The sequence below is a fragment of the Sinohyriopsis cumingii genome, chromosome 14 (genome assembly GCF_028554795.1).
Source record: "Sinohyriopsis cumingii isolate HCF-2022 chromosome 14, ASM2855479v2, whole genome shotgun sequence".
Lineage (NCBI taxonomy): Eukaryota > Metazoa > Mollusca > Bivalvia > Unionida > Unionidae > Sinohyriopsis > Sinohyriopsis cumingii.
Genome location: NC_142974.1, coordinates 125,042,109 through 125,108,366, shown reverse-complemented (window position 1 = coordinate 125,108,366; position 66,258 = coordinate 125,042,109). Strand labels below are relative to the sequence as shown.

Sequence of the window (66,258 nt, the reverse complement as noted above, 5' to 3'; positions counted from 1 at the left end):
GGGTATGACAATTATGCACATTTCCTAGTTTAATTAAGATAATGTAATAGATATCATGCCAAATCAAATTTTAGTTAATATTAACACAGCCACAATGCACAGAAAACTGTACTAATACTATTGTATGGTTTTTCATTTAGAAAAGGCAGTTCAATGCTTTTACTTTGTTCAAAGAAATCTGAACAAACTTGTGCATTTTGTTGATGAGGCCTTGTTGAGGTGAACATTTATCCTAATTTAAACATGAACAGTAATCCCCTGAGGTACAGACTATTAAATTCCAGATAACTGCCATTTCAATGTATAAAAAAGAAAGCAACAAAACAGATAACACTGAAATTACACTCAAATGTGAACCACATATTTATTCCTTTAACAGTAATGACCCAGTCATGAGGCTGAATATACATGTACAAAGCTATGAACAATTCATGGACTTGTCATGGTTCCAATGCTTTTTTCAAAAATAATTCCAGGTCTTTTCCATGTTTATTCCAGGAAAGAAATTCATTTTTCAAGGTTCATGTATGACCATTGATGGAATCAAAGAACCTTTTAGCTTAGATAATGTGCATTTTTCAAATAAAAAATTTCATGTCTCCCACAACATCTGATACAGACATATGAAATAAACCAACTGTTTTAATACAAAATTGTATTTCTATAAGCTGAAAATACCCGGTCACATTATCCATACACCAGGCCGACCAATGGATAAAAACGTACTGGCTTTTATTGTTCATTATTCAATAATAATAAGATTAACCGCTCCAGTGGCCTAGTGGTTAGAGCATCCACCTCAGATGCAGGAAGTCATGGATTCGATCCCTGGCAAAGACATACCAAACAAAACATAAAAATGGTACTAACAGCTGCCTCACTTGGCGCTCAGCATTAAGAGGGTAGTGTTAGGACTAGTCGGCCTGGTGTCAGGATAATGTGACTAAGTGGAACATCATGCTACATGTCTGCGACATGATGCCCCAGTGCTAGAAATCACTATAAACTGCTACACTGCAGACATCATAGCGATAAGACTGAAAAATTGTTAAAGCTACCTTAAAAATCCAAAACACACACACACAAACAAATCAGATTTTTAATGAGCTGACTGCATTCAAAACTAAGTTTAGATGAAAGGTCTGTGTTCAACTACTAACACATTTGAAATGAATATTTACAAAATGTACAAACTCTGAACATTTATTCATATCATGAAAGATGAAATCATAAGACAGTTTTTGTTGTCCAAGAATGCGTCACATCTTACAAAATTATTAAATAAAGCTCATGTTTATTTTGGCACAAAACTTGCTTCTTCAAGAAATTGCTTGATTGTTGAATCTCAAGAACCATGCTATGATCATGTTATATCTGATTTCAAACACTGTCTCTTCCAAAGATGATAATTCACTTTTACACATTGGTGTTCATACCTGGGAAAAAGAACATTTATTTTTTGATGAATGAACAAATATACAATTTTTGGCAGCCATGCCTCAATCATGTTATATCTGAATTTGTTCTATAGCAGATTATGCTAAATCGGGGTTACGTTATAAAACACAAAGGACTACACATCTTCCATTTCCCCAGTGACCTGTGTAGAAACTGACATTGGCATTTCAAGCTACATGTTACACAACATAATAATTTAGCACCAATGTTCTGCTCCAGGATTCGACATTTAACGTGCATACAATTTCACTTATTACTCTATCTGTAAGAAATGGCAACACTTGTCTAGTCATAGTTTACTCTGACCCGTCCCATCCCATTTTTAATATTTGGACATTAATGTTGTGGTGAGGGGTCCAATTCAAAGCCATCCCCGTGTTGTGGTGACCTAGGGTAGTGAGAATCATGTGACTAGCAATGGAAATGGTGAGTACATGGTTAATTCCTATCATTGCTGTAGTTTAGTCACATCTGACAGAAGTTATAATATTCACAATTTCTCATAAAACAGACCTTTTTCCTTTTGATTTCAAGCAGGTATGACTCAATGTGACATCATTTAAGTTTGCTAGGCCCACTGGTAAGCTGGTACCATATGCTGCCATGCATGGCGGCAGCAAATTCCAACTTTGCAATAGGCAATTGACAATGACTACACACCCCAACATAAATGTCCATATACCAAAAGTGGCTGGGAAGTGTCATAGGAAACTCAGATTTCCCATCTTCCAATCCTACTGCCAAAGGTTGCCATGATCAGACTACCGTAACATAAATCTGATCAACTGAGTGTTTTCAAAAATGACACCGCTGCTGGCAGGTGGAAATATCTGCACCTGCAGTTGCATTGCTTTTATTGTCAATATTACCTTTGTCACAGCACAAAAAAACTTTTTTAAATCATTTTTGGTAGAGTTAGATTATATTTATTGCCCAAATTTTAGTCACACCACACACAAAAATAATACTCACATGAGGGTAAAGCTTCATAAAATCATGGGATATAGCAGGCTTTAACCAAAATAAACAATTAAAATCTAAAACACTAAATGTCATACTACTGTTTGCAAACATATTTTACTGACAAGCTGTTTTTTGAACCAAGATTGATGGCTATATAGGAATGTTAGTTTTATCACATTTGATTCCACAATATTTGCATCTTTATTAAACTTGTTGTTGTTCTAGGGTTTAACGCCATTTTTCAGCACAAGATAGGCTATACATGGCGGCCAGTATAACTGGTGGAGGAAGAACCCTGGAAAACCCAGGGAAGAACCACCGCTTTATTAAACTAACATATGAAATATTTAATCACGCATGCCTTTCATGCCTCAAATGTAATTATTACACCACTTTATAAGGCTACTTTCCTGTTGTTGATGGGGTGACCTTACAAAAGGGGAACAACTGTACTTCTCTTGCAGATACATGGGGGTATATAGGGTGTTCAGGGAGGGGTAGCACCTCTGGTTGGGGGGAAGCAGTCATCTTTCTTCGGGGCCCTAATAGGAAAGGAACTCGCCAGACACAACGTGGACATTGCCGCCTTGAGCAAGACCCAGCTTGCAAGAGAAGGCTAACTCTGTAAAAGGGGCCCCTGATACACTTTCTTTTCGAGCAGCCGAGGAGTGTAAACAGCACCATAAGGCTGGTGTCTGCTTTGCAGAGAAGACAGCACTAATTGGCAAATTGGTGGACCTCCCAAAGGAGTAAACGACAGCCTCATGACCACGAAACTCCCCCTCTTGTCTGGAAGAAAACACCTTACCATCATCAGTTGCTACACTCCAACCATGACCAACCTGGATGGAGTGGAAGTCAAGTTCTATGAGGATCTTCACTCAATCATTGCTGACATTCCAATGGCATATAAGCTTGTAATTCTTGGCAACTTCAATGCAAAAGTAGGCTGTGATCACCTTGCCTGGGATGGAGTGCTAGGAAAGCATGGAGTGGGTCATTGTAACAGCAGTGGTCTCCTTTTGCTCCAGACTTGCACCGAGTATGAACTACTGATCACCAATACAGTCTTCCACCTCCCTACCTGTAACCGGACATCATGGTTGCACCCTCACTCTAAGCACTGGCATCTCACCAACTACATCACTGTCATCAAAAGGGACAGGCAGGATTGTGTGTGTCAAAGTCCTTGTGTGGTACCAACTGCTGGATATACCACCGCTACATCATCACCAAGCTCAACATCCGTATTCAGCCCAAAAGACACCCACAGGGAAAGAAGGCTCCTAAAAGACAAAACATCACGAAGCTGAAATGCATCAGTACCAAACTGTCTCTCGTGAATGCCCTGGGAAAAAAACAGAAAGACCAAGACTGGTTTGATGAGAACTGCGACGAGATCAAGCAGTTGCTGGATGAGAAATGTTGCCTCCATCAAACCTACCTCAAAAACCCAATGTACACCTCCAGGAGAGATGTGTACAACAATATACACAGAACTGTACAGCAGAAACTCCATAAGATGTGAGTCACATGGCTGAGAAACAATGCTGATGAGATCAAGTACTATGAAGACAAGCATGACATGAAGAACTTCTACAATGCCCTGAAAGAGGTGCATGGATCATCTGGATCATTCCCCCCTTCTCAGCGCAGACGGGAACACACTAGTTACTGACAAAGAGAAGATTCTTCAATGATGGGGTGAACACTTTGACAGCATCCTGAATCGCCTTTCATCCATCAATTGTCTCCCCCAATTACCCATTTTTGAAGACTGGATGACCCTGCAACCTTGCTCAAGACAGATAAAGTGATATGTCTGCTCTCAAGTGGCAAAGACCCTGGTTCAGGCTCCATCCCAGCTGAAGTCTACAAGGAAGGGGGGCACGGCTCTGATAGAAAGGCTCCACCAACTGTTTCTGCTGATGTGTCTATAAGAGACGATCCCCCCAGGAATTCAAAGATGCTTCCATAAACCAGCTGTATAAGAGGAAAGGGAACCGCCAGTGCTGCGACAACCACCGGGGTATATCCTTGCTCTCAACTGCAGGAAAGATACTCGCCAGAATCCTACTGAACTGCCTCACTATACACTTTGACCATGGACTCCTGTCAGAAAGCCAGTGTGGATTCCGGAAAGAACATGGGACCATCAGCATGGTGTTTGCTGCGAGGAAGACACAAGAAAAATGTCAAGAGCAAAATGCTGACCTTTTCTCCATCTATGTCATTTTGACAAAGGCCTTTGATGCTATCAGCAGAGAAGGCTTGTGGAAGGTAATGGCCAAGTATGGATGACCGAGAAAATTTATATCCATGGTGCAACATTTCCACGATGGCATGCAGGCATGAGTCCAGGACAATGGAGAGACATATGAGCCAGTCCCAGTAACCAATGGCATCAAGCAGGGTTGTGTTCTGGCACCGACACTGTTCAATCTATTGTTCTCCACCATGCTAATGCTTTCAGAGACGGAGATGTTGGAGTCGGCATCAGGTACTGTAAAGATGGAAAAGTGTTCAACCACAGGAGGCTTCAAGTGAAAACCAAGGTTATGACAGACACCATCAGGGAATTCTTATTTGCTGATGACTGCACCTTCAACGCTGGCTCAGAAGACGACCTGCAATGTAGCACTGACAAGTTTTCCAGCTCCTGCACAAGCTTCGGTCTCACCATCAGCACCAAGAACAATTAATCCCAGCATCAGCCAGCCCCTGGAAAGCCCTATGTTGAGCCCAACATAATCGTCAATGGCCAAAAACTCAATGTAGTGAACCACTTCACCTACCTTGGTAGCACACTGTCAAAGAGTGTGACTAATGACAATGAGGTGAACCTCCGCATTGCCAAAGCCAGTGCAACTTTTGGCAGACTCTATGCCAATGTCTGGAATAGAAGAGGCATCAGCATCCAGACCAAACTAAAGGTCTATAGGGCAGTTGTGCTCCCCATACTTCTTTACACATGCAAAACGTGGATGGTGTACCAATGCCAGGCCAGGAAACTGACCCACTTTCACACCACAAGTCTCAGGAAAATCCTCAACATTAAGTGGCAGGACAAGGTTCCCGACACTGAGGTACTCGCCCAAGCAGGTCTCCCCAGCATCCACTCCATCCTGATGCAGTCCCAGCTATGCTGGATGGGACATGCTGTATGCATGCCAGCAATCCCAAGGAGGTCAGAAGAAATGCTTCAAAGACAATCTGAAAGCTACATTGAAAACGTTCAATATAAACCCTGATTCTTGGTAGCAAACAGCAAGTGATCGAGTCACTTGGCATTCCTTCTTGCACAAAGGCTCCAAGTTGTGTGAATCTAGCAGGCCAGCAGCAGCAGAGCTGAATAGGCAAGCAAGAAAAGCATGTGCCATCAACCTTCCTGGAGAGGTCCCACTCATCCCTTGTTCCTTATGCAATCGAATATTCCATGCAAGGATTGAGACCTTCATATACCTCGGGTCCACCATCTCCAGCTCACTCTCCATTGATTCTGGGGTGAATGGCATGATTGCCAAGGCAGCTGCAGTGATGACCAGACTGAACAAGAGGGTCTGGAACAATCCCAACCTCACGGAGAAGACCAAACTGCATGTCTACCAGGCCTGCATGCTCAGCACACACCTCTAACGCAGCGAAACATGGTCCACTTATGCAAAACACAAGAGAAAACTCAACTGCTTCCACCTGAGATGCCTGCAGTGCATTCTGCACATCATGTGGCAGGACACCCAATAAAGAGGTTTTGGAATGCACCAACATGAACAGCATGTTCTCCATTCTCAGAGAGAGGTGCCTTCGCTGGCTCGGCCATGTTAAGGGAATGGACCCAGGCCACATTAAGAAGGACCTGTTATACAGGGAGTTAGCAGAAGGCGCATGACCGACTGGATGGCCATGTCTGCGCTACAAAGATGTTTGCAAGAAGGACATGAAGACAGCCAACATCAATGTCAATGACTGGAATAGCTGTGCTAATGACCGTTCCATCTGGCACCTAGCTGTCAGACAGGGCATTTAAAAAGCCAAGGAAGACAGAAACATAAAGCATGCTAAAAAGAGAGCCAGAAAGAAGGCGAAACATCGACTTACTCTGGAGCTACACCATCGTCTCCACAGATGGACACATGCCAAGAAGAATTTAGGATGAGATGGAGTTATAGCCAAATGGATAGCGAAAATATATTTCGCTGATTAGTCTATCCATGTTCACAATGTTATCACCAGTGTACCTGATGTAATATGCAAAGTAGTCTACCCATGGTGCAAGTTCACAATAATGATATCACCAGTATACCTGTCTAAATATGCAAACTAGTCTATCCATGGTGTATGCTCACAATGTTGTTACAACTGTACCTGTCCTACACTAATTAGTCGATTCATGACACATTCTGAAAAGCATATTATCACAAGTATACCAGTATTATGTCAAGTTGTCTACCCGTAACACATGTTCAAAATGATGTCAAAATCCTATGCCAGTTAGTCCAGTCATTGCACAAGTATGTTATCACCAGTGCATCCATCTTATTCTAAGTAATCTACCCACATATACCAATCTGTCCATTGACTATACATGACAATAATATTATCAGTAGTGTACTCACCTTATCCCAATTATAGTACCTATGGCACATACTGACAATGACGTTATCACCAGTGTACCTGTCTGATGATACATTTAAAACTATTATGCATACCTTTCTGAATGGAACTGGAGAAGACCTGGTCTGTTGCTCTTCTTTTTCTTTGTAACCTTTCAGTAGATGTTTGAAAAGACTCTTGGCTGATGGACAATGTTGGCTGTTGTCCAGAATGGGCAGGTTTTGATGCAGTGGTTGCAGTGACCATTCCTGCTTGCGTTATATGGGGGTGTTTATATTCCTCACTGCACCTAATGGCTGATAGTCTCTGATACAAAATATTACCATATTTAGTAACTGATATTCCATGACATGAAATTCAATAATCGTAATTTAGATAATTGCTGAATGAAACACAAACAATGGGATGGTCCAAATATCAATTGTCACATCTTTGTTAAATGATGATACAGACTAAACACTGCAAACTCTAATTCATCAACATCACATTGCATAGTTGCTTATCAAGCGAGTTAAAACACAGAAAGGCTCCTACAAGGCCTACAAAGGAATTAAGGCACAAAAAGAAATGTTGGCGGGACAATAAAAGCTATGCAATTTATTTGAAATTCATCATAATTAAGGGAATGTAAAGAAGCTGGTCTGTCACTCAAAGGCTGTAAGACTGCTGAAAACTGTGGAACATTGTTTTCATTTTCTGCCAAGGTCACAGAGAAGTCAAGCTGCATACCAGATTTTGTACTGTACAGAAAAGGGCCTAAAGAAAATTGAACAGTGACCTTAACTTTGATAACAAGAGTCCCTCAAATGGAATGACAATGTACTGGACAAAAAGAATGACTATGTACAAATTCAAGACAAGACTACTTCCTATATTTCACCACTTAGTGTTGAAATCATCTCTGAAAATCTTCATCGATGACAAGATTTTGTGTTAACTGATATGGTACACAAATTAGATGTCAGCTTGGCACCAATTTTATTTGCTACAAAGTAGTCTTTATTAACAATCTTTTGGTGCAAATGTCATGTCATAATAAACATCCATTAACTGGGAGCAGTGACATAATGATTTTTAAGGTAGTCATTGTGGAAGCCATATTCTATGTACAACAGTCACCTTTTCATGTAGGACCCTCAAGGAAACATAAAAAGTATATTGTTGAAAACCCTGTGTTGATATAGCAAACTATTTTGAAGGGAGTAGACACATAAAATGCTTGCCAGTAGCTTTCCATGATTTGGTGGTTCTTCCTCCACAAATTATACTGGCCACCATGTATATACCATTATACTAGCCACCATATATAACCAATCATGCACTAGAAAATGGCACTAAACCTTAAACAACAACAAGAACCACAATTAAAGCAGCACTAACAAGATTTACAAGAACACAGCTGTGGTAGCCATACTGGACATCAGATAAGCACCATTTTACTTTGAGACTAACTAGATCAACCAAGAAGTCTTGCAATGAACACCCCATGCTAGCATCAGTTTCTAGTCAAGCAGAGTTGTGATAACAAGATTTTTATGATGGCTACCATGGCAGCCATATTGGATATTAGATCAGCACTATTTGTTTAGGATCAGCTATCTATCATAAGAAGCCTTTTAATAAAACCATATGGTGATAGACCATCCATTCAGTATGAGCAGTGTATCCCCCAGGGGTGTAAAATTGAGGGTACAAAAAAACCCTTGGTGTCAAAACTGGGGGTCAAATAAAAAATGTGAGGGTCAAAAAAATACTAACAAATTTTCATACGATTCATACTTTTTCAGCTTGAAATAGGATATTGCAACTTGCACAACATACTCTCTCTCTCTCTCTCTAAACATACAAATATACCAACATGCACAATTAACAAACAAATGCATTGTCCATTTAACGAATAATTGCATTAGTTCATTTTTCTTTTAAAGTCGTACTTTTAACAGTCTCCTCAAGCAATATTATAGCCCAACACATTACATATAAGCCAATACAGAAAGCCAAATAAATCTTTTTAATGAAATGGGAGTTAATTTACTGCCTTTCATAAAATGTATACTATCATAGGTTTCATTGTACTTCGTCCTACAACACATTTATTCAAATATCCAGGAGGATAATGATTCATCTTCTTTCTAATAAGTTACACTTGAACTTTAAGATCTTTCTTTAATGGCAGCAAAAGTTAAAAACAAACAAAATCTGCAATGACCCACTGACTTTGTAATCCAAAAAACGCATTTGTCTCTGCAAGTTTACTGATTTCATTGTTGTGAAATAATGTCTTAGGTTATAATGTGTTCTCCAGATATCTTATGGCGAACGAGGGCAGATTTTTGAAAATTCTAAAATCCTGTCACTAAAAGATTATTCACTTTTGCAGTCTTTGCAATCATGCAATCAGAAGTCGCACTGGTAATCATAATGAATGTGCCGTATTCCAGTCAAGGGAATTATTTTCTCCATTTTTCATTAAAGTTAGTTCCACAGTTACTCTTTTGTGTTCTGCTTCTTTCACTTTCTTTCTTCGCTAATGCATTTTAGTGCATGACGTTTTAATCTGGTGATCACTTTCTAGTGCAACAAGCCTTGAGATTAAACATCTAGATGACAGCTTGCTCGATGGAAATCGCGAGAAGCTTGCGAGATTAGGGGAAGCTACTCCGTCATAACATTCCCTATGCTAGTCTGGTTCATTGTTTTATATGTTCCCTGCGTTGCACTTTGCTATACGAATAGAGGAGCGCAAGGCAGGGAGCAAACAAAGCGGGGAACAAGTCAATGCCTATACTCAAAGTATATAGGATGCCATACATCATCCAATGCATTGGGTATTAAATAAATCCTGATAATATTATGAAAATCCTTTGTGTCAAAAAAACGCATGGCAACAAAATGTTTGTGTCAATTTTCTCCAGCATGCGTCCCTGACGCACAACTGTGCGTAAAGGGAAACACTGCAGTATGAGTAACGATACTAAGATTTTCATAACAGCTGCTATTGAGGCCAAATTGGATATCAGACTAGCACCATTTTCATGTGGTGCCAACTAGACATCCTAAGAAATCTTCTAGCAAAACCCACATTGATTTTATCATCCCATTTAAAAATAGTGAAAAAAAGGCCTTAGGTTGGCATAGTTTCACCATGGACCAACCAGAAATCATAAAAAGTCTTTCAGTGAAAACCCAATGCTGACATGACCATCCCATCCATTACAAAGTAGCAATAACAACATATTTATGACAGGTGATGTCATGGCTGTATTGGAAACTGATTGGTGCCAATTTTATTCAGGGCCAACAAGACTTTATGTAATGTCCTTATGTAAACACCCCATGCTATGACCATCCACTCAGATATAATAGTAATAGCAACACTTTCTGGATGGTTATTATGGTAGCCATATTGGATATCTGAGTGGCGTCTTTTTCATCTAGCTCCATCTAGACCATAAGATGAGCATGTATGTGAAGTTTCAAGGCAATTCCCCCCAAGTAGTTCAGAGGGAAAATGTATGTGGGTTTGCATTGAGAAGCCAATGATATTACTCTAGTTACATATGAGCTCTGTCAAAGTGTGTGGTCATGGGTCTTATTAGTGTATGTGTACATATCCATATTTGTTCATCTACTATTTAACTTTGAAACCTTGCATGGATTTAGCCTATGGCTTTAATAAAGAAACATCAATATTTATTCTTCTGCTTGATTACTTCAAAAACTTGCATGGATTCATATTAAACAAACAGAACAATTTTGCAAGCTTCCTCTAATTATAGCTGCAGGTTTTAATGACTTGTGACAATCACTAGCCATGGGAATGAAATGACTGTCACATTCCTGACTCTCATAAAATTGCAGTCTGTAACATACAGTAGCTATGTGTTATTGACCAAATTAAATACCTGTAAAATTTTATCAACATGTGTCCCCACTAAAATCACTGGTGGTGGGATGACTGTATAAGATGTTGTAGGGGACTGTGCAGAATTCATGTTTTCTGTATCAGGTGGTGCACAGGAATGTACGGAATTCATCCAGATCTCAACTAGCTCTAAAAAAGTCAAGAAACAAAATATATCATAAACATTCTAAGCACTGACAGAATAATGTACATGTACTTGCTGACAAAATATTTACTAAAACAATACTTAGTTTTTGACAGATTTAATTGAATGTGTATCAGAAAGAAATGACTAAAAAACCAAAGAATCTGAAGTTTCTGCTTTTGCCGGACATTTCCAGTAGATCAAAGAATGTGATCTACAAACTCTGCTCAATCGGATATCAACCATGAGAGTTTTGAAATATCTCATATATCAATTAGTCTTTGATTTGTCCATTTAACTGCCAAATAAACATCTTAATGAAGTAAAATGAAAAAGTCACTAAGTCAAGTTTACAAATTATTTCTTTCGCAGGCGATCAATATAGGTGTTGCCAACTAAGCTTACCTAAGATTCAAATGTATGCATTGTTTTCTGTTTGTCAGGCAATCAATGGAGGTGTCACTGTCTAAGCTTGTCTGGTCATTATGTTTTCCCAGTTTATTTAAAGGCTCTATAGCCACAAAATGCAAGACAAATAGAGGTCTTACTGCTTATCTCCCGACCATATCAAAATCCATATAGTTCAGTGACTGCTCTAGGTCCTGTACTATAGACGTTATATCAGTCCCTCACACCATGCTGTTTGTGTTCCTGCATGTCAGCTCAGTTTAAAATAAATTATGAGAAGCCTAAACTCAGACTAAGGAAAGACAGGTACTTGCATGAATAACTGACTTTACAGAAAATGACTGTTAATTAGGTGTTACATATTTTTAAGTAGTAAGTCAGCTGATTGTTAGCAGTTACAACTGAAAAACAGTAGAGTGACATAAAAATACTATTGCTGGGAAAAATTTTGAAGTTTTTATTTCTGAATGAAAATAACATGAAGAAATAATTAATTCATGAGAAAATTGGTTAATCGTAATAGGATATTACTGTCATTAAAGCAGCATCAAATCTGGAACCAAAAAAGACACATTTTGTGGTGCAATTAATAATTAATTCTATCAATCATGTCTTTCTTGGCATGTCATGTTTTATCTCCTTTAAATGCTTTTATGCTGCAACTGACAAATATCTGGTTATTATATTAATTTTTCAAGACCAGCCGTATGGAATCAATCCTTTAGTCGTCTCAATATTCTCTTCTGAATACAACCGAGTTCTTACAATCTTAACCAAGAAATGTTTACAGTTGTACAAACAAATGTGATTATTTTTTGTATATTGAAAAATATCTTTTATCTGTGTCAAATACAAGATAAGTGAATTCACAGATGAGATGAAGCCCAGCACGTACCATGAACTTTGCATTTCACTTTCCCCTTAGTGTCAAAGTAACACTCATCTTCTACAAAATCAGTAATTTGTCCACTGACATCTGAAACTAACAGGTAAATGGCACGTCTTGTCAGGAACATCTGGTGTGTTGTGTAAAAGGCGTACTGCCCTGCAAAGTCCCACATTGTTAAACGTGCATACTTTCTTACATCCTGCTTTGTTTTGTCTGGATTTTCTTTCAATAATTTTAACATTTCCCTCAATGGATCTGTCTTATGACTTTCAGTGGCATTACTTTCTTGAGGCTCTCTTCTGGGCATCATGTTATTTTCAGACTGGGTGAGATTACTCTGACCTACAGTGGAAGGTGATTCTTCTTGAAGACTAGCCGTAGATGAAAGATTCTGACCAATATTCTGTTGAAGCGCCCGGTGATATATTACCTCTGTATCAGTGTCATCATCAGCAACAATGGGAGTTGGACTGTGGTCAGCTCTCTCCTGTTGAGGAGAGCTTGCAACCTGTTCCTGATCTGCAGTGCTCTCACTTGTTTTGTAATTCTCATTCAGAACTTTAACAAGGCGTTGTAGTTTATAATCCTGTTCTGAATCTGAAATCAGAATGAACAGGTAGTACAGTTGAATAATGCCTGGCAACAAAAAAATCAATCTGGAAATGAAAAACGAAAATAAAACTTCAATGATCTTTTGTTTCTCCACTACATGTGGTGGGCCAGATAAGCCACCCCATGCTACTCCAAGTTTAAATACTGTGGTGGTGGTGGTGGGGTAGATACCAAGCAACTGAACACCAGCACTCTTTTGGTGCATGTGTACCACCACCACACAGGGGTTGAGAGGGAGTGACTGACAGTAAAACAGTCAATGCAAGAAGGCTACCATTGCTATGTATGTATGTATGTATGTATGTATGTATGTATGTATGTATGTATTTATGTATGTATGTGTGTGTTTGTGTGTGTGTGCATGCATGCATGCATGTATGTGTGTGCATGCATGCATGCATGTATGTATGTATGTATGTATGTGTGTGTGTCTGTGTATGTGTGTGTGTGTATGCATGTGTGTATGCATGTATGTATGTATGTATGTATGTATGTAATGTAATGTAATGTAATGTAATGTAATGTAATGTAAACAGCATCTTAGCACAATAACAGCTACATGGCACCAATAAAAAGCAAAATTAAAAAATGTAAAAATGAGGATTGTACAAGAACTTAGAAAAAATAAATCTTCTCAAACAAATGTAAACACTGCTAGAAAATAAAATCTAAAAATGATGCTATAATTTTATAAAATGCATACACAGAAACTTGTAAACAATAACTGCTCTTGAAAAGACTATGAAGTCAGCGATTAGTAATCATATAGCAAACGACACTTCATCATTAAGCTGATTACAAGTTTACCAATGCAAATATAATTTCAACATGAATTAAGCATTAAATGCATGTTTGTTTTGAAAACATTGCCTAATTAATGCCTTTTCCTATTCACCCCATCTTTAGATTGTGCATCACTTCTGTTGTATAATACACACTTCCTTATACTTTGCAATTTATATGCTGTAGTAGCCTTCAAATAAAAAAATGGACACGACAAGGCAAAACGTTGAAAAGGCACAGCCAAAAAATGCAAGAATGCCACTTGTTTCTTTCTTCTACAGTACACACATCCATAGCACATATTTGTGTTGGTCTATTAATTTCATATGAAGCTAAAGCAATGGATCTTGGCTAATAAGGCCTTATTTCCCATACAGCAGAGCTATTGATCTTGACTGGTTTAATGCAACATGATAATGGCATTGCTGTACCAAGCAGCATTAATCTATATAAAAGGCTTATATTAGAAAAATATGACTACATTCATTTGGAAAAGGGACTCAGCTGTTAGGATTAGTATTTGTGGTTAAGAATGCAATGTATATGTACCAATATGAAACAAAATCACCATAATCCATGGGATGTTTTACTGAAAGCATCTGTTCATGTTTGGGATATCAAATAGTCATGCTGATTTCTACTCATCAACTTGTAACTAGGTATTTTTACTTGATGTTTATTTGTCAATCTGTTTCCTGCTTTCATGATGATTAAATCGTTTCCAAAATAATCTGATAAATACTGTAGTGATGTTGCAATGTGACATTTAATAATCAGCTCTAGCCTCAGTTTTGGTACTTGTAAAAATGTTCAATAATCACAAAGCTTTCAGTGGTAAATCAGAGTGGATGGTAGTACTAATATTAGTACCCCTACTTCACGGATGTACCACATGGCGCACCGTAGGTGGGTGGGTGTTGTCAACATTTTTGGTCATATTAATTTATTTGTTAATAGATATATTTATCCAATACCAAGAATTGGTTGATATGATTCTTGAGTATATTCCATACTTGAATATAAAATGAACATAAATTATCATTTAAACTCTTTAAATCAATGATGTTATGAGGTTAAATAGATGAATGCTTATCATAGGTACAATCACCCTAATTTCCAGGTTTGGCACATTTGGAACACCACTGTCATTACCTTGTTTCAAAGGTCCCTTATGATATCACTCATTTATAGAGCTAATTTTTTATCGTATTACACATTTTGACCATTTAGACACATGTTCATTTTCCGAACTCTTTGCTGATATAGTAAGTCATGTAGATTTTCAATCACAATTATTAATTACTGTTAAGGTGTAGTTTTGTTGTTATTAATAGCATTTTTTATGTTTGCCATGCAATCTTTGCTTGAAGATTATTTTATAGGTAGCTGTTACCCAGAAAACAATAGAATTTTCCCCGCCAGGTGCAGACTTCAACAGAATTCCTTGGGGAGTATAAATAGGCTTGTCAGCATTTGTGCTAGGACCAGGTCATATTTCTGACGTCCTGTTAAGAGTTCTGGTTATTTAGACCCTGCGTGAGAAAGTTGTTTTACTATTTTACTGCATAGCTGGTTTCCCTAAACACAGTAATTTTCAGGAATGTACTGTAATATACAGTAATGGAGATGAAAATATGGCAATGTAAAAGAAATTTTAAAAATGTAGTAAATTAACAATGCATATCTTGGTATGGTTTGTTGTTATCCATTGACATTAATATTAACATGGATGGTGCTTATGTTGTTGTCGTTGTTGAAGGGTTTAATGCCGTTTTTCAGCACACGATAGGCTATACATGGCGGCCAGTATTAATGGTGGAGGAAGAATCTGGGCAAACCCCGGATAGAACCACCGACCCACGAGAAGCTGCTGGCAAGCTTTCTCACATATCCACATTAACTGAATCCAAGACTCGAACCCACGCAGACAGGTGAGACGGCAGTGACCTGTAACGGAGAGCGCTTTAGACCACTCGGCCACTCAGGGCCCTGGTGCTTATATAAAGTAACAGATTTCAAACTTGTATCTATACTAAGGTTTACTATACTATGATAAATACATAATACAACTAGATTTTGAACTAAGCATAATTATATTTATTTGTTTATTTGTCCAGTTTGGTGAGAACTTATTCTTTTTATGTTCTATGTTTTGTTATAGAATATTTAGTTACTGTAATGCAGAGGAAATGCAGTAATAGACACACAATTCACATTAATTGCAAAGATAATCCAATTAGTAGAACAGGCAGTGTCATGTATGACCAAACATAATTATCCTTTAATGGCATACTTCTAGATGCAACTTTCATTCTTCATGTAAATAACTGGACTCGAGGTGAAAAGAACGAGTTAGCTCATATATATACATACAGGGTTAAAATGGTATAGGGGTCAATGATTACAGGCACAACAATGGGTGCAGTTTACCAGCAAACTTGGGTTCAAATCTTATGTAGAGAGCGAAATAAAATTCTGTAACCTGTATGGTGAAGTTATTTATTCATATTTATAGAAATTTGCTAGCATTATGAAGCATTCTGCTGTAGAAACCTGGGATAGAACTTTCCATTCTGTATGGTACATTGATGAATTTTATATTCAGTGTCCATTACTTAATTTCTTTCGAATTACAGTGTTTTATCAAATTACTGAAAATAACTAAGTTTAATCATAGGAAATCATGGATAATAATAATAATAATAAGTACAAGCTTGATTAGGACGCCATTGAATGTTTCTCAAGGTTCTACTCATACATTTGTTATATTGTAATGATATTGTAATGGGCAGGATATCTAGCCTCTAAAAATTTTATACGTTTCAAATTAAGTTCATTAATCGTAAAACTCTCGGTGCTACAGTATGGTGAATGGTAGTACCAAAACTACTAGACCTAGTACCTCTACTTCGCTGACCTGGTTCGCCATCGTACCTAGGTGAGTGGGTGGGTGTTGTCAACATTGACAGTCATCATTAATTTATCAGTTAATACCTACCGTTATTCAATACTAAAATGATGATCGGCATGATTCTGGGGTGTATTTCCTATTCGCATATACACTGATCATAAATCATTCCTTGAATTCTTTCATTCCATTGTGTTGTTATGTGTCAATAGCCGAAATATTGGTCTCGTTTCCAGATTTGGCACATTTGGAACACTTCTGTTGTTTATATAGCTTTGGTGGCGCTCTACAATTTCGTATTTTCCATAGGTTAGGATTTTAAAGAAAAAGAATTTCCCCAGGTTTCCTCACTGGTTATACTGTCTGTTTAAAAAAGACCTTGTATATCTTAGGTATAATGCAAAGAACCTTTAATTCCCTTTATTTTGGTGTATGATTGATGGGTGTACTATGGGTTATAGAGTATACAGCTTGGCCTTACTTCAGATGTGCATCTTTCAAAAAAGTGCTAGGTCTACTTGGTCATTTTCACTTCCTGAACTTCAGAGGTAAATTCTATAAAAAAAAGAGCTGATAACATTTTTTGCATTTTATATATTTGGTAATTCATTCATTGCACTTTCAGAAGCTGGTATTGTCTAGTCTGACAAAATTCATTTTCCCTATTTTAATAGCCGCTATGTATAGTGTACTTTAGACTAATTCAGGCTGATTTTTTAACACAAGGGAGCAGCCATTTTAGTTAGCAGTGTGCTTAAATCATGCAAAATTTCCAAAAGTACAATATCCAAAAGAAATATCGTCCACATTACATTAATGTAGCATAGAGGTATGCCAACATTCTCTCCATTGTGCATGTTTTAAATGCGAACTACTTCGCCTTACATACGTCACTTTCTCGAAAGTACATATTATCTGGTGAGCGCCCCCTTAATGGTTAGTTGTCGCTTACGGCATCAACTATTTTAAATTAAACGTTTTTGTATCGAAAATTTTGACCATTCAAAAGTATATTTGTTGTGTGCACACATAGCTAATACTCTGTGTTATATAGGATTCTAATTACATTTATTAATTGGTGTGTAGTTCTTCTGCTATCAGTAAGAAAGTTTGGTTGCCCCTGAAAGCAAGCGCTCGCAGATTTTTTACCTGCAGTTGCTACCCAGCGAACGTTAAAAGTTTACGTGCCAAATGCAGAATCCTGCAGAATTCCACAGGAGGTATAAAAGGTTTGTAACCGTCTGTGTTGGGACTTCATTGGTTTTTCGAGGGTCGTGTTATCAGCTCAAAACTTTTAGAACGTGCGTAGGAAAATATTTTACAATTTTTTGGTACTATAAAGGTCATATAAGGCAGTGCGCAAAGAAAAGATAACTCTTTTGTTGATCATTTTCCGCGAATGAGAATTCATAGTTATTTCACAACTTCTACATAAATAAATGCAAAAATAAAGTTTTTATAGTACATTTGGAACAGGACTAAGACTAAATTTTGAGATCTGCTTCTATATGACTAAAATTCTTTCATAATATTTATTTGTTCAATTTTTTATTTTTTTTTTAAATAACCAGCTTTAGCTTAAATATCTGCTTAATCTGTTAAATTGGAATCAGACAGTAATTGTCATGATCCTGTCAGGCCAAATCAAGTGTTTCTTGCCGACCGTGTTCAAATAATGTTTATTACAATTTAATAGAAATGCAACATCAAATAATAATAATAATGATAATAATAATAAGTGCAAGTTTGAGTATAGAGCAGATGAGTGTTTCCCAATGTTCTTCCAATAGTTATTTGTTAATATTGTAAAGCTGTTGAGTGTTTCTCAAGGTTTTGTATAGATGCTGTTAGTTGTTATTGTTATAGCCATTGGGTGTTTATCTAGGCACTATTTGAAGTTAACCCATATGAATGTAATGAAATGTTAGCCAATCTTTCTAGTCCATCAAATAAAAATAATTTTAATATAAACTCTGAACATTATACTTTGATATTTGTAATTGTTTATATCAACTTTTGTCATAAAAACTGTTGCTTATACATTAAAGGTTATGGACTCCCAACTTGTTTGGGATGGCAGTCTATATTTTATGTCGGTGTTAATATCTATTAAAGAAAAAAAAATGTCTTTGTCTTCATGCTTGCCATAGCCTTAGAATTTAACACTTCGGAAAATGAAAAGTTGGAGAAATGTATTTGTCTTGCTGAATCTTCACAAGTTCTTTCCACAAACAATGTTGGATGCATATCAATATTAACTAGGAATTCAACCATTGAAATTTTGAAATGCAATAGCACAAGAAATTTCACTGGCCTTGGGTAAGTGGACTACTGTTATATATGAGCCATCATTAAGATGATAAATCAAATGCACACATGTACACATGCAAATACAACTGTGCAAGCCTTCTAACCTAAACCCCCAGGTGGCCTGGTTAATGGCTTATTTGGTGTTATTATATATACCACTCACCATGTAGCTATGTTACAAAGCAGGTTAGCATGCAACAGAGGGTGACTAAAAGCCAAAGGGTGCATACAGGGTGCAAGCAGCATATACACTTGTGTAAATACATAGAGAAGGAAAAAGAACTTTAAAAATATGATACACATAACGATATATACTGTGCTAACATATTACATACTTGTAGTCAAAGGTTAACATGATGGCTTAAAAATTCATCCTTGTCTGCACATATTTAGAACATGTGGTTAAAGAATAACATGTCACTTCTAGTTGCTCTTTCAACCTGGTGAGCAGCATTTTAAGCAAATTCAGTATTACCGGTATGTCCTTTCTAAAATGGGTAAAATTGATTCATGACAAGGAAAATTTCCAAACTACTTGCATACAATAGCTGACTGAAAGCATTAGGTCAAAGTTCAATAAGAACATTACTGTTCTTATCACCAATTTGTTCTGATGTACAATTTAAAGGTCTGAAAGGATTATATTCTTTGTGCATGGACATAAATCTGTTCACTGTTCATCCAGCACCTGTCCAATGGTCATCCAGAATCTAAACTTTCTATCCGTTCTTGTACCCGAAAATGTTTATGCCTGTATTATATTTGCCTGCCACATTTGTTTTAAAAGTGACAGGTGGGAAATAACAAATCTCTCTACAATTTAGTTAAAATAATTTTGTAATCAACCTCAACATCATTGAAAATATAGAAAACCTTATTGTCATGTGTATTACATATCAGCCAATGTGGGTATGAAAACACTTGCTATTATCTTCACTGGGTCAGTAGTTACTCATGATATTTTACAGTTTCTTCCTCAACCAAATAAGCAGACTGTTATGCACTCTTATGTTACCTGTTTAGGCTCGAATAAAAAGTAACAAAAGAGAGAGTGAAAACAACAACCTTTGAAAAATGTAACAAATAATTTATTTCCCTGGAAAAAAAAAACACTGTAACAATTGAAGAAAATAACATATGGTTTTAAGAATCAAATCCAAAAATAATCCAAGAATAATCCACGAATTAAATTTTAGAAGTCCTAATAATGAAATGTTTTACTGAATTCAAGTTTGAGTCCCAACGAAGAATCCAAAATGGAAGGTGATGACGTATACTGTAGTCAGTATGGTGCTGTATCATCTACAGTTCTTTTATATCCCACATTCAATAATATTCTGGTGTTTGAATTTCAGAATAAAATTTAAATAAATGTCTTTGTCCAAGAATTCTGCATGAGCACTCAAATATTTCCAGGAAAAGAATTAATCTTTAAGAATCCAAATAATTTGAATAAAAATAATAACTCCAAACTGACACAACAGACACTTTCCAGTGTAAAGAAAAAGCCCCAACTGAGAAATATCTCTATAAACAAGGATTATAATAGGATTAAATGATCATGGTTGGGTATTTATCGATGTGTAAATTTTACCTAATCACTCACAAAGTAAATAAAATCCTTATAATTCCAGTTTCATCCTTTCTACTATCAAATCAACTTATTCCATCAATAATGCATTCCAATTTAAGTAGCGCATACTTTCCTTTCATTCGCTGCTTCACATCGACCCATAATATATAGCCTGTACAGAATCACAGGAACATATTGACTACTGTCAAAGTTACATTTATTCAGAAAATCCATACTTTACATTGTAAGCAATGGCTACCAGTGGTTTCCACACATTTCGTTTATTTACAACATTCTTGTTCAATTTTAGTCAGTCCCATCTGGTACGTCAGATGACCATGACCTTACACAATAACAGCTGATACGGACTGAACAAGTGTGCGAAATTAAATTTCCAATCTAACATGAAAATTGAAATTATTATGGAATTAGTCGATGAACAATGTGAATGCTATCCCTTACTAAAATAAAGGTAAAAATGTAATAAATTTTATACAGGAATAACATTTTATGTCATTCTAAACAGCGTTAATACTTAACAAGATCCATGTCGTGATCTAATGTGAAATGAAATGTGACTACTGTCTTAGTTACGTTTATTCAGAAACTCCATGCTTTACATATGAAGCAATGGCTACCAGTGGTTTCAACACATTTCGTTTATTTACAACATTCTTGTTTAATTTTAGCCAGTCCTATCTGCTATGTCAGATGACAACGACCTTTCATGATAACAACTGATAGGGATAGAACAAGTGTGCTAAATGAAATTTCCAAACAAGCCATAAATCATTATTAATTTTATCAATGAACAACATAGAAATATGAACAAGATGATATTATCCCTTACCAAAATAAAGGTAATAATTAAATAAATTTTACACAGGAGTAACATTTTATATCATTTTCAAGAGCGTTAATACTTGACAAGACCCTTTCATTTATTTAATGTGAAATTAAATGTGCAGTTGTTAAATGTAGAGTTGCTCACAAAACCAGCCATATATTTTGTTTGGTTGCATAGTTGAGTGTTGGAGTGCTGGAAGGACTGAGCGCTTAGAGTGTTCGAAATTCTAACTGGAGACTTTATTGATGGTTGCTGACTTTGATCTGAAGTGAAAGTTGGGTTCGTGTTTGGGTCTGATACAGACAGAGCTTGATCACCATTAGGTATATTTTCCAAAACTGAACTAATTAATGTTTTTGTTCAGTGCTAGGTCTTCGACTGTAAGTTTTTAGAGACTCCTCATGTTTGTGGTCTGTCATAAACAAAATATTTCTGGTTGCAAACCCAGCATCACTCATAGCCTGAATTGCTGTTGCACGGAGTGAGTGACCAGTATAGAGTTGCACTCCTGCATTCTTGCAGATGTCTGGCATGAATGAGGAGAATTGCTTTGGTTTGACCGGTTCACAAGTATACCATTTGTCAGTGAATTCAGGAGATCTTAGTGATTCTTTACTGCATTGTGTAAATAATGCCTTTGCTGCTTTGTCACATTTCTGAAGGAAAATTTTTACAGATTTCACTGGACAAGTGTTTGTGCCAGTTGCATACATTCTTTTGTCTGATATTTCTTCAAGCTTTGCATCAACACCACCTTGGTGTTTTTTTTTTTGAAGTGTTTCATGATTTAGAGTCATGTACTCCATTCCAGATTCATCCTTTTCAAATTTTAAGGAAGTTGGGGTCAGTTGATGGTGAAATTCTATACCTCTAGTCAGAAAATGAATAGCCAGCAGATACCAACTTTTGAATCGAAGGGCAACAGAGTCAAATTTTTGAATTTACGCATTGATTTTTCCTAATTCTTCCAGTGAAATTACTTGGTAATGCTGGGTTGGCCTTGAAATACCTGATTTTAAATTCAATTTCAGTTTTGCACTTAACATTGAATTAGCATTTTTGAATTCTTTGTCTTTGATAATGTCAATATCTTTTCCACTGTCCTTCAAGTATCAGTTTATGGCTGCATGAACATTTTTCAAGGAATTCTTGTGATATTCTTGCGCCTTATTGGCTGGCATTTTTGTGACCCTGGATGATAAAAATTTTGGTTGGGCCTCAGCACAGAACCTTCTTAAGTGGCCACTCAGTTCGTCTGGTCTGATTGTGTTGAAGCCAAGTTTGTATCCATTAATTTCAATACACCAAGCTGTAAGTAAATAGAAAAATATTCATAGCAATACAATTCTTACACTTGGCAAATACACATAAAAACAACATGTCCTGCAATTTGTGCATATTTCGTCAACTTTTGGTTGGGATTTATGTATGTAATATAGTGACATTATTAATTTTATCCTTCAACATTAAAGTCTTTCAAATTTATACAGAAGATTTATTTCTTGAGAAAAAGAATAGCAACGCAAAAAGTTATGTAATTTCTTTTTCATCGAAATTAATGACTACACATCCAAAATTATTTAACTTAGCAAAACAATCACTTTATGAATTATAATACACATTTTTCAATGGTAGTTAGTCACATTGTTGGAGATATCATGCAAACATTTTCATCTCAACAAACTATGCGATATGTTATTATATATGTTCAAAATCTATCCATCAAAGATATTTCATGTAAATAATCTGATTATTTTATTCTTGTAATATTAACATTTATAAACTTTATCCAGCCTTTTGAATAATGGTCTCATAAATATTTGTTTTTATTTTTGTATAAGTGGTCATATTCACACCATGCCACCAACACCCACACACGTTTGAAAATAAGCAAACAAAAATATACAGAAAATTAAAAAATGTACCATTAAAAATGCCAATGCCCCCTTTTATGTTTCGTTTAGTAGCCTCTGAGTATTGATTTATTTCAATAGCTTTTAAGTCCTCCTCAGATAATTTCTTGAATCTTGGTGTATCTCAATCAGTGGCCTCAAAATCGACTGTCCCAGTTCCCACACTATTAGTGTTGTTGTTATGTATGGCTAGGGTGACGGCGGTCATGGGGTGCTCTGTGAGGGAATTTGTCAATCTCTGTTCGATTTTATCTTCAGCACTTGTACCATCCATCACAATATCATCAAATCCATCTTCATCTGCTTCAATCGCTGCTATTATTTCTTTTAATTCCTTGTCATCTAATTGTTCAAAAAACTCCGTAGAAAATTGCAGTGAAAAATCACCTTAGTCGGCCATTTTGCTCGGCTATGTAGCAGACGAATGCTAAATTGTATAGTCAACTATGAATATCAAAGAATATTGGAAAATGTATAAAAAAGGGTAGAAGTTATATTTATTTGCTGAATTAAAAATTTAAAAGACGAAACAATTGTTTCACAGTGACGTGTCTGCAATGTTTATTTATATTGCAAACTGAAAGTAGTCCCAGAATTTATCGAAGTGTAAAAAATTCCAGATCAGTATCACGTGACCATTTACATCCAATCATATTGCAGAAAATCCGTTACATTCATAACAATTGGAATTATAGTAACTTGAAACTCAAAACATTCCCGGATTTGGGTCAACTCTTAAGAATTTTTTTAGAAGTATTTATGTCTAAAAGCACATAGTCCCATTATGACCTTGACAAAAACCAATCATTTTACTCAAAGAATAAGATAAAAATAAAAAGTTGTTTACTTGTCACAGTGATTTCTGAATCAAGGTCGGGAACTAGGTCAGCATAAGATACAAAGTTCAATGTTTACGATTAACTCTAAGGTGAAACTAATTTCTGGAAAATATAAAATTCCTAGTAAAAAAAATATTACATTATTTTGACATATAATGAAATTTAAAATAATTTTTTTTTAAAAATTACAATTAAATTAAATCAGATACAAATTAAATAAAATATACATAACAGCATAGTATATCATACACTGAAACATGACGCTAAACCACAAACAACAATCAGTTAATATTAATTACTTTCATACTCATTAAACTAGAGCAGAGAAATAAATTGTCTTTACAAATTACATAAATTGCAGCAGTTGATTCAATAAAAATTGTTACACTGACCAGCAAGGTCTTCTCACAAATATATCCATCAGCCCTGCAGAAAATCTATTTTGGGAGAAGTAATATATGTTTAAGAGGACTGTTTCAACTGTCATAAAGCTGCAGTTTTTACTTCACGATATCCTTTGTAGCAAGTTTAAGCTGATGTTCTGAACAGCCTTCTCCAAAATGTCATGGGCAACATAACCTTCCAAGTTATATTTTGACAACTCATGATTTGTGCCCTAGCATGACACAGCTTACCATCATCTATTGTTTTTCTTTTTTTTTTGTATACCTGATCGAAATTATCTACACCATTTAAATAGAGAAATGCAGATCATTCCTTCAAGAGTGGTAGTGACTTACATAAGACAATAAGAAATATGTTTCAGGTTGGCCGACCATCCCTTTCTTTCATTGCTGACCCTAGCACCACCACCACCACCCAGTAAAAAAAAAATTATATATTATTTTAGTCTTGGAAATTGAAAATTCATAGCAAATAAGAAAATAACAGCCGGGGAGGGGGAGGCTCTGAAACAATATGAAATAATTTGGCCAAAGGTAACCATTTCATGGAAAGCTGTCAAAAACACAGATGAACAATTAGGATGAAATCAAAGGATGTTTCATGAAAAGTTAGATTACCATGTCAGAGATGAAAAGTTATCTGATAGTTTCTATAATAATTCATAGTCCCAAATGGAATAGTCTCATTAATGATATTTGCATTTTTATGTGAAAAATTATGTAACCCCCTCCCCCTGCAGCCTCTGGCAATGGAAATTTGAAGATCTGCCTTTACATATGCAAAAACAGTTACACCTGCAAACAAAAATGTTAATTCCAAGGTGGTATGTAACTGCTCTTTATAGACATGAACAAAATGAGACTAGGATTATTGTGCCCATTTTCACAAAGAGAACCAAGTTAACATCACAGAAGGAGAAATCAGAGAACCTGAAATAACAGGAGGATCATAAATTGTATATTATTTGCTTGCCAGGTTGTAAATACTATTAAAATCTCTAGATATAAGCCTTTTTACATTAGTCTCACATATTATATGTCTGCCAGGTGGTAAAAACTATCATAATCTTCAGATGTAAAGCACTCATACATAAGATGGAAACAGCTTAAACATATTCAATTTGAAATCAATATACGTCTTCCTCTTCTTATAAAAGAAAAATTGTCTTCTATATCACAAGACATACATTCCCTATGGTCAACATCTTTGATATAAAAAGTCAAAATACTATTTTTGGTTCTACTGGACCTATATCAGATGTCTTAATAGGATAGCATGTTGTCCTTTATTCATCCATCCATTAACACAAGCTTCTCATCACAATTTGCTTTAACTACTTGGAAAATGGACATGAAACTTTAAGCATGCCTTCACCCTATGACTGACTTGGTTCTGAATAAAAATCTTGTGCTGCTACCTTGAAATTCATATCGCTGTTCCTGAATGGTTGGCCATATCACCATAGGTTTTTCACTAAGGTGCTTGATAATGACTAGTTGGTCCTAAATGAAAATGATACTGATCAGATCTCTAGTATGCATAGCTGCCAACCCTCCTGGCAATTACTGAAAATAGGGATACAAATTAGTGAATTTTGATATGAATTCATGAAGCGATCTTCAAGAACGGGAATATTTGTCGGAACAAATGTTTAGCATGGTCTCCAGCTGATAAAGGTAGATTGTGTTCAACAAGAAAACTCAACAATGCTTCAGCGTTGGTAGCTTGCAGGTCTTCCATCAAGAGCTGAAATCTTCTGCGTGTTTTTTGTGCTTTTTGCTACCAATGTGCTTCCTCGCATCGTCTCTGCCACCATGCCCAATGCTAAACTTTGTGGCACACTGCGTGCAAAAAAGCATGATGTATATCAGTCTTTGATGTCTGAATGCACAGCCAATTTTTGGTATATTTCAAACTAAACTTCACTTTTTGTATAATACCTTTCTTTTTCCTTGTTGGTGGAGATATTTTCAAGATGTGTTTTCAAGATGTGGTGACAAATGGTAATTCAAATCAGTGTTTGCAGCACATGTGCAGAGCAAAATTCTGGTTAGGCCCCAGTTTCTCTCAAAAGAATTTGTAAAACTACACTTATAAATCCAGATTAAAATCCGCTAAAATGCTTGCTACCGGGCCAACTGTATCAATTAGCCATAGTTCCACTAATACCGCAGTACCGGACCGTTTCGGCAACTGCTGATATCATGACTAGCGCTTAACGGGAAATTGGTTATTTTATTAAAGATTTAAAATAATTGAGAATTGGGGAATTCATGATTTTTTTGCATGTGTCGTGAATTCGTGAATCGCTGGAAAAGTCATGAAATTCACGCCAAAATCCTGAGGGTTGGCAGCTATGAGTATGGGACTTTTGATAACACTTAGTTAGTCCTAAATGAAAATGGTACAGATCAGATCTCTAGTATAGTCATCGTGGTGACCATCTTGAAAATCTGTTATTGCTAATTGTGTAGGAAATTCCCTTCTTTTAGTCGCTGTAACCTTCAACTCTAGACTCTGATGCTACATCTTTTTCATCCTGAAATTAAAACATGTAGGTTACTGTGCCAAAACAAAACAGAGATGAATGGACAGATGTCAGCACAGCACAATACATTTCACCTCCTGGTATGTGAATAAATAGAGAAATGTATATATTTTATATTTGTATGCCCACATACCTTTTTCTCGCCTCATCCATTCACAGGTCGATAAAGAAACATCACAGCAGTTGACATAGACATCTATGCCCTCTGTACTACATCTCTCAGAAATGTTCACTTCCTCTCCAAGAAGACGTTTGACCAGGGTTGTCTTCCCTACACCCATGTGTCCGACAACCATAAGTCTTATGCTGTATATAGTTTCCTTTCCATCTTTTAGAGCATCTTCAAAAAGTTGGATGGATCTCTCATCCATGTTCTGAATTTCTACTGGAACACCTGTGCATGTAATGGATTATTTTTACTGTTAACATTGAGGCAAATTGAAAAATAATGACTACCCAAAACATCAGACAGTCTATCCTCTAGAGGTGCAAGACTGAGTCAAAAATCACCTTGGTGTCAAAACTGGGGGTCAGACTGAGTAAAAAACAAACTTTGGTACCAAAAATGGGGGTGAAATAAAAAATTTGGGGGTCTCTAAAGCACAAATGAGTGTAAAGGGAAACACTGATCAGAGTGTAATTTCAATGTACGCCATCAAAGTTATTCATGTTAATACACTGGAGACTTGTGCAACATTCACAAATCTATTGTCATAAAAGCTCACCACAGTTTATTGGTGTTCAATTTAGTAAACATATAAAAAAAAATTAATCCAAACATTTAAATCTACAATCTGATTAAAACTGTGATATATTTATAAAACATAAACCTGGCAGCACCAGTAAGAGTCTGCTCTACAATTAAGTGCTTCTAAAAAAAGTAACTGGTACGTGTGAACATGTTTGCATTTGCAACATGTATAATGTAGAGCATGCTGGCATGCATTCATGTACTGTAACTCTGTTTACATGCTATAATTATGGAAATCAAGCATCATATAAAGCAACAGCTGAACAAAATGACTGATTCATTTCCTGCAAAAAAAGGCTTAAATTAATTCAAAGTGACCTAACTTAAGCACTTTTAAAATTGATCGGTGAATATTGCCAGAGTAGGGAATACCAGGATATAAACATGTATTTAAAAAATTATAAAATATAAAACAATTATATAAAGAATACAAGTTGTCAGCATGTTTTTGTGTTTGTTTTTTTGTGTTTTGTTTGGTCTTGTTTTAACTTTTAAAATCATGGAATTTCCAAGCGGAAGTGAAAATAACCAAGAGTGATCAGTTTTCCAAACCAAATTACACTCATCAATCGGACATTAAATTGAAGGAGTTCGTTTAATTATTCCTACATCATCCGGAATATGAATGCGCCATTCATATTCGGCTTCGGCATGACAAGATGGAGATTTCTATAAATAATCGTTTGAGGAAAAGTAGATATCTGAGACGTCTTCTATTGGTCAATAAGTTTCTTATTTATTTCACAAAAAGAAAACATTATTAAAAGAATTTGTTAGAAACGAAAAGCAGATTGTGCAAGTGTCTATGTAAAACGGAAATATCCAACACCGCGAGATTATGCAACCTGCGAGAACATGAGAAACGCGGAATTTTAGACGCTGTAACCCAAAAGTGCTTTCCGGTGTAACCCAGATTGACCATCGCGTGCAAATGGCTTCTCAATGAAAGCGCCCCCTACTGGACAAAAAAAAACAACTGGGTATTGCCCCGCACTGGTAATGATGAACGCTAGCTAGCCAGCCGCCATTGCGACAGTCCATAGAGAATTAAATTTTTTATATGAAACTGGATAGTAAGAACTAAAGTGCAGATAGCTTAACAATCATGAATGAATTGAATTTGGTACAACTATATTGGTATTAAATTTTAAAACAACAACTATTATTATATTTTCAGTCAAAATCAATAAAAATGATTATGTTTGACGAACGTCACTTCGAGCTTACACACTGGAGAATAAAAAAAAATATATTTATTACACTTTAATTTCATTTTACATATTTTAAACTGTTTGTCTTTACAATTAGGTTCTAATTTTAATATGTATAACTTAACATTTATTATCCAAATGTGAATTAGGAATTGTAAATAAATAAAATATTTAGTTTTCGTTATCGTGTGATATAAAATAAAATGGAATTACCTGACTGATGTGAATATTCCAGTCTGTAGACAGTAATCACATTACTGTAATAGCTTGTGGTGTAAAGTACTCCATGCTGGTCATCATAGAATATTCCAATTGGACTTGATGACACTGTGTGTATGGTCACTAGTTGACCGCTGTCTGTCAGCTGATGAATTCTGTTAGAGTTCTCGTCACACACGTACACATAATCCCTGTCAGCCATTATCGACCACGGGTATTTTAATTGCTGGTGTTGATACAGAAACTTGTGTGTGTGTGGATTAAAAATATCATATGCATACACACCTGTAGTAGTGGAGTTTAAAGTCCAACACGAGATGTAGACTGTGTTGTCTTTAATGGCCAAGTGAGTACGATACCCTTTACAGACCTTGTGAGTTGAGTCTACACTTCCATCAGTAAGGTTTACAACACACCAGTACAACATCATGTCCCCGTCCCATTTCCCACCGCTGACAACGAGTTTGTCTGAATTCCATTTTGCCACTGAATGACATCTATAAAATCCTGTGCTTACATCTAATGTTTTGACCCGTTTTACGTCATCTACAGATTTCAATGACAGGATTACAATCTTACCAGGGTAATACAGACACACAGCTACTTCCGTCTTGCTAATAAGACAGACACCCGTGGGTTCGGACTCCAGTTCGTGTGATGTACACAGTTTACCGTCATGTCGATTGTACATCTGGAGATTCCTCGCATTCTCGTCTATGACCAGCAACGTGTCTTCTGTCACCACAACGCCATTGTAGTCGGGCTTACGGCCGCCTGTGGATAAAAGAGAGACACATATCAGCATACGAAACAAACAAAATACAGACATCTATACTTTTAGTAAACAATGCAAAAATAAACATGTACACATTGGTATATCTATTTCTGACCTAAAAGAATGGCCCAGTGTCGTAAATTTAGTCACCACTACCATTATCGTAATAGTCGTATTATTTATATTATTACTATATTATACTAATTGCACAATCCCGTTTGTTTTTATCACCTGGCAATATTTTGAAAAGGAGCATGAAAGATAAATCATGCTCAGAAAAGTAATTGTTTTCGTATTTTAGCCACCACCATCATTGTTGCAATAGTTGTATTATTTGTATTATTATTATCACTATTAGTTTAGTTGCTAAATTGTAATGTTCTGCAACTACAACTAATGCTATTGAAGCCATGATATGCGTTAACATAAATGCCGAGATATCAAATATATAGAGGGAAGGGTCACAAGAAACTCGGATTACTGTAGCCATTACGTTTTAGCATAAAAATAAAAATACCCTGCCCCGAGTATGGTAGGGCTAAAGGGGTAGAGGTGATTTTACATAAATTTCAAGTAACTCCTGAAAATTGCCGTATGTGATCAATCAGTAGAAACCACTTGAGGAGATAACACGGAGTCAGTCTATCCCCACCCTCAAGAAAACGTATCCCCTTGGTCAATATAATAGAAACTATTGCGATTTCTTTGGCGACGCCCATAATGCACACTTACTCGGCATTAAATATAAATTTACACACCAGTTTGCACGGAGGATCAATACCTACCTTTGTATCACAATTTTAAAACTGTTGAGGCTAGCACCATACAACCATGTGTACAAGAGTTGGGGATGAAAATTATGATTAATGCATGCAACTTATTTTGACCACAGAAGCCAGCCTACTCTTATGAAATGTTTGACCCTGCACCATAACTTGGAAACTAATGAGATCCCCACCATATAACCATATATACGCCTACAGTACATGAAAAGACAAATTAATATATGAAACCGAAATAAGCCCTGGTGTTCATATTTAGCTTGATTTAGCCCATGGGCTATAGATTGGAAATGATCGAAGTCCCCATCTTATAACAACGCATACCTGATATACTTGCTGGATGGATATGAAAAGACAAATTTACGGACACATGATATTTGCCTCAAAGGCAAACCTTATCAAAAGACCTGCCCTAATTATGATTCAAGCACTCAGTCAAAATCGGAAGACACGGAGATACGTGTTTTACATACACATAATTCAAGCTGTAGTTGTTGTCAGGTAAAATAATTAAACCAAATCATGTGCAGGTAAAACAGTAAATTTAAATTCGACTTTATTTTTTAAGGACGAACCTATTTTGTGTAAAAAGAGAAGAAAAACAATAACCCTCTTGTCAGCATTTTCTTTTAAAAATATAAAGTATTTAAAAAGTTATATTAACGTTCCGACTGAAACGACACAAACGGGGGGGGGGGAAGAAAAAAGCATATATGATCTGAATTCGGTACAGGCACTCGTTTCTCTCAGCAAAATTGGAAGTTAATGACAACACCAACTCCTCTTCTACAAATTAGTGGGAGTGGGTGTTTTCAATAGTTTTAAAGTTTACGACGGAAACAAGCATTCCTACAGTACCTATGGCATTTAAAGCAATATTTTTAGAAAATAAGATTAAATGATAATGAAATATCTTATTTTCAGAAATTTGCACCTGCTACTTAACATTACATGTATATACTACCCTGACTATTTTAATAAAAGTTCCTGCCTCCATGAAAACTTCTGCACTCTCCAATTCTTGTCGTCTGCTCCTGAGCCAACAAAATTCGGCTCACATTCCTCATTCGGAATACAGTACAGCAGGACATAGGACACAATTAATTTTACTATATGTTATCTACATTGGTTTCTCAGTACTGACCTTTCCACTGTGTGACAATCAATACAAATCATATGCTAATCTAAACTACCTTCAAAGATGACTTCACGGTGAAGTTCTCGTCAAAGGTTGACCTGCTCTTTTTTTAGATGCTGAACTGTCAACACATCACCATGTACACAGAACACACATTTCACTTCCGGAGCATCACCAAGGCCTTATTACTCACTGTGCACTGTCGCCGAAATACACACATACAACAACACCCTGAGCTCATATTATGAAGAATAAACAGTTACCTTTAAATCCCTACCAAAAATGCATAAATAAAACTCTTCTATCACCACCAAAATGAGAGAGGAAAAAATGTTCTAAAAATAGACTAGAACTACATTCGTGGGTACTGAACTGGAAGTATTAATTGTGAACTGATTCCTGACAGGGTTAGACAATTTCACCTCCATGGATAAAACTTCCATCCATGATCAAATCAATGTCTCTTAAATGCTGCTGCAAAGTTTTAAGGACTTTCATCCATGAATAGGACAGATACAGGCTTTTAGCTGACACCACTGTAACACAGACACAACTCAATTCCAAATGGCCGAATTTCAAAAATGCACAAAACTTAAAGTTTAATTGTGATTTTGCTAATCAAGATAAACACTTCAAATAAACTGTAATTAATTTTTAGTTCTAACACCAATCTGGAAATTACTAGAAATTAAACTAGACTGTTTAACTTTCTTAGAAAATTCAATTTTAAAAAATCATACATATTTTGATATGAAAATTTAAATTTAACTTAAATTTTAATGAAATTTTAAAACCTGAAGTTGACAAATTTTGTTCTATGGCAAAGTCTCTCCAATCCTTTGTCATAAACATCAATGGTTTTCCTTATCAGGTGTGAAGCAATTAAACCAAAGCTTGTCAATGAAAGGTAACACCTGAAATCTGGTAGCATCTAAATACGCAAGCTAGGTCTAACCAAGTACATGACATCATTTCCACCCATGAAGGGGAGGAGTCTTCAGATGTCAGGCTTCCAGTAGTATTGAAGAGTTGGTGAAGTTCTCTGAAACCAAGCTAGCATGCCTTCTCCTAACTATATAAGTGAGAGAGAGAGGATGATTCTTGTATTTTACATGCAGTTATCGTAACTGAAACCATGAAAGGGTACAAGAAGAGGAAGACAACTTTTTTTAAACCTGGATATATTCCACATAACAAAGGAGTCACATATCTGACTGATAATACTCTACCAAGTTCCAGTGCTGCATCTGTTCCAGTGACAAGAAGAATGGATGCAGACAAGTTCTCTCTCACAGCAGTGACAAAGCCGACAAATGGGGGTCTCAAGTCAGTTCAGGCACCAGACTGTAATGGCACACCTGGGACTGCAAACATTCTACAACCATCATCCAAAGCAAAACTGGACCTGAAAGAGACAAATTTGAATGAGCATGATGGGACACGTATGATCTGTATGAAAAAAAATGTTGAAATGTGGAATGATATCATTCATCGCCATGGCAATCAAGTCAACATATGTGGTAGACCAGAGTTCCAAATTGCTAATGAAATAAAATGGGGACTTGCTTGGAAGCATACTATGATGTGTAAAAACTGCAGCTTAAGTCACCAGAGTATAAGTTGTATGATGAGATAAAAACAAATAAACCTGGGCCAAATCCTGCTGCTGTAAATATGATGTTTCAAGCTGGATTACAAGATACACCAATGGGCAACACCAGGGCTAGATACTTGCTTGCAGCCACTGACATTCCGCCACCTAGCAAAACATCTATGCAAAGGGCCTCCAACATTGTAGGCAAAGCAACTGTGGAGCTGAATGAAATGGACATGACAGAGAAGCTGAAACTAGTCAGACAAGTTAATGTTATGCGTGGTGTTCAGCATCCTGAGCAAATAAATGTTGCTTTTGATGCGAGATACAATGCCATTAGCTTTGGACATGAAAAGAAACCTGGTCAAAGTTCATCACAAGCTGTTGGAATTGCCTGCGAAACTGTTACAGAGAAGCAATACATTGTGGGAACTACAATAGAAAACAAGCTGTGTTGGACTGGAGCATGGCTGAAGGGAAAAGGTTTTGATGTGAAATGTCCAGGAGGCCATGTTGACTGCACAGCAAATCTGTCACCAGTTGCACCACATTCAGAGTATGAAATGGCAAGAGAAATGGGACAAAAATTTGTTCTGCAAGAGATTCTCATCAGACATGCAACAACAGATGGAGATGCACAGGCTGCTGCTGGCTTCCAAAATGCTTATACCATTCTGCATCCAATGTGGAAAGTAGAAAGACTGTCGGATCCCATCCATTTGGGTCGTTTACAGTTCAAACGGTGTAATTCTGCAATATTTAGTGAAAACATGTTTCCAGGAATAAGAACAAGAGAAGGAAAAAGGCTCAAACAGAAAATTTTCAGCCAAGACATTAAAGCACGTTGCGGTTTAATCTTCAAACAAATGATGGAGGACAATAGTGGTGATGTTAAAAAAATTAAATGTCAACTTCCCCAAGTATTGGATGCCACTCTGCGCTGTTATTCAGGGGACTGCTCCAAATGCCGGCATTATTCAAAGGTCTGTGGGGGAGGAAGTACTAACAGCTGGTGGATGCGATCAGCATACCTGGGCCCTCATCAAATGACTCATCTCAACATGACAGAAAATGATAAGAACATCCTGCTAGAAGTTCTGAAAATGAAACTCTCCTGTGATGTTGTAGAAAGATTGCGACTGAACACAAACACACAGAAAAGTGAGGCAGTGAACAGATCAATCAGTGTTTCATTACCTAAGAATGTGAACTATTCCAGAAACTTTGAGGCAAGAGTGCATTCAACAATACACAGACTCAATTAACAGCCTGGGATCATCACTGAAAAAAAAAGTGACACACTTGGGAGGTAAACTTTCAACAAGGACTCTGAGATCACTGGAGACAATGGATAAAGACTGCACTTACCATCAGTTGTATCAAAAGCATCCCAAAACCAGGAAACGTATTCTAGCAAGACGAGGAAATATGATACAGGCCCATCTGAGGTACAGGACACAGCAAGGCAATAGGAAGTCTGACTACTGCAAAGGACTGCTAGATACCAAGGGCGATCACTCCTATGCAAAGGTTTAGCAGGAGCCAATGGACACTGCAGACAGAAAAAGTTATCTTAATTCCATGTGCAAAATGAAAGCGCTCAAATACACCATGAATAACACATTGTACAGAAGGGAAAACTGTAGTGGGGAAATCCGTAGGTAACACAACGCATGTTATGTGCAGTTGTGTTACTTACTACCACCTGATGAGACCTATGGAGAGGTCGAAACAGTTTTCTCTGAATATGAAGACACAAATAAAGAAATTAAAAAGCAAAATAAATAAAGATTAAAAAAATCAAAATTAAAATAACATGACATGACAAGACATGACTTACTAGACTAGCTGAATGAATGAATGAATGAATGAATGAATGAATGAATGAATGAATAAATAAAAGGAACGAAAGATGGAAGGAAGGAAGGAATGTATTTAAGAAAGCACTGTCATACCAGCATGGTCTACTAAAATAAAGACCACACTCTTTCCTTTCTCCTTGTTACTCAACACATACATACATCCATCCATCCATCCATCCATCCTTCCTTCCTTCCTTCCATGCCAGACATACATTGATATGGATGTGGGTGGGTGTAAAGGATATATCATGATACCTGAATTTATTCCATATTACAATTTCAACTTTAACATGCAGTCAGGATAGTCACCATGGCCAATGCAATGACCATAACCTTTGCAATACTGTCTATTATTATTAATGGAATGACGCTCTAGAACCAGATGATCCACATTCACACACAGACTATTATGGCATAAATGGGATGCATCTAGCTCCTTTGGCATAGTCAGACTTCTCAACTTCACCATCAGTGCCAGTCTGTGAACATGTTTTTTCTTCCACGTGTTTGTTGTGGGATCCTTATATGACAATAGGCCATATAATCCATTGGCTGTTACATTTCCTGTCCATATTTTACAAACACTATTATGTGCTATTACAGAATTCAATGAAATTTTTGCTGACAGGCTTTCAAAAAAATCCTCCATTGCAACTTCAATATGGTGTAGGAATACATTGCTGCTAATAATAATGAGTGTCATCTCCAACAGATACCATTTCTGTGAATTTATAGGGAATTTTTTTTTTTTTAATTTTTAAATTATTTAAAATTAATTTTAAAAAAAATTAATTAATTTTTTAAAATTTTAATTATATTTTCGGATTGCTACAGTCAATATACACAAGGTGTGAAAATCTCATGTGTCTATCATTAATAATAAAAATATTATAGCAATTTAAAGTTGAATCAATGCTTCCCTGACAGGACATAGGACACAATTAATTTTACTATATGTTATCTACATTGGTTTCTCAGTACTGACCTTTCCACTGTGTGACAATCAATACAAATCATATGCTAATCTAAACTACCTTCAAAGATGACTTCACGGTGAAGTTCTCGTCAAAGGTTGACCTGCTCTTTTTTTAGATGCTGAACTGTCAACACATCACCATGTACACAGAACACACATTTCACTTCCGGAGCATCACCAAGGCCTTATTACTCACTGTGCACTGTCGCCGAAATACACACATACAACAACACCCTGAGCTCATATTATGAAGAATAAACAGTTACCTTTAAATCCCTACCAAAAATGCATAAATAAAACTCTTCTATCACCACCAAAATGAGAGAGGAAAAAATGTTCTAAAAATAGACTAGAACTACATTCGTGGGTACTGAACTGGAAGTATTAATTGTGAACTGATTCCTGACAGGGTTAGACAATTTCACCTCCATGGATAAAACTTCCATCCATGATCAAATCAATGTCTCTTAAATGCTGCTGCAAAGTTTTAAGGACTTTCATCCATGAATAGGACAGATACAGGCTTTTAGCTGACACCACTGTAACACAGACACAACTCAATTCCAAATGGCCGAATTTCAAAAATGCACAAAACTTAAAGTTTAATTGTGATTTTGCTAATCAAGATAAACACTTCAAATAAACTGTAATTAATTTTTAGTTCTAACACCAATCTGGAAATTACTAGAAATTAAACTAGACTGTTTAACTTTCTTAGAAAATTCAATTTTAAAAAATCATACATATTTTGATATGAAAATTTAAATTTAACTTAAATTTTAATGAAATTTTAAAACCTGAAGTTGACAAATTTTGTTCTATGGCAAAGTCTCTCCAATCCTTTGTCATAAACATCAATGGTTTTCCTTATCAGGTGTGAAGCAATTAAACCAAAGCTTGTCAATGAAAGGTAACACCTGAAATCTGGTAGCATCTAAATACGCAAGCTAGGTCTAACCAAGTACATGACATCATTTCCACCCATGAAGGGGAGGAGTCTTCAGATGTCAGGCTTCCAGTAGTATTGAAGAGTTGGTGAAGTTCTCTGAAACCAAGCTAGCATGCCTTCTCCTAACTATATAAGTGAGAGAGAGAGGATGATTCTTGTATTTTACATGCAGTTATCGTAACTGAAACCATGAAAGGGTACAAGAAGAGGAAGACAACTTTTTTTAAACCTGGATATATTCCACATAACAAAGGAGTCACATATCTGACTGATAATACTCTACCAAGTTCCAGTGCTGCATCTGTTCCAGTGACAAGAAGAATGGATGCAGACAAGTTCTCTCTCACAGCAGTGACAAAGCCGACAAATGGGGGTCTCAAGTCAGTTCAGGCACCAGACTGTAATGGCACACCTGGGACTGCAAACATTCTACAACCATCATCCAAAGCAAAACTGGACCTGAAAGAGACAAATTTGAATGAGCATGATGGGACACGTATGATCTGTATGAAAAAAAATGTTGAAATGTGGAATGATATCATTCATCGCCATGGCAATCAAGTCAACATATGTGGTAGACCAGAGTTCCAAATTGCTAATGAAATAAAATGGGGACTTGCTTGGAAGCATACTATGATGTGTAAAAACTGCAGCTTAAGTCACCAGAGTATAAGTTGTATGATGAGATAAAAACAAATAAACCTGGGCCAAATCCTGCTGCTGTAAATATGATGTTTCAAGCTGGATTACAAGATACACCAATGGGCAACACCAGGGCTAGATACTTGCTTGCAGCCACTGACATTCCGCCACCTAGCAAAACATCTATGCAAAGGGCCTCCAACATTGTAGGCAAAGCAACTGTGGAGCTGAATGAAATGGACATGACAGAGAAGCTGAAACTAGTCAGACAAGTTAATGTTATGCGTGGTGTTCAGCATCCTGAGCAAATAAATGTTGCTTTTGATGCGAGATACAATGCCATTAGCTTTGGACATGAAAAGAAACCTGGTCAAAGTTCATCACAAGCTGTTGGAATTGCCTGCGAAACTGTTACAGAGAAGCAATACATTGTGGGAACTACAATAGAAAACAAGCTGTGTTGGACTGGAGCATGGCTGAAGGGAAAAGGTTTTGATGTGAAATGTCCAGGAGGCCATGTTGACTGCACAGCAAATCTGTCACCAGTTGCACCACATTCAGAGTATGAAATGGCAAGAGAAATGGGACAAAAATTTGTTCTGCAAGAGATTCTCATCAGACATGCAACAACAGATGGAGATGCACAGGCTGCTGCTGGCTTCCAAAATGCTTATACCATTCTGCATCCAATGTGGAAAGTAGAAAGACTGTCGGATCCCATCCATTTGGGTCGTTTACAGTTCAAACGGTGTAATTCTGCAATATTTAGTGAAAACATGTTTCCAGGAATAAGAACAAGAGAAGGAAAAAGGCTCAAACAGAAAATTTTCAGCCAAGACATTAAAGCACGTTGCGGTTTAATCTTCAAACAAATGATGGAGGACAATAGTGGTGATGTTAAAAAAATTAAATGTCAACTTCCCCAAGTATTGGATGCCACTCTGCGCTGTTATTCAGGGGACTGCTCCAAATGCCGGCATTATTCAAAGGTCTGTGGGGGAGGAAGTACTAACAGCTGGTGGATGCGATCAGCATACCTGGGCCCTCATCAAATGACTCATCTCAACATGACAGAAAATGATAAGAACATCCTGCTAGAAGTTCTGAAAATGAAACTCTCCTGTGATGTTGTAGAAAGATTGCGACTGAACACAAACACACAGAAAAGTGAGGCAGTGAACAGATCAATCAGTGTTTCATTACCTAAGAATGTGAACTATTCCAGAAACTTTGAGGCAAGAGTGCATTCAACAATACACAGACTCAATTAACAGCCTGGGATCATCACTGAAAAAAAAAGTGACACACTTGGGAGGTAAACTTTCAACAAGGACTCTGAGATCACTGGAGACAATGGATAAAGACTGCACTTACCATCAGTTGTATCAAAAGCATCCCAAAACCAGGAAACGTATTCTAGCAAGACGAGGAAATATGATACAGGCCCATCTGAGGTACAGGACACAGCAAGGCAATAGGAAGTCTGACTACTGCAAAGGACTGCTAGATACCAAGGGCGATCACTCCTATGCAAAGGTTTAGCAGGAGCCAATGGACACTGCAGACAGAAAAAGTTATCTTAATTCCATGTGCAAAATGAAAGCGCTCAAATACACCATGAATAACACATTGTACAGAAGGGAAAACTGTAGTGGGGAAATCCGTAGGTAACACAACGCATGTTATGTGCAGTTGTGTTACTTACTACCACCTGATGAGACCTATGGAGAGGTCGAAACAGTTTTCTCTGAATATGAAGACACAAATAAAGAAATTAAAAAGCAAAATAAATAAAGATTAAAAAAATCAAAATTAAAATAACATGACATGACAAGACATGACTTACTAGACTAGCTGAATGAATGAATGAATGAATGAATGAATGAATGAATGAATAAATAAAAGGAACGAAAGATGGAAGGAAGGAAGGAATGTATTTAAGAAAGCACTGTCATACCAGCATGGTCTACTAAAATAAAGACCACACTCTTTCCTTTCTCCTTGTTACTCAACACATACATACATCCATCCATCCATCCATCCATCCTTCCTTCCTTCCTTCCATGCCAGACATACATTGATATGGATGTGGGTGGGTGTAAAGGATATATCATGATACCTGAATTTATTCCATATTACAATTTCAACTTTAACATGCAGTCAGGATAGTCACCATGGCCAATGCAATGACCATAACCTTTGCAATACTGTCTATTATTATTAATGGAATGACGCTCTAGAACCAGATGATCCACATTCACACACAGACTATTATGGCATAAATGGGATGCATCTAGCTCCTTTGGCATAGTCAGACTTCTCAACTTCACCATCAGTGCCAGTCTGTGAACATGTTTTTTCTTCCACGTGTTTGTTGTGGGATCCTTATATGACAATAGGCCATATAATCCATTGGCTGTTACATTTCCTGTCCATATTTTACAAACACTATTATGTGCTATTACAGAATTCAATGAAATTTTTGCTGACAGGCTTTCAAAAAAATCCTCCATTGCAACTTCAATATGGTGTAGGAATACATTGCTGCTAATAATAATGAGTGTCATCTCCAACAGATACCATTTCTGTGAATTTATAGGGAATTTTTTTTTTTTTAATTTTTAAATTATTTAAAATTAATTTTAAAAAAAATTAATTAATTTTTTAAAATTTTAATTATATTTTCGGATTGCTACAGTCAATATACACAAGGTGTGAAAATCTCATGTGTCTATCATTAATAATAAAAATATTATAGCAATTTAAAGTTGAATCAATGCTTCCCTGACAGGACATAGGACACAATTAATTTTACTATATGTTATCTACATTGGTTTCTCAGTACTGACCTTTCCACTGTGTGACAATCAATACAAATCATATGCTAATCTAAACTACCTTCAAAGATGACTTCACGGTGAAGTTCTCGTCAAAGGTTGACCTGCTCTTTTTTTAGATGCTGAACTGTCAACACATCACCATGTACACAGAACACACATTTCACTTCCGGAGCATCACCAAGGCCTTATTACTCACTGTGCACTGTCGCCGAAATACACACATACAACAACACCCTGAGCTCATATTATGAAGAATAAACAGTTACCTTTAAATCCCTACCAAAAATGCATAAATAAAACTCTTCTATCACCACCAAAATGAGAGAGGAAAAAATGTTCTAAAAATAGACTAGAACTACATTCGTGGGTACTGAACTGGAAGTATTAATTGTGAACTGATTCCAGCAGCTTCGCGCATTAATACATATCCACGTTCTTTGCATGCAACATCCGATACCCCTGTTCTATAAGATATATATCCAAGAACCAGACTATTTGGCGGGTTAGCATGGTTCCCGGTTCTTTTCAATATAATTAAATTTCAATGGCAGAGAACCAGTATAATATGGCTGTCTTTAGTACTGTGAAAAGTGTTTTGAGCACAAGTTTGTGCATTTTATTAAGAATAAAATGTAAACTGCCTAATTTCAAATTAAGAATTATGAAATCTACGCATAAATTTCATACACAGAATGCATATAATGGACTAACAGTGTAAAGTGGACAGAAACTTACGTGACAAGATTGCATCATTTACCATCGGTTTCAGGTTTTCTTACTGTGTAGAAAGGGTTAGATTTATATAACCTTTGAATTTGTTTTGCATGTATTAAATACCTTTAGCAGTTTAGTGACTAGGTTGAGCGCACCAACTGCAATGTCTTTAAAAGCTACGTTTTTTAGACAATTACAGCAGCCACTGCCGCGAAATGGTATCTACACCCTTACTACAAATACTGTACTGTGAATTCGTTAGGTTTAGTTCCAGGAAGCTATCCACTCTTGCCTGAATGAAAGCATTTAAAGTGGGGTTTTTTTTTAATGCTTAAGTGCAGAGTTTTAAGTTGTAATCATTGCCAACTTATGGACAGCACTTGATTGCCACTTTTCCCCACCCACTTGAACTGATCTGTGAAATCGTTTAACATTCAACCTTATTTTTCCAGTTGCCCGTATTCAACACATTTATGCCCAATTCATTTTTTTTAAATCACACCAATCAACTACTTATTTCATACCTATGACATTAACCTTTACTTAATGACTTGTTGGATGGCATCACATTATATTCAAAATAAACCTCTATATGACCTCTCAGTACTTTGAGATCGCAATGTATTCTATTCAATACAGTCATGCCAGGTGATACTTAGTAAAACTTCTGTTATGTTTCATCCGATATATGCATGCTGTGATCAGCTTGCACAAGTGGGCAGCACCATCATTAGGCATTGCAAATTTGTGCCTTTGATTTTCAGATATAGATTCAAACCAATTAAAGTGATATTTCCATAAGAAAGTTCCTTGCATTTTGCTGATTCTCATGTACAGATTGATAATGTATGATAGAAAAGTATGTGTCAGTAACACTTGAAATGATAGAAGAGTAGGTGTTGGTAACACCTTAAAAGATGGAAAAGTAGGTGCTGGTAACACTTTAAAAGATGGAAAAGTAGGTGTCAGTAACACTTGAAATGATAGAAGAGTAAGTGTTGGTAACACTTTAAAAGATGGAAAAGTAGGTGTCTGTAACACATTAAATGATAGAAAAGTATGTGTCTGTAACACTTTAAATGATATTAATACTTCTACTGTTGCATGTTATAATTTTGAATTACTTGTATGTGTTGTGATGACAAGGCCTACATTAACTAAACATGATTATCTCAGATTGATCTTAAGAAAAATCATTTCTCATTATTTCTTTCATTACCAGTATGATGAATTATGTTCAGATTTTGCAGATGAGCCATACATTGTACCATTTTAAAACATCGTAATCATTTTGTACCCTAATTTCCATCTATCCTTGTAGTGGACCAGTTAATGCAATGCTGTCTCACAGTGGGAGGGGCCCATGTGGCTGAAGTGGTCTAAGCACTTGCTATTATCAATCACTGCCATCTCATCTCTCTCCACAAGGGTTCAAGTCTCAGTCTTGACCAATGTGGATCTGTGAAAAAGCATGCTAATAGCTTCCCGTAAGTCAGTGGTTCTTAACGAAGCTTTCCTGGTTCTTTCCTCTCCAGTTATAATGGCCACTATGTAAAGCTTATTATGTATTGAAAAATGACATTAAACTCATAATATCTTAATGGAAGAAATTTAAGGATCTGTCATTTTATTTATGCATTGTACTAAATTTCCACAAATTTTAGCTTTAAAGGAGTGCACCTTCTAAGGAACTCCCACCCCACCCCACCCAATCTGCAGTCCATACTGTTCTTAAAACACCTAAAAGTTCCAGCTCTTAATACAATCTGATTGACAGCTATGATCTTTTTCACTTTTTTATTCTTGAACAAGAGAATAGAATGTTTTTTCCACTTATGTTAATCCAAACAAAGGTTTTTTCACCATATTATAATTTACCATCACCACCCTCCCATTCCAGGTAATTATAATCAAAGAGAGATAACTATTTGGGGGGCCCCAAGTGGCCAAGTGGTCTAAAGCGCTCTCCGTTACGGATCACTGCCATCTCACCTCTGTCTGCGTGGGTTCAAGTCTCGGATTCGGCCAATGTGGGTATGTGAGAAAGCTTGCCAGTAACTTCTCGAGGGTCGGTGGTTCTTTCTGGGGATTTCCCGGGTTCTTCCTCCACCATTAATACTGGCTGCCATGTATAGCCTATCGTGTGCTGAAAAATGGTGTTAAACCATACAACAACAACAACAACAACTATTTCAGATTTGTATATGTTGACATTCTGGAACTGTGTATTTACATTTGGACAATAATGTATTTTCCCTAACATGAATGCATAATTTCACTCTGAATCAGCTCAGTAATATGGTAGCCCTTTCAATAAAAGTCATCTTAACAGTTAACACCTGTGGAGACCATTTGGTCTATGAAAGAACTTTAATCTTACAAAATCTTTAATTACCATATTAGACAATAGCATATCATTCATATGTGAATAAAGATGGGTTTTTTTACCATCTATGGTATTAATTGTAGTCAGTGCTTAGCAGTAAGAAAAGAAAGATGAGTGGACCATCTTAGGACATTTTATAAGTGGGACATATATTTTTTACTTGAAGTAAAAACAGGAGCATCACAGTTCTTTGCCCCATGAAAATCAATTTATATCAAGAAACAGTGTACATTTTTAATATGGCCATCTGCAAGGAAATTGGTTGGGGTATTTGGACCACATCTTTCATTCTGTTCACATACTTCATTCACAGTTACTCGGTCAGATTTTATCTCTCCCATTCTAGCTGAAGCCGTACTCAGTTTCTCATACAGCAAGATCATCAAGAGTAGAGTTGATTTTAAGGTTGAAATGTTTGTTGCAATATAATATATACCTAAGCATTGCATATATTGCACTCATATTTAGGTCTTTACCGAAGGAAAGATAGATCGATTGTCAGCTGTCCATTCATCACTCCTCCCCTCATATATAGGTCTCGACCCAAAGATACATATTGGTTTTTGGCTGTCCATTCATCTGTCTGTCTGTCACTCATTTAAATAAGACAACACCAGAGTTGAGTTTAAACACCAGACTGGACATTTGTATGAGTGAGTTTAAACACCAGACTGGACATTTATATGAGCGAGTTTAAACACCAGACTGGATATTTATATGAATGAGTTTAAACATCAGACTGGATATTTATATGAGTGAGTTTAAACACCAGACTGGATATTTATATTGTGGGTGGTTGCAAATACCAGAATTGATACTTATATATCATGGGTCGGTTCAATGACCAGATTGGATACTTTTATATCATGAGTCGGTTCAAACACCAGACTGGATGTGTATATATCAAGGATTCAAACTCCAGACTGGATGTGTATATATCTTGGATTCAAACAACAGACTGGATATTTATATCATGGGTGGTTGCAAAGACCAGAATGAATACTTGTATATCATGAGTGGGTTCAATGACCAGACTGGATATTTTTATATTATGAATGGGTTCAAACACCAGACTGGATGTGTATATATCATGGATTCAAACACCTGACTGGATATTTATATCATGGATGGTTGCAAAGACCAGACTCTGACTGGATATTTATATGAGTGAGTTTAAACACCAGACTGGGTATTTATATCATGGGTGGTTGCAAAGACAAGAATGAATACTTATATATCATGAGTGGGTTCAATGGCCAGATTGGATGTGTATATATCATGGATTCAAACACCTGACTGGATGTTTATATCATGGATGGTTGCAAAGACCAGACTGGATATTTATATGAGTGAGTTTATACACCAGACTGGGTATTTAAATCATGGGTGGTTGCAAAGACAAGAATGAATACTTATATATCATGAGTGGGTTCAATGGCCAGATTGGATGTGTATATAGCATGGATTCAAACACCAGACTGGATATTAATATCTCGTGGGTTCAGATACCAGACTAGACACATATACCAGGCGTAGGTTCAAAGACCAGATTGGATATTTATGTTGTGAGTTAGTTCAAACACCAGACTGGATTTTCAGATGCCATGAGTGCATTCAAAGACCTAGTTTGGTTCTGGTAGCTGACATTATATCATAATTATTTGTACACCTTATTTACTTTTTTGTTTAACATTTTTACAAAAGCCTTGTATGTAACTTTAGCAAAAACCACTTCAGCTTGGCAAATAGAATTTGAAAGGCATAGTTAAGTTCTGTTGAAATAAGCTGATTAGACTTTCATGCCCTTTTGCAATTTATCATCTTTTTGCACATTTGTTCACATTTGAGATTTGCAATTATTTTTACTTAAACTTTATAATGATCATCATACTGCAATCACTCGAAGTTGACTGGTGTTATTTATTAGCCATACCTGTAATATAAAGATGATTTGATTTTCAGGCCATTATAGTGGCTTGTTTATGTTTTAGCTTGATTGTGTTAGCTCAGTTGGGAAAATACAAAACAGCCCGGTACAATATTGATATCCATATTCAGATTACTTCATTAGATTGTAGGTTATTATAGCAGTATTTCATATATGAAGTATCATTGTAAAAAAAGACGTTATCATAGTGGGAAGGGTGGAGATATGTTTGTCTTTCAAAATCAGATCCCATCAGTTACCAGAGTGCAAGTACTATGATATCATTATGCCCTGCCACATTAATGTTTTCTGTAACATTCCATTCTAAGGTGTGGTTCATTTAAAAATCTTGGATTTACATATATAGATTTTTCTCTATCCAGCTGGCTTGTGCATGCATGTGCTTCCACTCAAAGAAATACATTTATCCAGTAGTTTAAGTAGGTCACAGTTACCCCAGTTCATGAGCTTTCGATTATGTTTAAATATTTTGGTGGGAAACTCTTATACAAGACCATATTTTCAAACCTTGGCTTTGGTTTTGACTTTTCATGCCCATGTGACTATGCATATTTGGAATAGATCGCTTTGACTTTTCCTGTCCATGTGACAATGCATATTTGGAATAGATTTCTTTGACTTTTCTTGCCCATGTGACTATGCATCTTTGGAATAGATTGCTTTGACTTTTCATGCCCAATGTGACTATGATTGTTTGGAATATATTGCTTTGACTTTTCATGCCCATGTGACTATGCATATTTTGAATAGATTTCTTTGACTTTTCATGCTCATGTGACTATGCATATTTGGAATAGATTGCTTTGACTTTTCATGCCCTTGTGACTATGCATATTTGGAATAGATTGCTTTGACTTTTCATGCCCATGTGACTATGCATATTTGGAATATATTGCTGATTTACTGTGCTCCGCTTTTTTAGGGAACATAACTGTACCATTATTAAGGTATAGATTTTATATGCCACAAGCTTGTCTATAGTTTGGTGTTAGCTGCACGTGACTGATGAATTTCAATGTCTGTTTACAGTCGGCTACATCTATAAAAACCAATTAATCACTTGGACTGCCTTTTCACAATTTGTGATTATTCAAAGCTTCTATTTTTTGTTAAGTTTAATTTTCAGATGATTTCTCTATTGGGGTATGAAATAAAATGTTTCATCTTTGATTTTGAAGTTAACATCACAATAATTCATACAAATTACCTTAAATAACTTGCAGCGTTAGAACTGTCCATTTTAGATCAACGAAGTTTGTATACTGAGGAAACTTGATGAATGGTGCATCTAATGGAGGATATATTATGTCTAGAATACGTCACAGTGACATACTTTCCCCAGTTTCTAGGATTATCAGTGTCAGTGTTCATATATCTGTCAATCAGCATAATTATACTGACACTTAATGTATGAAACTGAAAATAGAATATTGTTGTCTGTGCCTCGGGCTTCCAGATGTTTTGTGCATTGGAATTGGTGGTGACCTTAGAATTTCGTTTGCATATAGTACTTTAGGTATAGGACTACATGAGACAAATCTATATATAGGTATACAGGTCATAAATCTAGCAAATCCAATGCTGTCATTAGGTATAGCTCTATTGAGCACAAATCTAGCAAATGCAATACTGTCTTTAGGTCTATAGGGCACAAATCTAGCAAAGCCATACTGTCTTTAGATATATAGGGCACAAATCTAGCAAAGCTAGCAAATGCAATACTGTCTTTAGGTACATAGGCCACAAATCTAGCAAATGCAATACTGGTTTTAGGTATATAGGGCACAAATCTAGCAAATGCAATACAGGTTTTAGGTATATAGGGCACAAATCTAGCAAATGCACTACTGTCTTTAGGTATAGGTCTACAGGGCACAAATCTAGCAAATGCAATACTTTCTTTAGGTATAGGTCTACAGGGCACAAATCTTGCAAATGCACTACTGTCTTTAGGTATAGGTCTACAGGGCACAAATCTTGCAAATGCACTACTGTCTTTAGGTATAGGTCTACAGGGCACAAATCTAGCAAATGCAATACTTTCTTTAGGTATAGGTCTACAGGGCACAAATCTAGCAAATGCACTACTTTCTTTAGGTATAGGTCTACAGGGCACAAATCTAGCAAATGCAATATAGACTTTTCACTTCCATATAATTTTGTAAATGAACTGTATCAAAACTACATTGAATGATAAACTACGATAATCATATATAACAACAACAACAACAAAATGGGTAAAGCATATATTCCTTTTTTCCTTTATCTTTTAGTGTCCTCATGATTGTGAACATTATAAATGTCCATTCGTAGTTCTATAATGTAATATGTCTACCCCGATATTTATATTGTTTATGTCGACCCAAACAATGTAAATATCATGGTAGACGACTTACATTGTTTGACTAGGCCCTTCGTATAAATTGATGCCTATTTGTTTTACTTACAGATTGGGTAGGAGTGATCATGGATGCATACAAGAAATTAAAAATTAATGTCACGTAAAATAAGGTGTGTGCTAAAATAAAGAGTAGCTGCAATAAAGCACTTAAATGTGTGAACAAGGTATTGTCAGGCGATGTATAAAAAAACTATATTTACTTTATCCCGAACGCCACTTTTTCCAAAACTGCCTTTCCCTTTTAGCACATTTCCTGAGTAAAACGACTTAAATATAAAACGACGAGCTAAAGTTTCACTTATCATTTTCTACAAAAAATTTATTTGATTTATATCAGGATAAATAAAATTTTGAAATCATCCGCATATCGGCCTTTACGTTTAAGTGCTGGTGACCATTTTATTCAAGAAAAGGTCAAGGCTGAAGAATGCTAGTAATTTTATGTTCAAGTACGACAGGAAGCCAGTCTACTTCTTGGCTCAGGGTCTCTTCATTGTGACGTCACAATGCATAGTGACGTGTGTAGCGTTCAGCCTTTTCACATCGCCAGAACTGTGTTCCATCGCCGCAAGGAAAGAATCCCTGTCCTATTTCACCCAAGTATTTCGAAAACTCTTCCCATTCTGCAATTAATCTACGTTAGGCACCAAATGCGATCTAAATAGAGTGTGCTGTATTATTAAAGGGTGTGATTTTTCCATTGGCATTTTACTGTCTGATTTACAGTACTGTGTGGTGTATGCCCGGTGCAGGGCCATGGGGTTATCAAGTGTAACGTACATTGTTTAGTCATCGGTTGGATTCTAAACTTTAGCAAGAAAAAAATAATTGGAACTTTAAATTTTAGAGTGGGTATCTAAATAATGGTAGAGGAACCTTTTAAATAAATACTATCATCATCGCTGGTATTATGGTCATGTTCGATGCTCGTATAGCTATTATTTTCGTGTTGTTGTGATGATGATGGTAATGATGAAGATTATTCCTATTGTTTTACTTGCTGATGTTTTTACTGTTATTGCTGTTGTTAATCTTATCATTTATGTTGTTTCTGGGTTTGTTTTTTTTGTGGGTTTTTGGGGGTTTTTTCGGCTAGGGTTTGTTGCGGTGGTGGGGTGGGTTTTTTTTCAGTTAAACTTTATTATGGAGTTGGAAAGTGTTTTCAGTGATGTTTTATGATGAGAGTGTGTGATGTTTATTCTCTCCATTTTTTGAAACATCATACATATGTGTGAAAAGCAATGTCTTTTTTTTCTATTTTTCTTCTTTATTATGTTAATCATATTTGTTAGTCACACAAAACATGTTTTGGTTTGATTTGGTGTTCTAAGGTATAGCAAAAGCAAGTAGGTTATTTAATGCTTTAACAATTGCGGTAAAGTGTCATGCCTAAGAACAAACCAGTAGATATTGTGATTGGTCTTCTTTTCCATCTGTCCGTCATTCGTTTGTTCTTGTAACCTGAATTGCTACACAGATTAAGAGAGGATTATCATACCGGGTATCACGTATCAAGAGGAGGAGTAGATGACAGGGAAGGTCATGGATCCTGCATGCCGAGAATGGGGAGACTGTATTGTGAAGTGCTGGTAGTAAACCTGAATTCCATCTACACCGACTGAGTGAGGTTTTTTAATACGGAGACAGCTGGTGTAAAGTGTCTTGCACACGATTATCAGATAAATGTGGTTGACGGTGGTGGGGTAATCTGAATTCCAGAATGAACTGTTCCGTCCATATATTAATCTCCAGAGAAAATAGCAGCATACCAACATTTTATTTCTTAGACGTAAACAATCTTTTAAAGTGATATTTTTGTTCAACGCGAAAGAATTTCGTACGCATAAAACTTTTAAAAGTTTTATGCGTAAAACTGCGTTGCCTTGTGATATGGAGGAAGATGACCGAATTTATGTTGCAACAGAACTCATTAGGTTATACACATAGACCGCTCCGGTGGCCTAGTGGTTAGAGCGTCCGCGTCGGATGCGGAAGGTCGCGGGATCGAACCCCGGCTGAGTCTTTATCAAAGACATACAAATGGTACTATGAGCTGCTTCGCTTGACGCTCATCATTAAGAAGTTACTGTATGGACTGGTTGGCATGGTGTCAGGATAAAATGACTGGGTGGGACATGATGCCACATGTCTGCGGCATAATGACCAAATCACACACACACGCAAGTTATACACTGGGATATTGCACATATCAAGTTTCCATAACTGACCATTTTGGTCCTGAATGTTTATTATTTTGTCATTTTATATTCTTTCTTAACAGAACGTAAATTTTCATTCCTTATTTCTTTCTACTTCAGAAACCAAAAATTTTTTGCTCCATAATCCTTAAAATATCGTATATAGATAGATCTAGAATGACGTCATCAGCAGCCATATTTGTGGTATGCTGGAAGATTGTATATAGTGTTTGGAAGTTGAAATAAATTAACTGAGTCTCCAGAAACTCTTACAAAACATATTCACATAAACCGAATGCAAATCAGGCTTTCGGTTGGTATCCATATTTGTAATTTATAAGTTTATTTTGTCTCAGAGCACCATGTTCAAAATAGCCAATTTTGGAAGTTGCATATAGGAGAAACTATCAGGTTTCCCATCGTCCAGGTAAAATGGGCAGAAAATCGTCTGCTAGTGTGATCTTATCGGGAAACATCTATACTTGATTTGGTTTAATTATGTTTTGAACATTGATCGAGTCATTCCCTTGTGCAAGTTACAGTTTCTCTACCATTTTATTTAAACTTACCATTTATCTCGTATAATTGACTTTTTTTTGGCAACTACTTTAGCACACCATGCCTATGTATAAGACCACATAAGAATTATTGATGTACGCATAGTCTGTATAAATCTATAAATAAATAAATATGCTATAGGTTCTCCTTATTTTCGTATGCGGCACGATCGTTAGAAAAATTATTTTATGATAATAATAATTAGGATGATTACTCCTGTTCATTCTCTTGCATATGTTCATATCGTTTTTGTTGTTGTTGTTATCATCCTCGTGGTTAATCTTATCCTTCCCATTTTTGGGGGATGGATGGGTCCTTTGACAGAACTTTGATTTATTATGTATTTGTAAAATGACCCCCAGCGATGTTTTGTAATTGATCTTCATTTCCGCCTGTCCGGCGGTCGTTTGTTCTTGTAACCTGGATTGTTACACAGATTAAGAGAGGATTATCAAACTGCGTATCATTTTTCAAGAGGTTAAGTCGGTGAATCGTGGATGACAGAGAATGCTGAAGGTGGGGTGTTGGGGTGGGATGTGAACGCCATTTTTAAGCGCATAATAGTCCATACATGGCGACCAAAATAACTAGTGGAGAAAGAAGCCGTGAAAATCGCGACTAACAGCCACCGACCCACAGGAAGCTCCTAGCAAGCTATCTCAATATACCCAAATTCGAGGCTTAAATAAAATTTACAACAATTTCGTGCGTGAACTTTACTTGATTTGTAAATTAGAAGATGGCCTAAGATGGGGTTTTCAGTGCGGTCATACTTTACATATATCAGAATTTCTTAATTGGGGGTAGGTGTATTTTTCATCTCATATAATTGACATTTTTATTACAGTACAGTTGCTTTGCATTCCATGTCAGTATTTGAGGCCTGTAAATAATAGTTGGTATATGCATAGTACAATAAATAAATAAATAAATACAGATAGAATTTAAAAATTGAACAATATCTGCTAATAAGTAAAATAAAATTGGTCCAACTACGCTGAAGCGGTCATTGGGTTTACTTTTCCTTATTTGCTGATATCATATTTTTATATGTACTTATTTTATGACATCAGTAATTCCAATTTATACGTAATTTTTAATATCGAGAATTAATGTATACTATATATTGGAATTCATAATATCACAAATTAAAAACATTTATAATACCACAAATTTGAATAGATATCTTTTGTAAATAATTTAATGATATCAACATTTGTATATATAATATCTTATTTTGTAAATACTGTATTATAAATTCATCAGCATTATTTTCTATCAACTATTGTATTTAATGTTGATAACTACACCTAACTGGGAAATAATAGGTACGCATATTTAATCTTTAAAGTATGTAACTATAGATATGTTATATATAGAGGACACCAATCACATTAAAGATGGCGAGAGACCTCATTTGCATTCTGATATTCAATGTATGGAACCTTTATACTCTGTAGAGATTGCAGTTCCCAAAATATATTCATCCAACTCCTTGTCCTCACCCAGCACCCCACAGTATATTAAGCATGGAGTGGGAATGAATATATATGAAAATGCCTGTCCGTGATCGTTTAAGATTTTGAAATAATACGTATTATTAGATGGGACTTTTAAGCCATAGGAAAATTTAAAATGCATCGAGAAATGTGTAGAAATTCTCTACTCAAAGTACACTTGAATCCTGAACCACTCATTTTTAAAAGAAACGACTCGAGCCCTTGTCTTAATATGTTTAAAACAAATGTAGAACCACTTCCTTCCTTTCAGAGCATTTCCGAATCACTCATATATTCATTTTTTTATTTTTTTTAAAAAATCAGTATTATGTCCTTAACATCAGCGGTATTCTAGGTATGGATCGCTCTTTTTTCAATAGTCCTTAACCTTAGCGGTATTTTAGATATGGATCGCACTGTTTTCAAAAGATGCACTTTATTTCCTAGACACAAATAATAACCTTCATTTTGCATTTAGTAGCGCGAAAATTAATGTGAAAAATCATGCACATTATGATAGTAACTTACAACTATATATGATCAATTCAGATATTTTTTGGAGAGTTGATGTAAATATTGTACGAGTTTAATATGAAAACAACAATCTTTGTATTAAGTGATAATGTGTGTTTGTAAGTGTTGATGGGAAAAGGGTGTGGGCATAGATCTGTTACGTTATAACATTCAGGAGAATACAAATATTTATTTGTCAATTTTAAACTAAAAATATATCATGTAATGTTTTAGAAAAGATGAAGATTTATATATTACACTTAGTGATTATAACATTGATACAAGCAGCGTCAACCGTGATAGAAAGACTGTTAACCTTGACATAAGTAGCGTCAATCCTGATAGAAAGACTGTTAACATTGAAATAAACAGCGTCAATCCTGATAGTAAGATTGTTAACCATCAAATAAACAGCGTCAACCCTGATAGAAAGATTGTTAACCTTGAAATAAGCAGCGTCAACCCTGAGAGCAAAATCATTAGCATTATACGGTATGAAAATGAATAAATTACGTTTCTGATGCAGATAAATTTTCATTTATCAAAATGTACAGTATGATATCAAATTCTCATAAACTCTATAATGTAAAATTAGAAACGACTCATCTACCAAAGAAAACATTTTCCGTTAAAGTGAATTGCGGAAGCAAAATATATAGGTAACAATTAGAAATCTTTTTCAAAATAATGCTTTTCTAAAATGTAACAGATGTAAATACAAATTGAAGTCACAACATGCACAACAGGCAAATTTGTATTGATCTCAAGGCTAGACAGAAAAAAAGAAAGAAGCAAACCCCCCCCCCCCCATTATCTCAGTTGAACAGAAAACTGGTACACACCAAAATCACATAATTTGGCTACTAGATCGACTATCAGTTAATGAGAACTTTATGGGTTTAACAGTTTTCTTCATAACATCATTGGCTGTACATGGAGTCCAGAATATGTGATAGAGGAAGAGTCAGAGAAGACCCCCGGAAGAAAGACGGACCTGTAAAGGCAAGATCTTAGACAGCTTGGTCTGCATTAGGACTAGTAGCGATCAAATATTTTCAACATGGCTACAAAGGTTGCCATTCTGTACGTGCAAGCGGAACCATTTTGATTTAGGACCAACACGGCACAACAAGAAATCATTTGGTGAAACCTTATGGGAACATTTCTTCTAATTCATCAGGAGCAGCAATAACAAGACTTTCAAGATGACCACTTTGACAGCCATATCGAACATTACATGGGCACCAGTTTCAAAAACTATCATACTAGACATCAGATGAAACCTCTGTTTATATGACCATCTATTTAGGAGGAGTATGTTTAAACAACTAATTGGGTGTCCACATTGGACATCAAATCGCCATTATTTTCATATGGGACCAAAGAGACACCATAATGTTTTCAGGTGAAAACTCGTTACTCGTATGTCATCCATTTAGAAGTAGTAGCTTGTCGCTAAGACTTTTTTTTTTTTTTTTTTTTTTACAGATGACCACTGTGGGGTTATACCGGCGCTAACTAACTAGTAATAAAGAACGGCTGGCAGGGAGATGACGTGCAACAGACTAGCCTTTAATTTATCGTTGTCTGTAATAATTAGAGCTAAACAGGAAAATATTTACCACACGCCACACTTTAGTTACCCCTCCTCCACCAAAGAAATGAAAATAAAATAATGAGAACAGCAAAGAATATATTATTTTAAAGTGTCCGATCAAGTTGGCAATATATATGAGATGATTGTTTGGTAATGCAACAGGGACCTGGCATATGAATTATTTAATGGCGCTTGTATTTAAGTTTGTGTGTGTGTGTGGGTTCACGTTGAAGAGATATAACTATTTTAAATTTAACTACTGGCATCGTACTCTCACATATTGCATATTACAAAGCATGATCTCGAAAATAGGTCCATGTAAACAACTGAATACAGAAGTACCTTATATGGACTGAGATACGTGACGAAAATTTAACAATTTGGCATACGTTTAGGGTTACAGATGGGTACTGCGAGATTTAAAACTGAGTTAAAATTTTGAAAACACGGAAGTCAGCTTGACTGAAAATAGCGATTTGTCAACAAATTCACTTTTAATTTCAACAATATTTTCTGAAAGTGTAGATAAATGACATGAATACCGATGAATGTATTGTCTTGTTTCTTGAATGAAACTAGGCTCTTGAAAACACTTTAAAAACCCACCTGAAAATATGTTGTGGTTCTCCTCACATGATGCATGTACATCTCGTTGTCTTGGAAATGGCAAATAATACACAAATAATAAAACGATCTCGAAAACTAAGGAAACCTAGTATATTTCTTAAAGCTATTTGCTCTGATTCAGAGTTTCACGGGATATTATACATGTAGTGTATAGGTACGGGATATTATACATGCAGTGTATAGGTACGGGATATTATACATGTAGTGTATAGGTATGGGATATTATGCATGTAGTGTATAGGTGCGGGATATTATGCGTGTAGTGTATAGGCATGGGATATTATGCATGTAGTGTATAGGTATGGGATATTATACGTGTAGCGTATAGGTACGGGATATTATACGTATAGTGTATAGGCACGGGATATTATGTATGTAGCGTATAGGTACGGGATATTATACGTGTAGTGTATGGGCACGGGATATTATACGTGTAGTGTATAGGCACGGGATATTATACGTGTAGTGTATAGGTACGGGATATTATACGTATAGTGAATAGACACGGGATATTATACGTGTAGTGTATAGGTACGGGATATTATACGTGTAGTGTATAGGCACGGGATATTATACGTGTAGAGTGTATAGGTAGGGGATATTATACGTGTAGTGTATAGGTACGGGATATTATACATGTAGTGTATAGGCACGAGATATTATACGTGTAGTGTATAGGTACGGGATATTATACGTGTAGTGTATAGGCATGGGATATTACACGTGTAGTGCATAGGTACGGGATATTATACATGTAGTGTATAGGTACGGGATATTATACGTGTAGTGCATAAGTACGGGATATTATACATGTAGTGTATAGGTACGGGATATTATACGTGTAGTGTATAGGTACGGAATATTATACATGTAGTGGATAGCAGAAAAGTTCTAAATCAAATTGTAGTTGAAGTTTTACATATTTTATAACTTCGCCTATGCCCAAAAACTTTGGACTGATTTTTTAAATGTAACCTACTACCCCATCCCTCCCCCTTGCAACACTTGTTGATAAAAAGTTTAAATTCAGAATTTGAAAAAAAATGTAATGTATAATGTAATAAATTCAACACAATTTATGGTATCATGAAATTGAATTTAGACATAATAATGATATTTACGCAGTATTTTGATCGTCGGTGTAATACTGATATCGTAATTCTGTAGTGTGTGTGTGTGTGTGTGTGTGTGTGATTTGGGTTTAAAATGTACTTTTAACAATTTGTCAGTTATATCGCTACGATGTCTGCAATGTGGCAGTTTATAGTGTTGTCTAGCACGGGCGCATCATGCCACGGACATGTAGCATCATGTTCCACCTGGTCACATTATCCTGACACCAGGCCGAACAGTCCTAACCTCTTAATTCTGAGCGTCAAGCGAGTACCATTTGTATAAGTCATAGGTATGACTCGGCCGGGGTTCGAACCCGCGACCTCCCGCATCCAAGGCGGACGCTCTAACCACTTGGGCCATCGAAGTGTTTAACTATGTATAGTACACCAGTGTGTGTGTGTGTGTGTGTGTGTGTGTGTGTGTATGTGTGTGTGTGTGTGTCAAACATTGTGATAGTATCAACTTAAAACTTTATAACAATATCAATACATCAATTTCTTAAGTTACGTTGAATTTTAAATATTTGTTTATACTTCATAATAATAATAATAATAATAATGAATCATGTTATATGTGTTGATGATGTTTACTGTGCTGTTTCACTAGAGTGGATCATGCCATCTGTGTCTAGTCATTCGGGTGGATCATATTCTATGTTACTGACCATTAGGGTGGACCATGTTATTTGTGTCCAACCATTAGGGTGGATAATGCTATCCGTGTCAAGCAATTGGGGTTTATCATACTATATTTGTCCAACCATCAGGTGGATCGTTCTGTCTGTGACTCACCATTAGGGTGGATCATGCAATCCGTGTCTAACCATTAGAGTGGCTCATGTTATATGTGACTAACCATTAGGGTGGATCATTCTATATGTGTGTCTAACCGATAGGATAGATCATGTTCTCTGTGTATATCCATTATGGTGGATCATGTTATCTGTGTTTAGTAATTAGGGTGGATCATGTTATCTGTGACTAACCATTAGGGTGGATCAAGATATATGTGACTAACCATTAGGGTGGATCATGTTATCTGTGAATAGTCATTTAGGGGGATGGTGTTATATGTGTCTATTAGGGTTGATTATGTTATATATGTCTAATCATTAGGGTGGATCGTGTTATCTCAAAGAATCCAAACTTATGCAGTAGTACACATGTTGCCCACGAAAACATATTTATGGCATCCAATAAACCCGTGGAATATGACATAAAGCCATCAAATCATATTGACGTGTTGCATGAATTACTTGAATATGGGAATGGAGGGGATGAACCTCGCTACTGTTTTTGGTCGAAACACTAAATAATAACAAATAACCTTCGCGGTTTTTGAGAGCTGAAATAAAGATCTTACTTTTAGGGTTTTCACTTTGTATTTATATTGATGTTCAACTATTGAAAAGCGTAATACCGATACATGTTATTTGTGTGTTCCTGAAAAAATATATTCTTACGAAAGGAACTATACATTTGGCTTCATAGACAATTTACAAACTGTCATACTTTTAACCTTCTCAAAAATATCCACACTGAAAATTTATTTTATTTTTCATAGATACTGCAAAATATTAAAGAGGTATACGAACATCGAAACATTATTGTCAGTAGTAAGAAAAAATAACAAAAATCCTACCATGAAAATCCAACTTATAAGAGGCCATATACGCCGTCGGCGTCAGATAAAGTAGAGTGTTTATTTTTAAATGTTCCTTTTTAACACATTTCATTACTATATATGGGACACCTTTTAATATTAGGTAGCTAAAACAATACTCAATACGTTTACTGTTTAAAATTGCATTACGTATCAATTTATTGAATAATCTGATGAAGTATATTAGACCTGAAATGATAAATAAAAGAGAACTATGTCATCAAGATTCCGACTGATAAAAATGTTGACGATGGTGTATAACTTCCGCCTAACACGTTTAGCACGCTCTGGAACACTATGTATACGTATTGATGTGTTAGTAAAAAAAAATAGCAACAAGGTTGTTATATGTATATCACATACCTTCTACTTTTAGTTCCAGAGCCCCAGAATAGACCAGATTGCAAATAGTTTTCCGTGATGTTGATGTGGCCATCGTATCGTCTAAATGGACTGTAAATAAAAACGTATCGATTTTAGGTGAAATGAGTCGCCAACCTAACATATTGTATGTGTTAGTACTGAGTAGAACAGAACAAAGAACAAACTCCCGGCCAAAATCCATACACATGACTACCATTTAATTCAGAAATTAACGTAGATATCAGTTTGTGTGCAAAACTATATACTGTTAGAAACAACAACAAAAAAAGGTTTTGACTGTGTGCTTAAAGGCATCATGTAAATACTGACTATTTAGCACTACAACACTATGTCTTGACTGTGCCATGTGCAAATAAAAATGTCGTGGATTATTGCTTTATCAAACTGGCAAAGTGTATTCACCTAATAGTATTAATGTAATCATATCGACAACATCATATATAATCGACTAAGTTCAGTATCATCTAATGTAAAGAAAATGTTTGCTGTGTCCGTCGTCCGTTGTCCTTGGTACTGTTTGACAATCAGTCTAGAGGAGTCAATTATGAGTTGGGTGTGATCTTTCTTACATCTGTGAGAAATTGGATGAGCTGGTCCGTTGCCCTTGGTACTGTTTGACAATCAGTCTAGAGGAGTCAGTTATGAGTAGGGTGTAATCTTTCTTATATCTGTGAGAGATTGGATGAGATGATGTGCTAGATTCTAAACAACTGTTACTGTGGAATCCTTGCATGTTGGATTATGAATATCCATTGTACACATTATTGGGGCTTTCTCGCATGTTGGATTATGAATATCCATTGTACACATTATTGGGGCTTTCTCTCATGTTGGATTATCAATAGCCATTGTACACATTATTGGGGCTTTCTCGCATGTTGGATTATGATTATCAATTGCACACATTATTGGGGCTTTCTCGCGTGTTGGATTATGAATATCCATTGTACACATTATTGGGGCTTTCTTGCATGTTGCATTGTCAATAGCCATTGCACACATTATTGGGCTTTCTCGCGTGTTGGATAATCAATAGCCATTGCACACATTATTGGGCCTTTCTTGCATGTTGGATTATGAATATCCATTGTACACATTATTGGGGCTTTCTCGCATGTTGGATTATAAATAGCCATTGTACACATTATTGGGACTGTCTTGCATGTTGGATTATAAATAGCCATTGTACACATTATTGAGACTTTCTCGCATGTTGGATTATAATAGCCATTGGACACATTACTGGGGCTTTCTTGCATGTTGGATTATGAATAGCCATCGTACACATTATTGAGGCTTTCTCGCATGTTGGATTATCAATAGCCATTGTACACATTATTGGGGCTTTCTCGCATGTTGGATTATGAATATCAATTGCACACATTATTGGGGCTTTCTCGCATGTTGGATTATGAATATCCATTGTACACATTATTGGGGCTTTCTTGCATGTTGGATAATCAATAGCCATTGCACACATTATTGGGCCTTTCTTGCATGTTGCATTATGAATAGCCATTGTACACATTATTAGGGCTTTCTCGCATGTTGGATTATAAATAGCCATTGTACACATTATTGGGACTTTCTTGCATGTGGTAACTCTAGAGGCTCTATTTTTTAGATTTGTATTCGACAACTTATTGTTGTTATTGTTGTAGGGTTTATCGCCATTTTTCAGTACAATATAGGCTATAAATGGCGGCCAGTATAAATAATGGAGGAAGAATCCAGGAAAACACCGAAAGAAACAGTGTCCCACGAAAAGCTACTGGCAAATCTTCCCGCATACCCACACTGGCCGAATCCGAGACTCGAACCCACGCAGACAGAGGTGAGATGGCAGTAATCCGTAACGGTGAGCGCTTTAGACCACTCAGCCATTCGTGGCCTCACACCTTATTGTAATAATTTTGTACAGACGAAGAACTTTTGGGATAGAAACACGCATTATCTAAAATTGACCTCATTATAAAACTCAATTCGTGCGCAGTGCATTCTATTTGCATTTTGTAACATATTCTCTCTCTCTCTCTCTCTCTCTCTCTCTCTCTCACACACACACACACACACACACACACATATACGCAAAAGTAACCACCATAAATTCAAACAACCTTCACCGTGTCTTAGACTGCCATCAGTGTTTTTGACCTGTACAGTTACTGAAGGTGGTTGGCAAGTGTTATGATAATCATGGTGACATCCACGACAACGAATACAATAATACCGGAGCAACAGGGAGGACGCACGGCCTTGCCGGGTATGAAAACCAGGATATCCCTAACTCATGACGGACGTTCTACCATTTGAGTTATCAGAGCTGACACATGTATTCCTATCCGTTACACAGGCAGTACTAGTCCAATATTTCTACCTCTTTCTATGCATGGAGCACACAATCTACTCTACACCAATATTTTGATAACAAGATGACAAGTGTACCACGACTATCAATATTTTTCAGTTAATACATCATTCACAGGTAAACATCGCTCATTCCAATGTATGATGGGTTTACCTAATTAAACGTAGGCTTTGTTCCTCGTGTATCTGCCTCATACGGTCTGTATTAATCATTTCGTGCACATGCTGTATTCAAAACAGATGATTATCCTAGTAATATATTTAAATTCTTGAATTTATATTTTTCCGGATAATTTATTTAAGTAAGAGACCTTTGAAGCTGTTTTTATTTCTTAGGTATTCCATTGCTTTATTAATTCATTCATCTGATATTTTTTGTTTTTTAAAAATCTCTTTTTAAAGTGGCATAACAATTTTAATTTGAAATACTATCTTTTATTACTTCTTAGTCACCTTTTAAGCCATGTGTTTAATGTTTTAATAAGTGCAAAATATAAAATAAAACAAAGGTTTCGGTTTAATAAAAAAACCATGATTATGTGTATCATTTTTAAATATACAATTTCAGTCATAAGTCTCCATGTCTGACTTTACCGCTCTGGTGGCCTAGTGGTTAAAGCGTCCGCCACGGATGCGGGATGTCGCGGGTTCGAACCCCAGCCGAGTCATACCAAAGACTATAAAAATGTTACTGACAGCTACCTAGCTATGTGCTCAGCATTAAGAGGATAGTGTTAGGACTGGTCGGACTGGTGTCAGGATAATGTGACTGGGTAGGATATGGTGCAACATGTCTGCGGCATGATGCCCCATTGCTAGACATCACTTTAAGCTGCCACCATATATCATAGCGATATGACTGAAAAATTGCTGAAGCTACGTTAAAAATCCAAATTACACATACCCACACACAAGTCTGACTGGTCTAGGACTTTTTATTTGGTTTAAAATCTTTGTTACGACGCAAAATAAACCAATAAGTACCCGGTAAATAACGTTTGAAAGATAGTTCTGGTCCAGTATCGACCCAATCTCACTACTTCCGTTTCTGCTACCTCTTTAAAATATATCACCCTCCGTATCGCGTACTGAACTGTGATCACCAAGACCGCTATTGTTACCTCTGCAGCTGATAAACTAAATTAAGTGAGTGTTATTGATATACAACCTCTCATATCGACGACTCTTCTAAAACGTCTTTGATCTTAATCTGTTCTACATCGCCCCAAGGCATCTGCTGGCCTAAACTGTGCTTCAATCACGTGCTATGATCACATGCCAGCTTGTAGATGGATAGCTGCTACGTAGCAAACAAGATCATGTGACGAATGACAGCGTTCGTTACATGACATGTTCTATATTAAAGTACCGCCTTCCACAATGCCACCATGTCATCATTGAATAAGCATACAAGAGACATGCGTCGTTATCTGTGGAGGGTTCTATGATGATACCCAAGCATTTTCTTAGGCATATTTCAAGAGCTATTACACCCACTTTTTTCCCACATTTCTCTCTCTCTCTCTCTCTCTCTCTCTCTCTCTCTCTCTCTCTCTCTCATACCACCACTAATAACTCCCATTTCTTTCCACTATTCTGCCTAGAATATCCCCACTCCTACTCCCATTTATTTCCATTACTCTCTCTCTCTCTCTCTCTCTCATACCTCCAGCAACATAATTGATATAAGCAGACATGGCTATTTTTGTACATTTTTTTTTAGTGTTGCCAGGTCCACACGAAGCAAACGATTCCAGGTCAGCTTACTGTGTAAGACCGAAAAAGAAATTATAATAAACAATAATAAGCATATCTATTACGTAATAGTTTGTATGCTAAATACGTTGGGTAAGGCAAATTAAACGCCTAATAACAGCGATATTGATCCATACATATATTAATGCCGGTGGGGTACGCGATGATGATGATGATAATTAACGTGATACTAATACGGCTGTTACTTGTGCTTTTTCTATTCTTTATACATATATAAAACCCCCATCTAGGATCCACTTGTAACTTGTAGGAAAGTTCATCTCTACAATAAAGCATAGATCTATTACCTTAACATTCTCGTGAAAATAGGTATAGACTTTAATAACCTATCCGTAAATCCTTCCTGAATATACATGCATGTACTGCTATACTTTCTGATTATCCATGCGAAACAATAACGCAGTGGATGCTGTCTATAATTCTGCGCTGTATGCATGAATCTTGCTAGGTTCGTAGGTATGGTAGTTGGGAGATCGTCACCTAGGACAACGGAAATATGATTTAAATCAAACTGGCTAGCGCCTTAGGGGACGTCCATTAATTATGTCAACAACTTTTAGGCAATTTTTTACCCCCCCTCCCCCCTTGTCAACAACTGTCAAACTTTCAGTGACCCCCCTAATAAAATTTTACCATCACCCCCCCACAAACTAACAATATTTTATACAGCTGGCTTTTATGCTAAAAATAGAATTATGGAAATTAAAAGGACTACAAATAAATTTTAATACATTTTTTTTACTTGTTTAACAGATTTCAAATTGACTATAACACTTTGAATTCATGAAAAAATCGAGAGTTTATATTCTAGCTTCTATCATCTTCCCATGGGGAAGCCAAATGTTCCTCAATTGTTATAATGGGCATAGTGGCTGATTCATTAATTTCCTATTTTTTGATTTATTAAATTTATTGTAAAAAATAACATTGTTGACGTCAATTTATCCTGAACTCCCCCTCCCCATGTCAACAATTGTCAAACTTCTTGAAACCCCCTCCCCCCCATTTTGTTGACATAATTAATGGACGACCCCTTAGACCACCTGGCCATTCGAGGTCTGTTGATCTTCATCTTTATTAACCATTTCAGGCTGTAAATACGTCTTGCATTCTTTTGAGATAACCATTTATAAACGAACTTGGACAGAACAAAAGGTCATGTACATCTTTTATGAAAATTACTATCAAATTAAATCATACATCGGCTTGGTATTTGCCACACACTGTGAACACTTATAATGTAAATATGTATTTATACAGTTTTATAATCATACGAAAGGTACTTACAAAATTTCTATAAATCCCTCAAAATGTTTGCTTTCTGAATTTACACCAAGTATTCTTCTACTTTCCCTGTACTAAACCCTGTTTCTATCAACAACCAAACCAAACACTTCGAGAATATCCCATGCGTATACCAGCCAACTAGGTTATATACATGTCACCTTACCTGGAAGACATGCCAGGTAGGTTATGAAAGGTTATCACAGCCGGGTGATTTATGTTATTGCAAACTAGTACTTGAGGGTCGGCTCTCATTAAGAATTATATGCATACCTCGTTCATATTGTTATTCAATCAAATACAGGCAGTCAACATAGATAAACCACAATAAAAGGGAAGAATGAATAAGCCTCCAATTATCACAGTAAAAATCCTATGTTTGCATACACGTCTTTCGGTTTATTTATTTGCTTTTAGTAACCCGAGTACTTGCATCTATCCATTTGGCAGTCAAATAAATACAACGTTTTTCTTTACTTTATATCGTCCATTTTACTTTTCATCTACATTCTCTTCATCGTACTTGCATCACCAGAAAAACAACAACTAAACCAACTTTAACCCCTACTGGCGGTGTTGCCACAAATAAAATCAAACCACATCTCAGCATATCATCAAAATACTATCACAACAATTGATGTTAATAGTGCCTTTGTTAAAGAGACATAACAGTGTTGGCAATTTTCACCTTTACTAATGGTGATAGTAGTGGTGATGATAATTAGTGGTGATGATGATACTAATGGTGACGATGATGATAATGGTGGCGATGATGATACTAATGGTGATGATGATGATGATGATAATGATGGTAATGACGATAATGGTGATGATGATACTAATGGTGGTGATGATGATAATGGTGGTGATAGTGACTATCGTCATACACTTAAGTTGTTACCAAAACTAATGGTAGTTTATAGTTCCGTATCAATTCTGACCTCAACTATGATATGTGTCTGTATCAAGTCTGACCTCAAAGATTATATGCATCTGTGTATCAAGTCTGAATTCATCCATTCTATATATTTGTGTCAATACGTGATAATAAACACATTCAAAACTAATGTAATTCCGGTAATGTTTCTGCGATGGCCGAGAGCAGCCAAATTATTTATATTTCAAAGAAAATTAAATTTTACTTGTACGTATTTTTCTCAGATGACACAAATTTCTGTACATGCACACATTTGGGTTACTTCGTAGTTGTAGACGGCAACGAACAGCGTTTAGAAAAATGTTCATATGTACACAGTTCAGTTTCTTTGAATGGTAAATATGTTGTCCGCAATTGGCTATCATATACTCCATACACTGACTACAGAAGAACACGGGTGATATGAAAGAATAAGTATGTAGTCAGACTGATACGCGCAAAATACATCGATTGAGTAGTTGTCACCCGTTGTGACCACATGAAATATGAATATGTATTTGTAGTTTTATAATCATATGAAAAAGAAAGATAATTACAGATTTTATATAAATTCCTTAAAATCTTAGCTTCCTGAATATACACAAGGTATGATTCTTCTTTCCATGTACTAAATCGTGTTGCTATAAACAAATTAAAACAAACACTGCCACAATTTCCGACGCCTATACCAGCCAGCTAGCTAGGTTATAAATGGGTCACCTTACCTGGATGACCCGCTAGCTGGGTAATAAAGTATTACCTTACATGGGTGAATTATGTTGTTACAAACTACTACCTCAAGGACGTCTCGAGGATCAGATCACTGTTTAACTATATGCCTACTTCGTTCACGTGGATTGTGCAAGCTCAATGCAGGCAGTCAAACGTAGAGAAAACACAATAACAGGGAAGAATGAATTTGTATCTAATTATCACAGTAGAACTCCAATGTTTGCATACGAGCCTTTCTGCTTCTTTATTTGCTTTTAGTAACCCGAGTACTTGTATCGATCCATGCATTTGACTTGAAATCATCCATTTCACCTTTCATCTACATTCTCTTCCTCATCGTACTTGCATAACCAGAACAACAACTACAACAATAACAACTACACCTACCAATACAAATACTGGCCCTGTTGCTACACCTAAATCAAACCACCTCTCAGCATATCATCAAACAGTACTGCCATCATAACTGATGTTATTAGTGTATTTGTTAAAGTGTCATAACAGCGATGGCGTCTTATACCGTACTTAAGGTGATAATAGTGGCGGTGATAATGGTGGTGATGACGTTAATGCCGGTGATCATATCGACTGCAATATTACTATTCAATTCCCCATAATGAGTAATAGTATAATGCAGTAAACGTACTATTTGGCTCGTGACATGAATTCTACTTGTTCAGGTAGTGAGTAATGTATGTATGTGGCTAGGGAAGGTGGGTTAT

The 66,258-nt window shown here is 36.2% G+C and overlaps 1 protein-coding gene across 1 annotated transcript; it reads right to left on the bottom strand.

Annotated features, from left to right (window-relative positions):
* Positions 1 to 5,904: 5,904 nt before the first annotated feature.
* Positions 5,905 to 65,408, bottom strand: LOC149784777 (uncharacterized). Its single transcript, XM_089933051.1, has 8 exons — positions 65,362 to 65,408; positions 58,441 to 58,530; positions 29,295 to 30,074; positions 27,253 to 27,513; positions 12,388 to 12,978; positions 10,941 to 11,089; positions 7,096 to 7,341; positions 5,905 to 6,333 (listed from the first exon to the last, which is right to left on the bottom strand). Exons 2-8 carry the CDS (start codon positions 58,511 to 58,513, stop codon positions 5,905 to 5,907), a joined length of 2,529 nt encoding a protein of 842 aa, XP_089789177.1. The 5' UTR covers positions 58,514 to 58,530; positions 65,362 to 65,408.
* Between the last annotated feature and the right edge of the window lie 850 nt (positions 65,409 to 66,258).

Coding starts and splice junctions, on each gene's coding strand:
- LOC149784777 (XM_089933051.1), bottom strand. CDS start 58,513: ATGGCCACATCAACATCACGGAAAACTATTTGCAATCTGGTCTATTCT. Junction 30,075..58,440: donor TCTGGAACTAAAAGTAGAAG/GTATGTGATATA, acceptor TTTTATCCACAG/GCGGCCGTAAGCCCGACTAC. Junction 11,090..12,387: donor AGTGAAATGCAAAGTTCATG/GTACGTGCTGGG, acceptor TGACTTTTTTAG/AGCTAGTTGAGATCTGGATG.